This window comes from Humulus lupulus, chromosome X, assembly GCF_963169125.1.
Source record: "Humulus lupulus chromosome X, drHumLupu1.1, whole genome shotgun sequence".
NCBI classification, from domain to species: Eukaryota; Viridiplantae; Streptophyta; class Magnoliopsida; order Rosales; family Cannabaceae; genus Humulus; species Humulus lupulus.
The window spans coordinates 33,402,848-33,474,936 of record NC_084802.1 but is presented as its reverse complement, the minus strand read 5'-3'; the positions used below and the strand labels follow the sequence as shown (position 1 = coordinate 33,474,936).

Sequence of the window (72,089 nt, the reverse complement as noted above, 5' to 3'; positions counted from 1 at the left end):
AAGGAGGGGATTAAAGTAGATCCATCAGAGATTGAAGCGGTCAGAGATTGGCCAAGGCCAAAGAATGCTTCTGAGGTTAGAAGTTTCCTTGGATTGGCAGGGTATTACAGGCGTTTTGTGGAAGGGTTCTCAAAGATTACTACTTCGTTGACTGAGCTGACATGCAAGGGTCAGAAGTTTGTGTGGTCAGACAAATGTGAGAAAAGCTTCCAGGAGTTGAAACAGAGATTGATTACAGCTCCGGTTCTGAGTCTTCCGACAGATCAAGAGAAGTTTGTGATATACTACGATGCTTCTCATTAGGGTTTGGGCTGTGTTTTGATGCAATCAGAGAAGGTTATAGCTTATGCTTCTCGTCAGCTGAAAGAGTACGAGAAGAGGTATCCTACCCATGATTTGGAGTTAGCAGCTGTGGTCTTTGCTCTGAAGATATGGAGGCATTATCTCTAGGGAGAGAAGTGTGAGATTTATACAGACCACAAGAGCCTGAAGTACTTCTTCGCCCAGAAGGACTTGAACATGAGGCAAAGACGTTGGCTGGAATTAGTGAAAGATTATGATTGTGAGATTCTGTATCACCCAGGGAAAGCCAACGTGGTAGCTAATGCTTTAAGCCGGAAGGGTCCAGGACAGATTCATGGTATTAGGCTGATAGCCAGAGAGTTAGTTGATGATATGACTAGAGCTGGTATAGAGTTACTGGTGGGCCAGTTGGCCAATATTACGCTACAATCTACGCTGCTAGAGAGGATTAAAGAGGGTCAGTTGGGTGATCCACAGCTGATCAAGATTAGAGAGGATGTCTTGGCTGGAGCATCCAGAGATTATACAGTGTCTGATTTGGGGTTGTTGAGATATAAGGGATGGATATGTGTTCCATTAGACACTGCATTGAGGCGGGAGATTATGGATGAATCTCATACTACCCCTTACTCTTTGCATCCAGGCACCACGAAGATGTATCAGGATGTGAGATCATTGTACTGGTGGCCAGGGATGAAGAGAGATGTAGTAGAGTATGTGGCTAAGTGCTTGACATGTCAACAGGTCAAGGCTGAGCATCAGAGGCCGGCAGGGTTATTGCAGCCTCTGGATATCCCGGAGTGGAAGTGGGAAGACATCACAATGGACTTTGTGGTGGGCTTGCCCAGGACTGTTGGTCAGCATGATTCCATTTGGGTGATAGTGGATCGCTATACCAAGTCAGCTCACTTTCTACCAGTGAGGACTACTTATAATGTTGACCAGTATGCAGATCTCTATGTGAGAGAGATCGTGCGCCTCCATGGGGCTCCTAGGTCGATCGTGTCAGATCGGGACCCTACATTCACTTCCAAGTTCTGGAAGAGTTTACAGACAACCATGGGTACACGACTGAAGTTCAGTACAGCTTATCATCCTCAGACAGATGGGCAATCTGAGAGGACGATCCAGATCTTAGAAGACATGCTGCGGGCATGTGTACTGGACTTTGGTGGATCATGGAGTAAGTATCTGCCTTTGATAGAGTTCTCCTATAATAACAGTTATCAGTCTACCATTGGTGTTGCACCTTATGAGATGCTGTATGGTAGGAAGTGTAGATCCCCCATTCATTGGGATGAGACAGGTGAAAGGAGATACTTAGGTCCTGAGGCAGTTCAGAGGACCAGTGAGGCTATTGACAAGATTAGAGCTCGGATGCTTACTTCTCAGAGTAGACAGAAGAGCTATGTAGATCCCAAATGCAGGAACATGGAGTTCCAGGTAGGAGACTATGTCTTCCTTAGAGTCTCGCCATGGAAAGGGGTGAGAAGGTTTGGGAAGAAAAGCAAGCTGAGTCCCAGGTTTGTAGGTCCATTTGAGATCCTGGAGAGGATTGGTCAAGTGGCTTACAGGCTAGCTTTGCCTCCGGCGTTGTCGGCCGTGCATAATGTATTTCATGTTTCCGCTCTTCGGAGGTATGTATCTGATGAGAGTCATGTTTTGAGTTATGAGGATCTGGAGCTTGAGCCAGATCTCTCATTTGAGGAGCAGCCTGTTCAGATACTTGACAAGAAAGATAAAGTTCTCAAGAACAAAAGAATACCTTTGGTTAAGGTATTGTGGAGGAACACCAAGGTCGAGGAGGCGACCTGGGAGCTGGAGTCAGATATGCGGAGTCAGTATCCCGAGTTGTTCAGGTAAATTTCGAGGATGAAATTTCTATAAGGAGGGGATAGTTGTAATGCCCCGGATTCCCTAATGTGGTTTAATGGCTGGATTAGTAGGCCGGGAGGGCCATAATTGTTTAATTATGCCATTAAATGTGTTTATGCATGTTTATGAGAATTATATTATAATATAATGTTAATTGTATGCATGTCGATGATATATGTTGAGACCACATTATGATGTGGGTTTGTTCGAGCTATTCGACATGAGATGACCTTAGAATATTGATTAGCGGTTTAGTCACAACAGGTTTAAGTGTCGGGACTTGGGTTGAGTCTCGGGGTGATTTTGATGATTAGAGCGTTACCGGGGGATAAAGGGTAACGGGTTTTGAATTATTGGTGTTTGAGATTATTGAGGATAGCGAGAATTGGAGAACGTTAATTATGATTAACGAGATAGGAGGAAAGTACCAAATATGCCCTTGGGAGTCTTTAGAAACTATTAATTGACCTAGGGGTAAAATGGACATTTCACCCCTAGGATAGATATAACCTTTGACAGCTGAAGAAGAAAGTGGAAAAATAGAGTATGCAAAAGAGTTCTCCTGTACCTTCTTCTCTTCACCTTTCTTTGTGGTTTTGAACCAATTTTGAGGATTCAAGCTTGGGAAGCAAGCCTTGGGAGTTTTGGAGTGTGTTCCATCATTGAAGACCATCATAAGCCGAGCTTTGGGTAAGTTTCTAACCGTGGTTTTCTCTGGTTTGCCCTGTTCTGGTTTTATTTTGCAGCTGAGATTTCTAGGGTGAATTCATGGTTTTGTTGGGAGTTTTGGCTAGGTTCCCATGCTTGTGATGTTTGGAGTGTGTTGGAATGGTTTTTGGGATCATTTGGCATCAAGAATAGGATTTGGAAGCTTGGAAATCGAGTTAGAATCGAAGGAGTTGAAGAAGGTCGGTTCAGGGGAGATTGGGTCTGGAGGTAGCGCTATAGCGCCCACCTTAGGGCGCTACAGCGCTCCTCAGGAGGCTTTCTGGCACTTGGGTGGTTCTGAGTGTAGCGCTGGGGCGCTAGGGGTTGAGCGCTGTAGCGCTACCCTGTTCCTTCTAAGTCCCGTTTTGAGTGTTTTTAAGGGTTTTTGACTTGGGGTTTCAATCCTTAAGGCCCGGGATCGAATCTACTCACCGTGTGGGCGTGTTTCGAGGTCCCGAGGGTGGTGCTTAGGTTAAGACCCTATTATTATGGATTCTCAATAATGGAGGTTATAATTGGTTGTGATTAGGTAACCGCTAAGGAACTAAAAGATCGATCGTTCTCAGGGGTCATCCTTATCATACTTCTCGCTCGAACCTAAGGTAAGAAAACAGTGTATGAATACAGTTGCATCCTGTATAGGTATATGACATGCATGGTTTGATATTGAGGCATGTTGGTTGATATATGTGGACGTGGATTGCATATTAAATGCTAATGAACGCTGATTACCTGTTTATGACACTGACTAGTCAGGGGCCGACTCTAAAGTCGATGATCACGCATTGAATGGCTCTATGGCATTAATGCGGGACCGACCCTAAGGTCGAAGAACTTATAAGCGCTTGCCTGGTCTACAACCAGATGTCTATAGCCAAGGTATATGACCCCGGTGACCGTTAGTCACGTGGCTAGGGGACGTTGTCCATAGTTTCTACTCTAGGGTCGAGAGGAAGGTTATGTTGGTGACTAATCACCATGCACCTGTCCTGATCAAACTTATGAAAGAACTTCTTATCAGTTAAGTCCTGGTGACCCTATCGTCACATGGCTAGAGGGAGCGATGCTCACTATTGTGACTTTTGGCTATTGTCACCTATTCCCTTGGACTGATAGTCCTGAATGGTTATCATGACTGTTGTTGATATTATGTCATGCTTTGTTGTGTTTTCTTGCTGGGCCTTCGCTCATGGGTGCTTTGTGGTGCAAGTAAAGGGAAAGAGAAGCTCACCTAACCCTGAGTGGAGAGCTTGGGCAATGCTGTGTACATACAGGGCCACTTGACCACCACGGTCAAGGAGTTCTCAGAGGGACTAGGGGTTTACCCTATTTTTGCCGCTTAGGCTGGCGGAGATTGTAAATTTGAAACAGTAGTGACTCTTTTGTATTACGAACTACTTTTAAACATTTTGAAAGGCTCATGAGCAGTTTATTTACTTAATGAAATGCATCCTTTCCTTTTTACTGGTTTTCCACCTTAACCTGATAATAACACTTAGATCACGTTTTTAACCAAAGGACTCGGGTAGCGGGTCAAATTTCCGGTTCACCGTAACTGTTCTGGGGTAACCAGGGCGTTACAAATGTGTAGCACCAGAATTAATAAAAACAGTATAAGGGGTTCCAGCACTAAAAAGCTGACCTGTGACTGCTGAGGGACAAGCCTCATCTTCTGCCTGTGTCAGTGCGAACACTCGAGCTGGGGTCGAGTTGTGCGCCTTTCTTGGTTCCTCCTTTCTTGCCTTCAGGTAATCCTTATTTAAGTGTCCCACTATCCCGCACAAAAAGCAGGCCTTTGCGCAACACTCCCCTATATGGCACCTCTTCTATCTAGCGCACTCAGGAAAAGTCCTCCAGCCATCTTTGTCGCCCTGGCGGCCTATCAAAATACCACCTGGCCTCCTGTTAGGGCCTAGAGCTAGAAAGACATCAGGAGCCTTCCTTTTCTAATCACTGGGGTCTGCACCCCTATCTAAACTCATAAATGGAGGTCTCATCCTCCTAGTATCTTTCCTGACCGCGTTCTCGTGCTAGATCTCATTCTCTACACTCTCAGCTGTGAGCGTCTTCTCAACAACCTGTGCATAAGTAGTCACTCCTGGCATAGTAGTGATACGAAGATCCCGGGCTATCGTAGGTTGTAGCCCCTGGAGAAACCTTCCATTTATGGTCCCATCAGTTGGCACTAATTCCCCGGCAAACTTTGCCAATCTGTCAAACTTCAAGGCATAATCGGTCATTGACGTGTTGCCCTGAAGTAACCAATTGAACTCTTCAGCTTTTGCAGCCCTAATGGCATCATTGTAATACTTTTCATTAAACAGATTCCTAAACTCTTCCCATTCTAGGGTATTAACATTCCTGGTCTGGGATATCACCTCCCACTAGATTCAGGCTTCCTCCAAAAATATATATGTGGCACAGGCCACCCTCTCATTACCAATCACCCTCATAAAATCCCAATTTGGTGGTAACCATACTCATCTACTGTTCGGCCTTAGCTGGTTCTGCACTGCCCTAAAAAACTGGAGGGTGTTGTTTCTTGAACCTTTCATACAGAGGTTCCCATTTGTTCCCAGCCTCTGGCAGCTGTTCAACTATTAGCACCATCACAGGTGGTGCCTCTGGCAAAATGTTCCATGCATGAACCTGTTGTTGCCTAAGGAGGTGGATCTCTTCTTCCTGCCTCAATAGCCTAGCTTGCAAATCAGCAAGCACTTGTTGCCAGTTCTCAGGAGCTGGCGGAGGGGTCTTACCCTGATTGTCATTCTGGCCCTGATCTTCCTGGCCAGCTGATGAATCTATCTACCTTGGAAGCATACTTCCAAGCTTATACCTTGCTGCAATAATCAATTCGGCCAGTTAGGTAGTGATAACTAAACCTCTTGCTGCCTCACGGTCCAGACCAAGCATATAATCATTCACATTCAACAGTCATGCTAATAAGCATGTTGATTCATATTCATATCCAAGCCTGGTGTTAATAAGCACTTCCTGACATTCATAACAAATAGTGATGCTAATAAGCATTGCTTTAACATCTAGCAATGCTTATAAGCATTTACTAGCATTTATAACCAAATAACAATGTTAATAAACATTTTCTGGCATACATGTATCTATGACAGCGCTAATGAGTGTTTCCTGACCTACATGTCCATATAACAATGCTAATAAGCTTTTTCTTTGCATTCACAAGCAATGTCAGTGCTAATAAGCACATCCTTTTAAACCATGCAGCAGTCAAGGGCCAAGCCCTATTAGAATATCTCATGCTACCTAATAAGGCAATCATATAAGGCATTTCTATCTTATTTAAGCAGTTAAAAACATAACCACATAATTAGTTACCAAACCCTGAGTCGAGCTTGTCTTTAGTGGTGAGTGTACATGCCCAGCCTATCTTCAAGAACCCTTAATCTTGGCACACTCTGGTACCAAGTTGTAACACCCTAGTTAGCTAAAACCATTACACTGTGTATTTTAAATAGTGCTAAACTTCCTAAATGAGTCATTTGGCCATAAACATGCAACTAAATTTGATTAACGGTCCAGGGTTAAAATTTTGGGTTAAAAGGGATAGACATTTCATTAAAACGTTAAGTTGCACGTGGGATCCCATAATAAACGTTTACAAAGTTGTTTACAGTTCCAAAAGGGTAATTACAACTCAAAAGTTACAACCCACCGACCTAAGCGGAAAAAATAGAGTTTAACCCTAGTTCCTCTGAGAAACCTTGGCCGTGGTGGTCAAGCGGCCGCATAAGTACACATCGCCGCCAAAGCTCTCCAACTCATGGCTGGTCCAGCTTTCCCTTCCCCTTACCTGCACCACATAACACCCGTGTGTTGGGGTTTTATGCCCTAATTAAAACCCAATTTCTTTGTAATCTCATTTTATTATCAATAAAAGAATATAAATCATTTTTGACTTGGTCAATCACTTTGCTCACTTGTTTTATTTTCATGATTATTTGTTTAATATAAACTTCTATTAAATCCCGAGCATATAGCTAATCATATTTATAGTGACATAATCACAATGGAATATAAATGTGATTATATGTTCAAACATAAGTTAGTCCTAAGATTAGTCAGTGCACATGATTTACACTGACTTGCCAATCTACGATATAATCTACTTAGACATTGTAGTGTTATGTTCTTTCCAGAACATTAACGAGATAGATAAGATCAGATGTATTTGTTACATCGGACTGGACCGATATTGACAGTAGATAGGATAAGTAAACATACATTTATTATTTATTCTAGTCATATCATATAGTTGACCATAGGTCAATTCAATCTCAATTTTGAGTGGTTAGTATTCTAACTTATTGTATTTTTTGAGTTCTTTGACTTGTTCGTTATCATCTTACCCTACCGACTAGCCCATACTTACATCTTAGGAACTCGGTAGTATAATTGAATGGAAGTGTTAATCATAGATATGAACATCTATAGCTTCTGATGAAGAAGTAAAACGATAGTTTTCTTTTAGTTTGGTTCAAGGTGCTAAATGATAGAGATCTCATTTCAGTAATTAATATTAGATTACTGAAATATCATTTACAAAGAACTGAGTGTTTTAAGGATAAAATACAATGAGGAGTAAAACGGTATTTTAGTCCCATCTCATTGTAGATCGTCCATAGAGGATTGAGTGATAATTATGGTTGTAACAATGGATAACTAACAAATATCTATATTGCTTATAAGACGTTCTATGAATTCAAGAGTGCAATTCTGAGTCTTTTATGATAACTTATTGGAGCTTGATTTCATAGGCCCACAGTCCCCACTGTACCTTGGACAAAATCATCTGGATAGTCTCAATTAATTGATTTAATTATCAATGTTGACTAGATCAATTTTGGATAGTTTCACAGAGTTATGCAATTTAGAGAAGAAAAGAGATTTTAGGGCAGATTTATTAATTAAGATAAATTGATGTCTAAATTAATAAATAAGTTTAAATCAAGGTTCAAATTATAAATAATTAATTTGATAAATGATTTAAATAATTATTTAATTAATTAATCAATAGAAAATAATACAAACCTAGATTTTAAGTCCAACAGACTTATAATTAAATGAGAAATTTTACGGACTTAAAGCTCATGATAATTTTGACCTAATGGCTGATATTACCTATTATTTTATTGATTTTTTAATTTAAATAAGTAAACTAATTGAGCCTACAAAAGAAATGCTAAGTGTGTTGGGAAAACTTATACATGATCTTATTTATTTTCTTATAGATCTTATTTATTTTCATGTAGATCTTATATTAAACGAATTAATATAAGAAAACCTAAAACATGTTTCTAAAATTGAATTCAAACAAAAATAATGATAAAAATACTTACATTATACGCAGCGGAATGATAGAGTCATTCCTTCAGTTTCTCTAACCCTTGTATCCTTTCTGTTGTAGGGTATTACTAAGAAACTGAACCGTTCTTCAATTTTCGTCACAACCTTCCAAAGTATCCTTAGAATTACCTAGAATAGGGTGGGAAATTCTCAACACATGAGATAGATACAAAGAGAAGAAGAGAAAATAATATTGAGGCTTAGAAAATGGCTTATGTTTGTAGAGAGAATCTAAAACCTACTAGATCTTCTGATCTTCTCAGAAACTTGTGTCTGTCATCTCTCACTTAGCACTCATTTTATAGACTCAATTAGGCTATTTACTTTATTTAAAAAACCAATAAAATAGTTGATAATATCAGCTCCGGGTCGAAATTATCATGGGCTTTAGGCCCATGAAATTTCTCATTTAATTATAAGCATGTTCGACTTAAAATCAAGGCCTGTATTATTTTCTATTGATTAATTAATTAAATAATTATTCAAATCCTTTATCAAATTAATTATTTATAATTTTAACCTTGATTTAAACTTATTTATTAATTTAGATACTAATTTATCTTAATTAATAAATTTGCCATAATTTCTCTTTTCTTCTCTAAATTACATAACTCTGTGAAACTATCCAAAATTGATATGGTCAACTGTGATAATTCTAATTGATAATTAAATCAATTAATTAAGAATATCTAGATGAGTTTATCCAAGGTACAGTGGGGACCACGGGCCTATGAAATCAAGCTCCAATAAGTTATCATAAATCTAACAAATAAATTTACTAAGTTATCAATTCCTCGTGACTCCACTAAAGACTCGGAATTGCACTCTTGAATTCACAGAACACTCTATAAGCAATATCGATACATTATTAATTATCCATTGTTACAACCATAATTGTCACTCAATCCTCTATAGACGGTCTACAATGAGATGAGACTAAAATGTCGTTTTACCCCTCATTGTATTTTATCCTTAAAACACTTAGTTCATTGTAAATAATATTTTAGTAAACTAATATTATTTACTGAAATGAGATCTCTATCATTTAGCACCTTGAACCAAACTAAAAGGAAACCATCGTTTCAGTTCTTCATCATAAGCTATAGATGTTCATATCTATGATTAACACTCCCACTCAATTATACTACCGAGTTCCCAAGATGTAAGTATGAGCTAGTCCGTAGGGTAAGCTGGTGACGAACAAGTCAAAGAACTCAAAAAATACAATCAGTTAGAACACTAACCACTCAAAATTGAGATTGAATTGACCTATGGTCAACTATATGATATGACTAGAATAGATAATAACAGTATGTTTACTTATCCTATCTATTGTCAATATCAGTCCCGTTCGATGTAACAAATACATATGATCTTATCTACTTTGCTAATGTTCTGGAAAGAACATAACACTGCGATGTGTAAGTAGATCATATCGTAGATTGGCAAGTTAGTGTAAATCATGTGCACTGACTAATCTTAGGACTAACTTATTTTGAACATTTAATCATATTTATATTCCACTGTGATTACATCACTATAAATATGATTAGCTATATGCTCGGATTTTAATAGAAGTTTATATTAAACAAATAATCATGAAAATAAAACATGTGAGCAAAGTGATTGACCAAGTCAAAAACATGATCTCTATTGTTTTATTGATAATAAATGAGATTACAAAGAAATTGAGTTTTAATTAGGGCATAAAACCCCAACAAAGTGAGAGTTGAAAAAAGATGATCTGAAGATCTAGTTTTGATGCTTTAGGGTTTTAGACTCTCTCTACAACAAAAGTCCTTTTCTAAGCCTCTATATTATCTTCTTCTCTTTGTATCTATCTCATAGGTTGAGAATTTCCCACTCTAGTCTAGGTGATTCTAAGGATACTTTGGAAGGCTCTGAAGAAATTAGAAGAACAGTTCAGTTTCTTGGTGATACCCTGCGACAGAAATGATACAAGGGTTAGAGAAACTGAAGGAATGACTTATTCATCCTGCTGCACATAATGTAAGTGTTCTTATTATTATCTATGTTTAAATTCAATTATAGAAACATGTTCTTGGTTTTTCTTATAACAATTTGTTTAAGATATGATTTACATGAAAATAAATAAGATCCTGTATAAGTATTCCCAACACCGTGAGCCAAGGCCCAACAAGAAAACTTAAACATACTCATAAGCAGTGAATAACACGTTACCAAACTAAAATAAGCATGCCTAGCTGTAATAACCATACTCATGCATGTATATCATTCATATAAATGAATACAACGTCATATGGGGTCAGCTGCCCTAATTACATGATTAATGAATCATACTGGGGCCCGTTGCCCAAAACACATGATTAATAAATCAAACTGGGGCCCAATCCAAGGATATGGGACTAATAAGTCACCCCAGGGCCCATTGCCCTATTCTCTGTATAACCAGCCTTGGAGCTGGCCCATCATACCTGACGCTTAATTTTCCACGACCATTGGGTCGGACAAGCGTATGATGTGCTCCTGATTAGGTCTAACCATATCGATTAGCGCTCAGCACGCTATTGCTGCCCTTGACTTATAAGTCAATACTTTTCGACCAATGCTTAGCACTATTGCCATCCTTGACTCATAAGTCAATGCTTTTCGACCAATGCTCAACGATATTGCCATCCTTGACTCATAAGTCAATGTTTTTCTCAATCAAATAATGCAGGCATGCATTCATTATATAAAAAATATCCAGATGCAGAGCATTCGACATGCTTAATCAATCAATCACAAGTGTAATCATAATCATGCACATTTGCAAGGGCCCAAGCCCTAATTAAATCTATATTCAACATTTGAGCCAAGCCCTAATCATGTACATCACGTATTGGGTGTAGTTTTCTTACCTCAAGTTCGAGTTTAATGTAAAATAAGAACGATCCTCGAGCACGTTCCTAATCCCGAGCCCCTAGCAATAACCTAGTCACAACCAAGTATAGAGTCCCGTCAATAACGAGTAAATAGAGCCTTCCTGACCGAGTCCTAGCCTCCGGGACATCGAATTATACTAAACTGGGTAGCAGAATCGATCCTGAGCCCTTAGGTTTGAGTTCTCGCTCTCAAAACCTCCTCAGGCCCAAAAACCCCTTAAGCACCACGGCCCCAAACATTTGAGTCGCGGCTCGCCCAAGTCAGAGAGCCCAACCTCTCCTTTCACTGAACATGGGCCGCAGCGTGACCCCGCATCAGGAAACCGCCCAGACTTCTAAGTTCATGAGGGTCGCAGCGTGACCCCGTGAACCTAGATTTCTCTGATCCAAATCCTCCCAATACTCATCCCAAATTCGCACTAAACCCACAATTCAATCTCACAACATCCCTAGAGTGTCCCAGGAAACAAAAACCTCCATTCAAATGGATCAAAAACTCGCTGAACCATAAAATACAAATAAAAAAATCAAGAAACTTAAGGAAACAGAAACTCATAAATTCAAAGCTTAAATTACCTCTGATTAAGTTGTTTTCCAACTAAATCCTCTGGCTATCAAGCTTCTAATCTTCCCTAGAATTATTATGACTCTAACATTGCTTGAATCTGAGCTCCAAAACTCGAGTTTCCTTGGAAAATACTAACGAGCGTCAAGTGAGAGAACGAGATTGTTTGAATGTGATTTCCATTTCTGTTAGGTTACTTAAAGCTCAAGTAACCTTAAGCAACTCCCAAGGCTTGGGAACCAAAATTGTCCCCAAGGGTAAAATGGTCAAAATCCTCAGAGTTCTCTCCTGATCTCACTAACTCCAAATATATCCTCAAATATTTATTCTCATTACCCAATATCCCGCTAATGTACTAAATACCCAAAATACCCCTTGACTCACCCCGAGTCAAGTATTGGTCCCATTGTGACTTTCCCGCTAGCTTGCTCCCTAGGATCGCCTTGTGTTAAGTAACCCAAATATATCCACATAATAATGTGGTCCCAAACATATATCACATATATGCCAAATATACCCATAACGAGCCAAATAACGAAAATTGCTCTTCTGATAAGAAACAGGCCCACATGCATATTTAATACCCCTAAACATGCATATTAAGTCATATTATAATATAACTCACATAATCATATAATGATACACATTATATCACATAAATACATAATTTTCCATAGTTTTCCATCCTTGCTCCCTAACCAAGGCCCTAAGCCTTATTTGGTAATTTGGGACATTACAAACTTTGTCCACAAAAGACCAATCAAGCCTGTCATAGGTAGTTGACATATCTAATTTAATGCCGACTATAGCCTTGGAGCTCGACTTCCTTTTGAAACCATGGAGAATTTCATAGACAAGAAAAAAAAATTCTACAATGTAGCGGCCAGGGACAAAGGCTGATTGATGGGAGGAAATTAAAGAGGGAAGGATTTGATGAAGATGATCTCTAATAATCTTTGACATAACTTTGTAAGCAACATTGCATTGGCTGATGGATCTATAATCATCAAAAGATCTGGTAGACCCTTTTTTGAGATAAGAACAAGAAAATTCCTATTCAAATTCCAGACAAACTTCCCAGTGGCAAAAAAATCATGAACCACCTGGACCAAATCACTGCCAACAATATCCCATTAAACCTTATAGAATTTAACAGACATTCCATTAGGACCTAGAGATTTCAATGACAGTATAGCCCAAAGAGTTTTACGGACCTCCTGGAATGTCAGAATAAAGCACAAACAAACATTATCCTGGTCTGAAACTATAGGATGGATAAGAGAATTTTTTTTTTTTTTTTATCAAAAACAGGGTTGGAGGAAGTGGAAACCTGTTTAAAATTGGACAAGAAATAATCTCCAATGGCATGTCTACTCGAGATCCAATGAAGTCCATTATCAGAGATGGAACCAATAAAGTTACGTTTCCTTCGCACCATGGTAGAAATAGGAAATTTTTTGGAGTTAATGTCCCCATCCTTAAGCTAAAGTTCCCTATAGGGGTGAACATTTGACCTGCAAAACCGCAAACCCGCCCGACCCGCAACCCGAAAACCCAGTTTTTGACAAAACCCGTCGGATTCAGGTTAAATCCGGTCCAAACCTGACATTGTTCGGGTTTTGAATATTAGGTGTCACGGGTTCGGGTCTAGACCCGAAATTCGAATTGCATTTTAAGAAAAAAACTGATTCATTAGTCATTACTTCTAAAAAGAAAACCCTAAGACCCCCGACCATTTCTCTCTCTGTCTGCTGCCCTGCCCGTGCCTTGCCTTCCTCCCTTCCTTTTCTTCTCTTCTCAAACCCACCGGCCACCACACCACCCTCTGCCCAGGCCCAACCCTTCGCAACTCTGCCTGGCTCTTCCTCGTCGTCAGCCCTCCATAGTCCGTAGCTCTGCCCAGCCCTCCGCAGCACCACAAGGCTCGTAGGCCCACAACCAGTTAGCTCCACTTGGATCTTCCACGTCGACGCAGCCACGCATAGTCGCCAGCAGCCGCTGACCCTGACCCCTCCCTCATGTCTCACGGTTAGTTTTTTTTTTATTAATATATATTATACATGTTATTAGGTTATATAAAAGAGATATATATATATATTAGATAAATATATAGGTTAATAAATAATAAGTTAAATTAATACTTAATAAATTATATGTAATTATGTATATATTTTTGTTAATTGTGATTTGTTATTAATATATATATGTTAGAAATCAAAATAGTTATTACATATTAGTTTAGGAAAATAAGAATTTTTGTTTCTTTTGTAAAAAATAAAATCCGCCTTTTGTTGTTTGATTGTGTATTGTGTATGTATGTATGTTTTTTCAATTCTTGAGAGTTAATTTCATTGAAATAAGTAATATCAAGATTGTTTACTTTTAATGTTTGGGTCTATTTTTTAGAGTTGGATCTTAATTGTGTTAGAAATCTGTCTAAAAGTTATTGAGAAATTGACAATTATTTATTTTTGTGGATTTACAGATTGGAGCGGAATCAGATTAGTTTAAAGACAATGCTTCTACTTTGAAGCTTGAGGTAAATCTATTATCTTTGTTATATTGGATTATAATATATAGGCTTGTCTAAATGTGTGTTCCATGTTGTAGTGGATATTAGGCTTGTTCATTGTTTTGTGCTGCCTTGTTGTAGTGGATTATAGGCTTGTGTGCTGCTCTGTTGTAATGGATTATAAGCTTGTGTGCTGCTTTGTTGATTAACTTTTTTCTTAAATATGTTGTATTAGGAAATGGATATTGATGAGGTAGATGAAACTCTTCCTCCAATAAATGCTCAAGATCAACCACCTCTCACTCAGACTAAAAAAATTACTCCTCATACTCCTACTGAAAAGGGTAGAAAAACTAGGGCTAGAAAGAGGGGTAAACCTCCCATACCTACTGAGAAAACAACGGGAAAAAGGTCATCTATTTGTGATAATTTTACTAAGGAAAATCCTCCTCCACCCCTGACAGATCCTAACGAAGAGCCTCCCCCCCCCCCCCCCCCAAGTGTGTGTGTAATTATTGTGGGTCTGACTTCTTGTGTGACATTAGAAAACATGGGACATAATCGCGTAACTAAGTATGATTAGCGGTTTAGGGATTAAATTTTTTGGTTAAGATATAACGTTTCACTAAAACATTTACTGTATACATTGAGAACCCAAAAATATAATTTAAAGGTTCATTACAAGAAAATATTTACAACCAGTCGATCTAAGCGGCAAAATAGGGTTTAACCCTAGTTCCTCTTTCAATCCTCGGCCGTGGTGGTCGAGCAGCCGCATATGTACACATCGTCACCTAAGCTCTCCAACTCAAGAATGATCCAACTTTCTTTTGCCTTTACTTCCACCACATAGCACCCGTGAGCCGAAGCCCATGAAGAAAACTCAATATGGTCATGATCAGTAATATCATGCTATTAAATCATAAAAAGCATGCCTAGCAGTGATAGCCTTCATCATGCATGCAAATAAGTTCAAATAATGATGGGTATTCAGGATAAGGAATCCTGCCCTCTTGAGTGGATGACTATCAAGTCAATCCTAATCAGATGAGTGATTTAACACTGGTGGTTCTGATAACCATGCTGGGCTTATAGCCCTAAATAAAAGAGTGACAGTTGTAAAAGTCACTAAGGTGGGTTCTGTTCCCTTTACAGATAAGTGATCACGTCACTAGCTTAAACAGAATAAATGATTGATAAGCAAGTCACCAATGCAAACCAATCAAGTGACCATAGAGTCACTATTGTGGGTACCGCTCCCTTAGCCATGTGACGATAGGGTCACCTGGGCTTTACAAATAAGTGATCCTTTCACTAGCTTAAATAAGGTAGGTATTTGATGAAATAGTCACCAACATAAACCTACCAAGTGACCATAGAGTCACTACTGTGGGTACCGCTCCCTTAGCCATGTGACAAAATAGTCACCTAGGCCTTTGGCCCTGACCCTAAGTAACTAGTCATAGATTAGACAAGCGCTTATAATTTTCATCGAACTTAGGATCGGTCCAGCATTAATGCTCCATATGAGTCATTCAATGCAGATGGTCATCGAACTTACGGTCGATCTAGCATTAATGCTCCATATGAGTCATTCAATGCCGATGTCGATTAGATCTAATCTTTTATCGGCTCCGAGTTCATGACGCTCATGCCGTTCTTGACTTTTTAGTCAATACCAGGTGACCAGTGCTCAATACTACTGCGAACTTGACAAGTAGGTCACAGCTTCACAACTAATACTGACACCATTTTCAATTCTGACTAGTAAGTCAGTGCCACGTACAAGTAAGCAATGCTACCAGGCATATAACATATGTCAAATATCCGAATATAGGGCATTCAACATGCTTACTTAACAATTGCTAACATAATTATGATCATGCACAAACACAGAGACTCAAGCTCTGATCAATCTCATATTCAATATTCATGGCATGCCCTATTCACATGTTTCTCGTGCGTCACATGCATCACATTTAAACACTCGACATGCCTCAATAATAACCATGCATGTCACATATGGGGTACAGTTTTCTTACCTCTGGTCCAAACACAGGTTACCAATAAACAAGCCACAAGCACAATCCTGATTCCAAGCCTTTAGTGATAACCTAGTCACAAACATAATTTAAAACCTCATCAAAATGAGTAAATAAATACTTCCAAACCCAACCCAAGCCTCCGGGACGTCAAATCCCACTCAACACAATGTAGGATCGATCCCAGGCCCTTAGAGTTCAATTCCCATGACAAAAACACAATTATGGCAACTTTTTCCCTTAAGGGCCGTGGCCCTCCATGCACCATGCCGCGGCTCGCCCCCTTGACAAAGCCTCCTCCTCCTTCAGCAAGCTTGGGCCGCGACGCCCTAGAACAGGGCCGCGACCCAACCTCGAACCAGCCATTTTTCCACGTTTTTAACCTTTTAAAACCTTCCGAAAACCTATCAAAACATCTCCAAACTCAAAAATCAAAGTTCCCAAACATCCCCATGATCCAAAACCAACAAAACCCAAGTCTCAAATCAATCAAAAACTCATCAAAACACAAAGTCCAATTCAAGCTTAAAAACTCTAAAAACTTAGAACTTAAAACTTGGATTACCTCTGATTGAGTTGTTTCCCGACTAAATCCTCCGGCTAATAAGCTTCTAATCTTCCCTAGGATTTCTATGCCTCGATCCTCGCTTGAATCCGAGTCCTAGAACTCAAGTTTCCTTCGAAAATGCGACCGAGAGACGAATATGGAACTTTGAGGGAGAGAGAAAGTTCTTTTTATTTCTTAACAGGTTACTTCAAACTTAAGTAGCCTCAAGCAAATCCTAATGCTTGGGGTCCCGAAAATGTCCCCGAGGGCTAAATAGTCAAAACCTCCAGAATTTCCCCCTGATCTTACTAACTCCCAATTTATCATCAAATATGTATTTCCATTACCCAATAACACGGTAATGCTAAATACCCCTTGACTCACTCCGAGTCAAGAACAAATCCCGTTGTGACTAATCCACTAGCTTACCTCCTAGGATCGTCTCGTGCTGAGTAACCCTAACATAACCAAATAATAATAAAGCACCACACACATATATGCCAAATATGCCCGAAATGGCCAAAATATGAAAATCACCCAATTACTCAAAAATGGGTTCACATGCATATTTAATACACCTAAACGTGCATATAATCATTTAATAACATAATAAATCAATTATGGCCCTCCCGGCCTCCTAATCAAGGTCCTAAACCTTATTAGGAAATTTGGGGCATTACAACTATCCCCTCCTTATAGAAATTTCATCCTCAAAATTTATCTGAACTACCCAGAATAACAATTCTGCACAACTGATTCCAGTTTCCCAGGTCGCTCCCTCGACCTCATTGTTTCTGTAACTTACCTTAACCCAAGGTACACTCTGTTCCTCAGAACCTTATTCTTTCTGTCTCATATGTGGACTGTTATTCCTTATAGGATAACTTAGCCTCAAATCTCCATATTCTCATAACTCAACTCACGAGTTTCTTTTAACCCATGTCCTCAGCATGGAAATACATAATACACTGTATACAACTGATAGTGCCAAAGATAAAGCCAATCCAAAGTCAACTTGACCAGTCCTATCCAGGACTCAAACTGTTATACTACTCTAGGGCTCAGCTTGCCCCTATCTCCTCACCCCTTTCCATGGTGATACTTTAAGGAAGATACAATCTTCTACTTGGAACTCCATGTTCCTACTTTTCAATTCAGTAAAACTTTCCCATTTATTATGAGAAATGAGCATCCAAGCTCTAACCTCTAATAATCTCAATGGTCCCCTGAACTACGTCAGGATCCAAAATCAACACCTCACCCACCTCATTCCAATGAACGGGTGATAAACATTCTCAAACATGCCTCATCTCATAAGGTACCTTTCCAATACTGGATAACTCTCCCTCCTCTCTTTGATTTACCATCAGTCTGAGGATAATGAACTATACTGAATTCCATCTATATACTCATCGCCTTCCTTAACCTTTCCCAAAACTTGGAAGTAATAACAGAGTCTTCATCTGATAAGATAGACCTTGAATTCCATGAAGGTGCACTATCTCTCTCACATAGAGATCTAAATACTGATCAACTGTATTATTTGCTCTTACTGATAGGAATAAACTCACTTGGAATACTGGTCCATAATGACCCAATCCAAATCATGCTGACCACTAACCTAGGCAATCCCACTGCGAAACCCATCGCGATGCTTTCTTATTTCCACTATAAAATACTCAAAGGCTATAATGGCCCCACTGATTTCTGATACTTTGTCTTGACCTGCTAATAGGTTAAGAACTTTACCACGCATTCCATTATGCCCCTCTCTATCCCAGGCCATCAATACTAAAATCTCAAACTTTGGTAAACTGTCATGATGCCTGAATAAAGAGAATAAAAGAGTAGCATGAGATTCATCCAGAATCTCCCAATAAATGTCAGTGTCCATCGGATCCCAAGTCCGATCCTTATACCATAATAAATTCATACCTGACACTGTTTAATCCTTAGCTAATCCAGCTAAGACTTTCCACTCAATCTTTCCTATCCGTGGTTCACTTAATTGTTTTCCTTTTGATCTTCTCGGAGATAGTAATCTCAAGCATAAAAGTAGCCACTTGGTCCACCAGAAAATATACTCTAGTTCTGGTCAGATCCTTTAACTAACGTGATGCATAAGCAATCACTTCTATCTGTCACTGAGGTGTCATAACAACCTGCAAACTGATTCTGATCTGTAAGAAGACTCGGAACTCTTTCCCAAGGCACATACAACATCCTGCCCATCCAAGGAAACTCCTACCCTCTAAGGTGTTCCTTGACCTTGGCAAATCTTCAACTGAGAATATATCACAATACCATCGATAAAAACGATCACAAATTCAATTCAGATAAACCTTGATTACTCTGATCATCTGATCCATCCAAACACAACTTAACGTTAACCAAATCCTCAAAATATAACTCAGCACTCCTAGTGCCCTTATCAAATATAATAGCAGACTTCTGCATATTCTTTTCCCTGATCTCTAGTTGGTACTAACTAGGTCTAAGATCCACCTTGGAGAACACCATCTTATCCCATAACTGAGTCCTTTAATTATTACAACTCCAACTCTGCTGAGCCGTTCAATACAATGTCTAGATCTGATTCCATCCCTGGCACTAATCCAATCACCATTCTATCTTCTTTGTAAAAAGGGTAACCCTGACAAGTCCCTTGGAAACACATCCAGAAACTCACAGACTAATCCAGTCTGTCCTGATCCCACTGGCACAATCTAAGTGGTATCCACCACACCAGCTAAGATTTCTATGCACCCCCTTGCAATAGCTCTCTAGCTCTAAATACAGATGTCATAAGCATACGAAACCATGCACAATGCCAACTGTCACAAGGCTTCCCAATCTCAAGCCCAAGAGCTACTATCCTTTCCTTGCCATTTATCATTGCCCCATAATTACTTAACCAATCCATATACCAGATCATACCAAAGCCAGTCATAACCAGCTTTATCAAAACTACTGATGAGTCCTTTTTATCATAATCCAACTCATCCCTTAAGTCACCAATATAGTATTACATTCCCATCACAACATAACCATGTGATCTGCATAATAATTCTATGTTTCTCTAGATGCAACAAGCAAAGAAAACCATGGCACTAAGCTAGTCAGCACAAAACAAAATCAAAATTAAAAAGCTGACCTGCCACCCCTGAGGAACTAGTCTCAGTCTCAGTCTTTGACTGCCTCAGAATAAACACTCGAGCTGGAGTTGAGCTGTCCATCCCCTTTTTCTCTTCCTTTCTTAGCCTTGGGCAATCCTTCTTGAAATGCCCAACCATATCACATAAGAAACATGCCTTTCCTTGGCATTCTCCCAGATGACGCCTCTTGCACCGAGCACATACTGGATAAATGTTCCAACTTTCCTTCTTGCTTGCTCCAATAAATGGAGGCCTCACTATCTGAGCTCCGTGCTCTCCAACACTTTCTTGCTCAATCTGATTTCTTGTGCTCTCAACAATAAGAGCCTTCCCTACCACTTGAGCGTAGGTGGAGGTTTCATGCACTGGGGCAACTCTGATGCCCTGAGCTATCCTGGAATTCAATCCCTAGATAAACCTTTCCTTCCGAGCTACATCTATGGGTACCATGTCAAAAGCGAACTTGGCCAATCCATCGAATCTGTTAACATACTCGGTTACTGATGCCTTTCCCTAAACGAGATTCAGAAATTCATTCATCTTAGCAGTCTTGACTGCATCACAGTAATATTTTTCATTAAAAAGCTGCCTAAATTCTTTCCAATCCATCACAGTTATGTCTCGTGTCTGGGATACTACTTCCCACCACGTCCGGGTATCATCTCGCAATACATAAGTATCACAGATCACCCTATCGTGACCTACCAACCCCATACTGTCAAGAATGGAATTGTTCATGCCCATCCATTGCTCAGATCTGAATAGATCTAGGCCTCCCTCAAAGACTGGAGGGTAAAACTCCTAGAATCTTCCACAGAGAAATTCCCACCTGCTCTCAACCCTCGGCTGAACCAAAGCTAGTGGCACTCCTGGCATAACAAAGGAAGAGGTGCTCCTCAACAGATTCTGCTATTGCTTCAAACACCTAATCACTTCCTCTTGTCTCTGCAATCTTAATTGCATATTTGTAAACATCTGCTGGAAATTCATAGGAGCAGATGAAGAACTAAAACCCTGGCTGTAACTCCCAGCCTCTGTATAACCACCACCAGGCCTCATTATCTGCCTTGGATACAAACCTGCTGATTGAATCTGCAATCAATAACTTGACCCATTAATCATGATGAGCATATCTAGAGCTTTCCCCACAAGATCAATCTTACCATACCACATTCACAAACCACTGTAGTGTTAAAAACATGCCCATGGAATTCATACATCAATCATAATCCCTGCTCTTCCAACATTCACACCATGCCTCCAACTCCAGCATGCAAATATCACAATTATATATGTTCATGGAGCAGGTAATCATATGATCACATTCATAGATATATTCATGGAGCATATAATCATATAGTCAAGAGCCAGGCTCTATCAGAATCTCATGCTCCCTAATACAAGGTGCAGGTAAAGCATTTACATTCTATTTAAGCAGTTAAGCACATAACTACAAAAATAGTTACCATTCCCTGAGTGAAGCTATCTTCAGTGACGAGTGTACATGCCCAGCTTGTCTTCAGGAACAATAAACCTTGGCTCGCTCTGATACCAAGTTGTAACGCCCTAAACTCCAGGGACCGTTACGGTGTGCCTTTTTAAATAGTGCTAAACTCGCTAATCGAGTCATTTGGCCATAATCGTGTAACTAAGTATGATTAGCGGTTTAGGGATTAATTTTTTTGGTTAAGATATAACGTTTCACTAAAACATTTACTGTATACATTGGGAACCTAAAAATATAATTTAAAGGTTCATTACAAGAAAATATTTACAACCAGCCGATCTAAGCGGCAAAATAAGGTTTAACCCTAGTTCCTCTTTCAACCCTCAGTCGTGGTGGTCGAGCAGCCGTATATGTACACATCGTCACCTAAGCTCTCCAACTCAAGGATGGTCCAACTTTCTTTTGCCTTTACTTGCACCACATATCACCCGTGAGCCGAAGCCCATCAAGAAAACTCAATATGGTCATGATCAGTAATATCATGCTATTAAATCATAACGTGCATGCCTAGCAGTTATAGCCTTCATCACGCATGCAAATAAGTTCAAATAATGATGGGTATCCAGGATAAGGAATCCTGCCCTCCTCAGTGGATAACTATCAAGTCAATCCTAATCAGATGAGTGATTTAACGCTGGTGGTTCTGATAACCATGCTGGGCTTATAGCCAAAAGAGTGACAGTTGTAAAAGTCACTAAGGTGGGTTCCGTTCCCTTTACAGATAAGTGATCACGTCACTAACTTAAACAGAATAAATGATTGATAAGCAAGTCACCAATGCAAACCAATCAAGTGACCATAGAGTCACTACTGTGGGTACCGCTCCCTTAGCCATGTGACGATAGGGTCACTTAGGCTTTATGATGGACCCAAAACGGGTATGTTTATAAATCGCAAGTGCACGAATCGTTCATATAGAATAGTGATCGTGTAAGCAAGGATGTCGAACCCAAATGAGTTGTCTAAAATCGAAAAGAAAACTATTTTAAACCAAAATTAATAAATTCTAACCTAGCTCCAAAGATTGATGAGATTTTTGTATAATGAAAATAAAATAAAAGATAATAGTAAAGAAATTAAAGACAATATATAAACATAAATTAATAATAGAGAATCAGGATGGTAAAAGAAAAATTATTAAGGTATTAGAATCCACAAAATATAAGTTCAATAATATTTATAAGTACATTGATTCCCAAGTTTTACTGATAGTTAAAATAAATCAAACTATCATTTTCCAAATAGATTTATAATTTTAAGCACAACTTACTTCTAAAAAGATAGGATTTTTCTTCACTTTTCAAATTATAATTTCAAAGCATTAAGTGTAAATCAATCTAATGAAATAACAAATAAATCAATGAACATTATTTATAAGGCAAAACATAATATTTTTGTTCTAAACATTGGATGTGTACAATTTAATGACACATCTTACACAAAGAATATTATGTTTTTGCACTAATGAAGAACAAAGTGTAAATATGTTCTAACAATCTAAAATACAAGATATTTAAGATGAAAGAAAATATTTGAAGAAGAAAATCCATAAACTTTATTGCACAAAATGGGAAATCAACATACAAAATAAACACTATCTAGTTATATATTGTTTTATCATCACCTTAATAATCTTAAAAAGAGTAGAAACTCATAACTAGAATAGAAAATAAAAACAAAAAAATTACAAACATAACTAGAAAAATTTGGAGGAAAACCCCCAAATTGTTCCTCTAAAAATAAATAGAAACTTAACCAAAAAGAAGAAGAAGATGAAGAGAATAGAGAGGTCTTGAAAGGATAGAAATTGTAGTGTAACCTCCCTCAAAATCAAGCACTAAACTCCCTTATTTATAGCAAAAAAAGTGTATTAAAATAATCAATTTAAATTAATTAAATTGATTAAATTAATAATAATATGGAAAATATGGGTAAATTATAGGGTGTAATGATGATGTTAGGGTAAAATGTGTAGAGAAGTTTGGGTAAAAATGTGTCATTTTTAGAGAAAGGACAAATGAACATTGTTGGGCTCAAGATAAAATGGCTTCCTGGAGCTGAAGCTGTGCACGGCTGGTCAGGCGTGGGAGGCAGGCAGCTGGTGCTGGCCGAATGGGTGAAGGAGGTGGAGGTTCAGCTGGGTGAATCTTCGGTGGCATCAGGCAGGTGGAGATTGAAGTGGCAGGTGGGCTGGGCTGGATCCGTTGGCTTGGGCAGGTGCGGGCCCAGGTGGGCATTTGAAAAAATGCCATCTTCTTCCTTTCTTTCTTTTCCTTACTTTTCAAAGCCCAAACATACCATAAATTCCCTACAAAATAAATATAAAATAAATCATAATAAAATATTTTCAACTATAAAATAAATCAATTTAATTTTTTGAAAATATTAACTATAACTTAATTTATATTTAACATTTAAGTTCAATAATACAACATTTTTTTTACCTCAAATTAAACAACAATAATTCAAATAATTAACTACAACATTTTACAACAAAATAACTATAAAAACACACAAAAATATATAAAATCAAAATAAACCCACTAAATTCAAAATTACTTTAAACCTTACTAAATCAATTAAAAACTCAAGAATTAAGCAACAATTAGCACATAAAAAGTGGTAAAATAACTCTATTTTGTAGAGTTATCACTTTACAAATAAGTGATCCTTTCACTAGCTTAAACAAGGTAGGTATTTGATGAAATAGTCACCAACATAAACTTATCGAGTGACCATAGAGTCACTACTGTGGGTACCGTGCCCTTAGCCATGTGACAAAACAGTCACCTAGGCCTTTGGCCCTGGCCCTGAGTAACTAGTCATAGACTAGACAAGCGCTTATAATTTTCATCGAACTTAGGGTTGGTTTAGCATTAATGCTCCATATGAGTCATTCAATGCAGATGGTCATCGAACTTAGGGTCGGTCCAACATTAATGCTCCATATGAGTCATTCAATGCCGATGTCGATTAGATCTAATCTTTTATCGGCTCCGAGTTCATGACGCTCATGCCGTTCTTGACTTTTTAGTCAATACCAGGTGACTAGAGCTCAGTACTACTGCGAACTTGACAAGTAGGTCACAACTTCACAGCTAATACTGACACCATTGCCAATTCTGACTAGTAAGTTAGTGCCACACACAAGTAAGCAATGCTACCAGGCATATAACATATGTCAAATATCCGAATATAGGGCATTCAGCATGCTTACTTAACAATTGCTAGCACAATTATGATCATGCAAAAATACAGAGACTCAAGCTCTGATCAATCTCATATTCAATATTCATGGCATACCCTATTCACATGTTTCTCGTGCATCACATTTAAATACTTGACATGCCTCAATAATAACCATGCATGTCACATATGGGGTGCAGTTTTCTTACCTCTGGTCCAAGCACAGGTTACCAATAAACAAGCCACAAGCATGATCCTGATTCCAAGCCCCTAGTGATAACCTAGTCACAACCATAATATAAAACCTCATCAAAATGAGTAAATAAATACTTCCAACCCCAACCCAAGCCTCCGGGACGTCAAATCCCACTCAACACGGTAGTAGGATCGATCCCAGGCCCTCAAAGTTAAGTTCCCATGACAAAAGCACAATTATGGCAACTTTTTCCCTTAAGGGCCGCGACCCTCCATGCACCATGCCGTGGCCCGCCCCCCTGACAGAGCCTCCTCCTCCTTCAGCAAGCTTAGGTCGCGGTGCCCTAGAACAGGGTTGTGGCCCAACCTCAAACCAGCCATTTTTCCACGTTTTTAACCTTTTAAAACCTTCCAAAAACCCATACAAATATCTCCAAACTCAAAAATAAAAGTTCCCAAACATCCCCATGATCCAAAACCAACAAAACCCAAGTCTCAAATCAATCAAAAACTCATCAAAACACAAAGTCCAATTCAAGCTTAAAAACTTTAAAAACATAGAACTTAAAACTTTGATTACCTCCGATTGAGTTGTTTCCCGACTAAATCCTCCGGCTAATAAGCTTCTAATCTTCCCTAGGATCACTATGCCTCGATCCTCGCTTAAATCCGAGTCCAAGAACTCAAGTTTCCTTTGAAAATGCGATCGAGAGACGAATATGGAACTTTGAGGGGGAGAGAACGTTATGAACGTTCTTTTTATTTCTTAATAGGTTACTTCAAGCTTAAGTAGCCTCAAGCAAATCCTAATGCTTGGGGTCCCGAAAACATCCCCGAGGGCTAAATAGTCAAAACCTCCAGAATTTCCCCCTGATCTTACTAACTCCCAATTTATCATCAAATATGTATTTCCATTACCCAATAACCCGGTAATGCTAAATACCCCTTGACTCACTCCGAGTCAAGAACAAATCCCGTTGTGACTAATCCACTAGCTTACCTCCTAGGATCGTCTCGTGCTGAGTAACCCTAACATAACCAAATAATGATACAGCACCACACACATATCACATATATGCCAAATATGCCCGAAATGGCCAAAATATGAAAATCACCCATTTACTCAAAAATGGGTTCACATGCATATTTAATACACCTAAACATGAATATAATCATTTAATAACATAATAAATCAATTATGGCCCTCCCATCCTCCTAATCAAGGTCTTAAACCTTATTAGAAAATTTGGGGCATTATAGGGCATCTCTAAGTTGTTTACCTTTACAATAGACAATGCTTTCTCATATGATGTTGCCATTAAATACTTGAAGAGGAAGTTCAAAGAAAAAGAGAAGGGACTAATTTTGGATGTAAAGTTTTTACATATGAGGTGTTGCGCTCATATAGTGAACCTAATTGTTACTGAAGGGCTGAAGGAAAAACATGAGTCAAGTGCAGCAGTTAGAAATGCTGTGAGGTTTGTTAGGAATTCTCCTTCTAGGCTAAATTTTTTTAAGGAGTGTGTGACGGAGGAAATGATTGAATGTAAAGGGCTTCTGTGTTTAGATGTCCCAACAAGGTGGAACTCCACATATCTAATGCTCAATTGTGCAATGAAATTTCAGAAGGCATTTGAGAGGATGGAATCAAATGCTAATTAAATGAATTTTTTTGATGAGGTTGACAAAGATGGAAAGCCAAAGGAGGGACCCCCCACTGATGTCAATTGGGATAATGCTTTAGTGTTTGTGAGGTTTTTGGAGACATTTTACGAAATAACATTAAATTTTAGTGGGTCTACTTATGTTACTACTAATAAGTACTTCATTTAGATCTGCAATATGCAACATGAGTTGTATGACTTAGCAGTTGACGATGATGAGAACGAGTTGTTGATGACGATGGCAACGAGCATGAAACTAAAGTATGACAGGTATTGGGGAAATCTTGATGATTGTAATGAAGCACTTTACTTGCCTTGGTCCTTGACCCAAGATACAAGCTCGAGTATCTCAATCATTGCTTTAGTGCTACTTATGATGAGATGCCTGCAAAGAGATGGTGAAAAGGGTAGAGCAGACAATACGAACAATGTTTGATCAATATAATGAGACAACATCAAGTCTTTATCCATCGGCATCAGTGACTCAGCCACAATCTCAGTCTATTGTTAGTGGTTCCTCCACGTTCATCATGCTTGTTCGTGGTCGACCTACTACCAAGAAGTTACGTAATTTGCATGATTAGTTTGTGGCACGGAGATTGGAGAAGGATGATGGAATGACAAAAAATGAGGTCGATAAATATTTGGAAGAAGAACCTGAGCGACCAAGTGAGAATTTTAATGTTTTGGGATGGTGGGCTAGTAGTGGGTGCAAGTACAAGATCTTATCACTCATGGCTCGTGCTGTGTTAGCTATACCGATTACCACCGTTGCTTCTGAGGTGACATTTTCTATTGGAGTTCGAATTTTAGATCATTTTAGAAGCTCACTAAGCCCAAGGATGGTCGAAGCATTAATTTGTCTCAAAAACTGGTGGAGCAGATCACATCAACCCATCATTGTTCGAGACTATATGGATGAAAAAGAAGCGCTTCAAACATAAGAGTATCTTGAGTCATGTAATTTATTACATTTTATTTGGATTTTCATGGTCTAACTTGCAACTTATAACTTATAAATATTTATTTTAAGTGTGTGAATGTTTTATAATCTAATATTTATCTTTTATATTAATAATATTTGTAGAGATGACCGATGATGCTACTAGTGCTGGGCCAGCCTCATCCTTTGTCAATGTTTAGTCTTCAGCCTCATCAACTGCACAACAATCTTTGAATTGAAAGAATTGCTTGTAAGAATTTATTCATGCCTTATTTTACTTAGTGTGTTGTTATTTGTTATCTTTGATTTCTTTTCTTTACTAATTTTTTTTATTTGAACATTTGAATTTTGAAAGGAAGGAATGAAAGGAAGGAAGAAGTGGTCATTACATACTACTAATCTCTTTCTTTGTATTTTGAATTTTCATGGATTTTATGTTTATGGTTGTAATTAATTAGTTATGGACTTTATGTTTGTTTATGGTTGTATTTTGGGACCTTTGACATTTTTATGTGTTTAATTTGGACTTTGGACATTAGATAATAGATTATTAGATAATAGGTAAGAGATTGGACTTTGGACTTTATGTTTAAGTGTTTTAGTAAATTACCTTTGTAGTTTGTTTATTGAAATGCATTAAAATCACATTTCTTTTCTAATTTCTAATTTTCTATAAACTTATGTTTCATGATTATGTATGTTTCCAAATTTTTACCAAGGCCCAATGTGTAACGCCCTGGTTACCCCAGAACAGTTAAGGTGAACCGGAAATTTGACTCGCTACCCGAGTCCTTTGGTTAAAAACGTGATCTAAGTGCTATTATCAGGTTAAGGTGAAAACCAATAAAAAGGAAATGGTACATTTTATTACGTAAATAAACTGCTCATGAGCCTTTCAAAATGTTTACAAGTAGTTCATAATAGAAAAGAGTCGCTACTGTTTCATATTTACAATCCCCACCGGCCTAAGCGGCAAAAATAGGGTAAACCCCTAGTCCCTCTGAGAACTCCTTGATCGTGGCGGTCAAGCGGCCCTGTATGTACACCACATTGCCCAAGCTCTCCACTCAGGGTTGGTTAAGCTTTTTCCTTCCCTTTACCTGCACCACATAGCACCCATGAGCCAAGGCCCAGCAAGAAAACATAATAGAGCATGATATAATATCAACAACGATCTTAATAACCATTCAGGACTGTTAGTCCAACAGATAGGTGACAGCAGCCAAAAGTCACAATAATGAGCATCGCTCCCTCTAGCCATGTGACGATAGGGTCACCAGGGCTTAACTGATAAGTGATTCTTTCATAAGTTTGATCAGGACAGGTGCATGGTGATTAGTCACCAACATAACCTTCCTCACGATTCTAGAGTTGAAGCTATGGGCAACGTCCCTTAGCCATGTGACAAACGGTCACCGGGGTCATATACCTTGGCTATAGTCATCTGGTCGTAAACCAGGCAAGCGCTTATAAGTTCTTCGACCTTAGGGTCGGTCCCACATTAATGCCATAGAGCCATTCAATGCGTGATCATCAACTTTAGAGTCGGTCCCTGACTAGTCAGTGTTATAAACAGGTAATCAGCATTCATTAGCATTTAATATGCAACCCACGTCCACACATACCAACCAACATGCTTCAATATCAAACCGTGCATGTCATATACCTATACAGGGTGCAACTGTATTCATACACTGTCTTCTTACCTCAGGTTCGAGTGAGAAGTACGATAAAGACGACTCCTGAGAACGATCGATCTTTTAGTTCCTTAGCGGTTACCTAATCACAACCAATTATAACCTCCATTAGTGAGAATCCACGTAAATAGGGTCTTAACCTAAGCACCACTCTCGGGACCTCGAAACATGCCCACACGGTGAGTAGATTCGATCCTGGGCCTTAAGGATTGAAACCCCAAGTCAAAACCCTTAAAAACACTCAAAACGGGACTTAGAAGGAACAAGGTAGCGCTACAGCGCTCAACCCCTAGCGCCACAGCGCTATACTCAGAACCATCCAAGTGCCAGAAAGCCTCCTGAGGAGCGCTATAGCGCCCTAAGGTGGGCGCTGTAGCGCTACCTCCAGACCCAATCTCCCCTGAACCGACCTTCTTCAACTCCTTCGATTCTAACTCGATTTCCAAGCTTCCAAATCCTATTCTTGATGCCAAATGATCCCAAAAACCATGCTAACACACCCCAAACATCACAATCATGGGAACCCTAGCCAAAACTCCCAACAAAACCATGAATTCACCCTAGAAATCTCAGATGCAAAATAAAACCAGAACAGGGCAAACCAGAGAAAACCACAGTTAGAAACTTACCCAAAGCTCGGCTTATGATGGTCTTCAATGGTGGAACACACTCCCAAACTCCCAAGGCTTGCTTCCCAAGCTTGAATCCTCAAAATTGGTTCAAAAACCACAAAGAAAGGTGAAGAGAAGAAGGTACGGGAGAACTCCTTTGCATACTCTGTTTTTCCACCACTTTCTTCAGCTATCAAAGGTTATATCTATCCTAGGGGTGAAATGTCCATTTTACCCCTAGGTCAACTAATAGTTTCTAAAGACTCCCAAGGGCATATTTGGTACTTTCCTCCTATCTCGTTAATCATAATTATCGCTCTCCAATTCCCGCTATTCTCAATGTTCTCAAATACCAATAATTCACATCCCGTTACCCTATATCTCCCGGTAACGCTCTAATCATCAAAATCACCCCGAGACTCAACCCAAGTCCCAACACTTAAACCTGTTGTGACTAAACCGCTAATCAATATTCTAAGATCGTCTCATGTCGAATAGCTCGAACAAACCCACATCATAATGTGGTCTCAACACATATCATCGACATGCATACAATTAACATTATATTATAATATAATTCTCATAAACATGCATAAACACATTTAATGGCATAATTAAACAATTATGGTCCTCCCGGCCTACTAATCCAGCCATTAAACCACATTAGGGAATCCGGGGCATTACACAATGTGTAAAAAAAATAAATTAACCAAACTAACAACAAACTTTAAAAATTAAAAAAATATCAAAAAATGGTATTTTTGAAAAAATTTGTACCAAGGCCCATTTTCGGCCCAAAGCCCAATTGGCCCAACCCAACCCAAAACCCGACCCCACTCGACCAAACCCGAAACACGAATTTGAACAAAAACCCGAAAAATTAGGATCAGATTCGGTACCAGTTTTCTCCACCCCGAAACCCGTAATACCGGAACCCGATGCACCCCAAACCCAAAAATCAGACCCGTGTGCACCCTTAGTTCCCTAGACTTTTGTTGCCAAATCTCATTCTGAATTTTTTGAACCTCTTCTAACTCCAAAATAACAAAAGCTTCAAGATGGACATTGTCATGGGAAATTGGTCTGGCTTGAACCTCTTGAAGGAGGTCATTATGCGATCGCAACTTATCATCACAGAAATCGAAAAACTTTTTTGTTCCATCTTATAAAAGCCCTTTTAGTGTTTTGAAGTTTATAGGAGAGGCAGAAACTATTAAATCCCTTAACGATAATTTCCCATGCTCTTTGAATCAGTTCTCTGCATCTAGGGTCCTTGCTCCAAGCATCAATGAATTTAAAAGGATTGGAAAAACTTTCTGAATCTAGGAGGAGATCCAAAATCAATGAACTATGATCAGAAGCCGACCTAGGGAGGACTAACTCCCGCTTTCCTGAAGTCAGTAATCCAACCTAGCGCACAAATGGCCCTGTCCAAACGTTCCTGAACCATGTGATCAAAAAGTTGGCCATTGGTCCAAGTGAAGAAAGCGCCAACTCCACCAAGATCGAACATAAAATCACACAGACCCATCCCTTCTCTATGAGTCACCAGACAACCCCCAAATTTCTCATAATTATCTAAAACACTGTTTAATCCCCAATGACTACCCACTGCTGTCTAGTTGAACCCACCAGATTATAAGTTTATTTAAAAATAGGTGTGAAAAGAGAAAAAAAAAGAAGTTAGTTTATATAAAAGTACCCAAAAACTAATCAATTTTAAATTGCCAAGTAAATGTGGGCGACATGTATAAGACAATATCCAATGAAAAATGTAAATACAGTGCTAACTTTAGCACAAAAAATTAATAAATGACATATTTGACACAACTTTTATAAATGTGCTTCAATACACAGATGTATAAATGACGTAAAAATAAAATTTAAATTAATGAGCATTTAATATTTATTGAAAATATAAAAAATAATAATGTTTTTTCTTTTTTTTAATCCAAAATAAATAGTAAAATAATAATTAAGACAAAAAAGTAAATAATAAAGTGATCATTTATTGCTGATTTAAATTTGGATCAATTTTTATCATGTATCAAATCTGGCACATATATTAAGATCAAATTTTGTACTATATTTGGCACAAAAAATTAATAATTGATATATATGACAACTTTTATAATTGTGCTCTAATGCACAGTTACATTTAATGCTATACTAAAATTAATAATAAAATAGTATATAAAAAATTAATTAATTAATATCGCTCCAAATATACATTATACTATATTTGCTAAATTTGACAAAACTTTTATCAACTTTTGGCATAATATTGGAGCAACTTTTCTTAGAATATGCTATATTTTAGCATTATATCACCAATTTAACACTCTATTATTACATTACCAATTTGACACTCTATTAGAGATCTATAAGAGCACTCCCAATGTATGCTCTACTCCATCTTTTAAAATACCTCCCCAAAACACACATTTTTCTATTCTACCTCTAAGTTTTACAATATACCATACATCAACTTCTCTATATATTTCTATACATCATTTAAATATTATATCTTTAAACATATTTTATTAATTAAAGTAAAATAAAATAATTGAAAAAAAAGAAATAATAAATATATATGTTGGAAAAATTATATTTTATATATAATAAATAGCCAATTTAGGCTAATGTGTGAATGGAAAATTGATGCCTTAAATGTGGTCCATTGATAGCTGCTAATAAATGCAGATTTGCTCAAGGATATAATCACCGTAAAAATGGTGAATATTCTGATCGATATCAGAAATTATGGTAAAGATTGTGATTGATCAATATCACTAATTTTGTGGGATTTTTGGCATTAATTCCCTTGTGTTCACACTTGGTATTCCACCCCATATGAAGCCTATAAAAGGAGGCTTCACCTTTCATTCTATACACACCAAAAAAATAGAGTCACTCACTAAAAGCTCTCTTGTCTTCTTCTTCTTTGTTTTTTCGTAAGTCTTAAGGTGATAGAGTGAAGGTATTAATCCGAGTTTGCTGGAGTAGTGAAAGTGGTGTATTCCTCTACTCGTTAGTCGTTGTATCCTGGGAAGTGATTGCTCACGTATCCTCTAACACCAATCAGGTAGAGGGGGCAAATCTGCTTTAAGGAAAGCGTGTTTTACGTGCCTCGACTTTCTTTTCACTTATCAGTTTTATAATTTATTATTTTGTATTTATTTTTCCTGTTCTTCAATTAATAATATATTATTATGTTTGTTAATTTTCTCCATTCTCTTTATTTAAATTTCTAACAATATATACTAAACGGGAGAGAGAAAACTTATAAAGAAAAATAATAATATTAAAATATTATATAAATGATATGTAAATGTTATGTAAATATATGTATAAAGGAGTTGATGGAATATGTTTTTGTGAGTTTTAACTAAATATTATAGAGAAAGTGTATTACAAAATATACCACCAAAACATATTTTTTTATAATTTATTTCAAACTTTTACATTATACCAAGCTTCTCTATTTTTTCTCTACATCATTTAAATATTATATTTTTTAAAAATATTTTATTCATTTTAAGAAATAAAATAATTAAATATAATAGTATCACACTCATATATATACAAAAATTTATAAAAAATAAAAAAAATATTTATAGCTTGATGAATAGTGTTTCACTATATATAGAGAAATAATGTTTATTTAGGTAAAAAAAATATAATTTTACATCATCTATTGAAAGACTATTTAACAATTTTTTCTCTATATTATAAAGAATTAGACATTTTACTTTTTCTATTGAGAGTGCTCTAAGTACTGCTCCAATGCTCACTAATTACATAGAGAAAAGTTTAATTAATTCTTCTCAAAAAAATTATAAGATAAATAAAATATTTTAGTCCAAGAATTGTCACTATAATATTTTAACACAAATAATAAAAAAATATAAAAATGAAAAAAAAAACTTTTATTTTAGGTATGTTGGCGTGTACTTGTGCGTTTATTACAGGGACCTTGCCCTCGTAAACATATGTTACGTACAATAAATATATATTGCTTGGAAAAAACAAATATGTACCGTACGTATTTTTATTTTGTATAATTTATTTATTTTTCTAAAAAAATGGGGAGAAATGTAAATGCACGGAGAGTTTTTTTTTTCCTTTTTTCCTTTTTGACTAATTTCCATTTTTTTTTTTGGAGTCAATGACTAATTTCTGTATTGAAACAGAAAAGATGTAATATATGTATGCATAAAAAAAATTATAAATACTATTGTTTGATCTCTTATGGTATCTTTCTATATACACATTTTAAAGTAAATTTTCATAAAATTTTCTCCATATTACAAGAGATATACAGAATATAGAATTTCCTTTTCTATCATTTTTTTAAAGATTAATTCGGAAAAATTATCTCCACAAAACTGACAATAATTAAAGAGATAAATTCACAAATTTGCTGATTTTATAGTTATAATCCTATGTATCAGTGAGCTGTATATAATCAATAAATGCAAAAAATAGAGGAGAGATAAAAATCTAATAAAGTCTTTGAAAAAAAAAATCTTAATTTGATATATTTTGTACTTAATTTGGCGAGGTTACATATAGTTTGAATTGATATATGTTATTTATGGTAAATATATACATATTCCATGTATACCTGAGCATGAAATCTTAAAATTTAGAATCCATTTCCACAATATATAATATATTACTTTGTTTATATATATATATATATAAACATATGGTAGCAATGATCTAGCAGTAATTGACTGCCTAATTATAATATAAAATACAGCTATTACGTATCCTAATTATGATATACACAGATTAATTCCAAATAAAAATTTGGCAGTCAATGATAATTAAAATTTAATAAAATAATAGTTTACCAATTAGCCAATTTCTCTTATATATACTTGCCAATACATACCAGAGTTGATCAAATCAAAACATAAGAAATTAGTACCACTATATTTTTTTGGTAGAGAAACATGGAATCTATTATTTCTTATATTTTGATTGTATTATCAGTGTTATTATCACTATCATCTCATTCTTATTCACATTCTTCAAATGGTTTCAGTGTAGAGATCATCCACCGTGACTCCGTCGAGTCCCCTCTCTACGACCCCTCACAGACTCATTCAGAGCGCTTGGCCAACGCTTTCCGCCGCTCCATCAGCCGCGCCGCCACACTCTATTCCTCTCGATTAGCATTATTAGCTACTAAGCCAAACTCATCAGTCGAATCCACCGTGTACACCAACGGTGGTGAGTATCTGATGTCCATCTCCCTCGGAACGCCGCCGTTTAAGATCCTAGCCATTGCTGACACTGGCAGCGACCTCACCTGGACTCAGTGCAGCCCATGCAAGCGCTGCTACAAACAAGTCGCTCCTCTCTTCAAACCCAACTCTTCCAAAACCTATAGAGACGCTTCCTGCTCTTCCTCTCTATGTAACTCTGCCTCCGGAGCTAAAACCTCTTGCTCCGCCGACAACTCTTGCCACTACGCCGTCTCTTACGGCGACCAATCTTTCTCCAACGGCAACATCGCCACCGACGTCCTAACCCTCTCTTCCACCTCCGGAAGGCCCGTTACCTTCCCAAACTTCCTCATTGGCTGCAGCCACAACAGCGACGGTACTTTCGACGAGAACGGCTCCGGCATCGTCGGACTCGGCGGTGGAGCGGGTTCCCTCGTTTCCCAGTTGACATCTTCCATTGGAGGCAAGTTCTCCTACTGCTTGGTCCCCTTTGTCTCCGGCGGAACTGGCCAGTCCAAGAACTCAAGCACACTCAACTTCGGAGGGAATGCAGTGGTTTCTGGTAGAGGAGTGGTGTCTACACCGATTGTTAGAGGGGATTATGATACTTTCTACTACCTGACTCTTGAGGGAATGAGCGTAGGAAGCCTCAACGGAAAGAACAAGAACAAGTTTATCAATTTCAGACGATCTACCCCAGCAGCAGTGTCAGAAGGCAACATAATAATCGACTCAGGGACGACACTGACGTTGGTGCCTGAGGATTTTTACTCGGATTTGGAAGCTGCGGTGGCCAGTGAACTGAAAGATCAGAAGCGTGTGGATGATCCGAGCGGTACGTTGAACTTTTGCTACGAGAGCACAAGTGACGCAAGTTTTGTTGTGCCTAGTATCACCGTGCATTTCAAAGGTGCCGACGTGAAGCTGAGTAAGCTCAACACATTTGTGCGAGTGAGTGAGGAAGTGGTGTGCTTTTCTATTGTGGGTACACAAGACTTATCAATATATGGGAATTTGGCACAGATGAATTTCTTGGTGGGTTATGATCGTGTGGAGAAAACTGTGTCGTTTAAGCCAACGGACTGCACTATTAATTAGCTTCGTATATTATAGCCTACACTTGTAGTATTACGTACGTACTATTATTATGGAGATTTATGGGTTTTCTTTTTTGTTTTTTTAAATTACTGAATTGATGTTGGTGTATTATTTCTCTCCTGTGTGTAATAAATTAATAATACTACTTTTTTTTTCATCATCATTATCCCTTTGTATTTCAATTTTTGCTCTTTTTTTTTAATAAATGAGATTTCATTATCAGTATGTAGCGTTTGTTAAATATACATTATTCACTTGATCCACGCATTCACATATATACGCACACATAGGCTATCGATGGTTCTATTCTCTCCCATCAAGCTGATAAGGCCTGTTGTTCAACCATTTATTTAGGATTGTGAACCATGCTCTCGAAGTCTTAATTTTGATTGATGGTATGACTACAAAAAGTGGCCATCATATAAAATAATAATATGGTTTTTTATATATATATATATATTTTTTTTTTTTTTTGTCCCATTACATGTTTGGATGCTGTGTTTTGACAAATTATTTTTTGAATTTTATGTTTTGTAAAATAGTTAAAATAGAACCCTAAACTCAATTTTGATGTAGAAAAAATGATTGTTAGTTTGGTAAATTATTTGTGATTTTAGTTGAGAAAACATTGACCAAAATCAGGTTTAAGGTTCTATTTTAACTATTTTACAAAGCGTAAGGTCTAAAAAGTAATTTGTCAAAACAGAATCCAGAGTCCAAAAATATATAAATCATAATAATAATAATAATAATAACAATAATAATAATAAATGAAAAAAAAACATGCTCACACACAAACAAATAATAAATTGATTAAAAAAATACAACAATACATATATTACATACATATACGGGTGATTTAAAAATTGATATTATGTCAAATGGTATATGTGTATATTAATTGTATCTAGTTTAAGGATATTTGAGGATATAATTAAGTTCATCTCCAATATGGAAGCACTACCCAATGCTATTTCAAACAGAAGTAAAATATATGTCAAATTTTTTGGCCTTTTAACAAATAATAATTGAACTTTTTCCTTTTCAAAATGTTAAAATATAACGTAGTAGTTAAAATGTTATTATATTACAAAGACTAAAAGTAGTCTCACTAAATTTTACTTATGGCGTATTGCAGTCATAATATTTTTATTGAAACAGACATTGATCTTTGTGGATCGATAGGGAAATAAATTTTGTTGTAATATCAAAATAATACCATTTATTGAAATTGATTTTGATATGGTGATGTGTGCGTGTTTTTTCCCCCATAAAGATATTGTAGTTGTTCTTTATATATAACATGTTATTCTCCGGGTTGTCATGGAAGAGGACATCTATCTCTCTACAATAATGTAGCTCAGATAATGGACCATTTGGTGGTATATAAACGACCTAAAACCAAAGGTGGTATATGAATTCCAAACCAAATAAATATATTACATCATTAATTTGTGTGTTAGTTTAAGTAACTACATATATATATATATAATCACAAAAATATATACACTTTTATCGTGTTAATGATATGTGTATTTTTTTAAGGGTTAATTTTGATAATATGTTTATATATATATACAATTATACAAAATGATGAGATCATATATGCTAAGCATATATGTATACATCTGATAGTAAGTTTAAAATTTTGGGCATCTCAATTCTCTGTTCTCATGACTTGATAACTTATAAATTAATTCTAATAATCTCTAAATTTATTGCTAACTAAAATCAAATTGTCCACATGCATACATAGAAATAAGAGATTATTTTTTTATCTTCTTAGAGAGTTTTACTTCATATTTTTAAATTAATTAAAGAAAGGAGGGTGTTAAATAAAAGAAAAAAAGAATCTTCCGTTACATATAATTAAAAAGAAGAATATCTCCATATTTAATTCACACCTTATAACTTTATACTATAAATAGTGGATATATTTCCGTCCATTGTAAAATTAATTACTTTATATATATATAGAATGATAAAAAAAAAATCCAAATCATGATCCTGCATCCAAATATAGATAGGCATTTGATGTAATATACGCCATCATTATATTGTGAAAAAAAATCTCTTCTAGCAATTTTTTTTTTTTAAATAAAGATAAAAATATTTGAACTAATTAATTATTTAGCTTTTATTTATATCCCTCCTATTTTGAGCTCTCCCTCCTTTGGTGTGTGTATATATATATATATATCTATATTATATTAATAAATATATTCCGTGGAAACCTGCTAAGGAAAGTATGGCAGTGATTAAAACACAGTATGGTTTTGTGTTCTTCATAATTACTGTTTCATTAATTTCTTCTAATAATGGGGCTATCATTAGCGTGGAGTTGATCCATCGAGACTCACCAAAATCTCCATTGTACTCTTCTTCGCAAACCCCTTGGCAACGCATAGCCATGGCCCTGCAACGCTCCACCCACCGTAGTGCCAACCACTTCCACCACTACTTGACCAACAAGAAGAACACTACTACTACTTCTAGCAGCAGCAGTGCCCAATCTGAGTTATTCCCCAGCGGAGGAGAGTATCTCATTAACATCTCCATCGGCACACCACCTTTCCCAATTCTCGCCATTGCAGATACCGGAAGCGATCTCATGTGGACTCAATGCCAGCCCTGTCCCCATTGCTTCAAGCAAAAGGGTCCTCTCTTTCAACCCAACTCTTCCTCAACCTTCCACCTTCTTTCCTGCAAATCCGAACAGTGTAAGAACTTGGATGATGACGGGCCCTTCTGCAATGCAGACTCCTCCTGCCGTTACACCTACTCCTATGGAGACTCCTCTTACACAAGTGGAACCCTTGCCCTCGAAACTCTCACCTTCTCAGCTTCATCTCCTGATGATAATGATCCTGTATTGTCATTTCCCAGCACCATTTTTGGCTTCGGATTCCAAAACGGAGGAGCTTTCAGCGGTCTCGAGTCGGGAATCATTGGACTCGTAGCTGGAAAACTCTCCCTCATTTCTCAAATGGGGTCTTCCATAAATGGCAAATTTTCTTACTGCTTGGTGCCTGCATCATTATCACCATCACCACCACCACCACCATCATCTTCAAGCAAACTATATTTTGGTGGCTCAAGTTTTGTTCCAGGTACTCAAGTATCGACTACTCCTTTACTAACAAACATTGATTTTCAAAGCTACTATTACCTCGCACTTGAAGCTGTCAGTATCGAGAATGTGAAATTTGAGTTGACGAAGAAAGGTGCTCAGGGAAACATGATCATAGATTCTGGGACCTTGTTAACGTATTTACCTACCAAGTTATACAAAGCGTTGGAAACCATGATGAGAAAGTCGATAAAGAATTTGGAGTTTGGTAAAGATCCAAATGGGTATACGAGTCTGTGTTACAAGACCAAGTCGGATGATATCGATGCTCTTGGGTTCACTTTTCATTTCGAGGACGGAGGAGATGTGGAGTTGAAGAGTGTAATAAACACGTTCCTTCGAGTTACAGAAGATGTTTTATGCTTTGCGTTTGCACCCACTGATCTGTATGATCTTCTAATCTTTGGTAATGTGGCTCAGGCCAATTTTCTGGTGCAGTATGACTTGACTGGAAAGCTTCTATCGTTTAAGCCTGTAAAAGAAATTGGAAATGCAGAGGAAAAGGAGGCCACTAACGTTCAGTACAGTGGTACTGAATGAAGCAATCCCAAGGAAGATTTTATTGTTACATTGCCTTTATCAATTCTGTTATGTAATTGTTGTAATATTCTTTCCTCTGTACACGTGTCTATTAGCCTATGGGTTTGTTATTAACCTCTTGTAATTGCTCTATTATATAATGAGAAATACTCTGCTCATAACGTTTGAGCTGATTCAATCATTTTGCTGTCCATTTCTCTATATCTTCACTTGGTATCAGAGCATTTCAGGCCGTTGGCCATGTCGACCGGCGAAAGTCAGACTCCATCCACCCAGCCGGCGAAGGCCGGTCCTGGTTCTGTCAGCAATGCTCCTGGCGGATCGACTGTGCAGCTGCATCTTGCAGGCGCTTCCATGGTGACTCCCTTCGGTACTACTCTGAGTCAACCATTCTCTCTCAAACTCGACCGACACAATTTTCCTCTGTGGAAAACGATGGTTTCCACGATCGTCCGTGGCCATCGTCTCGATGGGTATCTTCACGGCCTCCGTGCCTGCCCACCTCAGTTTCTTCCAGTCGAGAAACCCACTGGTGATGGTGTTGATTTCTCCGAACAGGTTCTCAACCCTGATTACGAATCCTGGATTGTCTGCGACCAACTTCTTATGGGATGGTTATATGGTTCCATGACTGAGGGCATTGCCTCAGAAGTCATGGGTTGCACCACTGCGGCCCAACTCTGGACTGCACTCGAAGAGCTATTTGGAGCTCACTCTCGTGCCCACATGGATGACCTGCGGACTAAAATACAGACTACACGCAAAGGGGCAACATCCATGATAGATTATCTCAAACAGAAGCGCATCTGAGCCGATTCTCTTGCCCTAGCAGGGGAACCATATCCTGAAAAGCATCTCACTGCAAATGTCCTCTCAGGTTTGGATATCGAATACTTATCCATTGTTTGCTTACTTGAATCTCGCCCTTCTCTTACATGGCAGGAACTCCAAAGTTCCCTTCTCAGTTTTGATGGTAAACTGGAGCGTTTGCATTCTGTCAACACCTCTAGTCCCCTCCTCAATTCCTCTGGCTCTCTCTCGGCAAATCTGGCCCAGCGACCGTTTTCCTCCAACTTCCCTCGTTCTCAGGGCACTCCCTATAACTCTGGTCGTGGTTCTAGCACTCCTCCTTCTCACTCACGGGGCCGCGGTTACCAAGGTCGAGGTGCGCGGTCGGGTCGTGGCTCTCGACCCACTTGCCAGGTCTGTGGAAAATATGGGCATGCTGCCTCTGTTTGTTACAACCGGTATAATGAGTCGTACATGGGACAGCCACCTTCGTTGGACAATACTTCACTCAAAGCTAAACAACAAGACATGACAACTCTTCTTGCCACACCACAGACTCTTACTGATGAAAGCTGGTATGCCGATAGTGGGGCGACCAATCATTTGACTGCTGATGGGGACAAGCTGTCTACCAAATCCGACTATGGTGGTAAGGACCAGATTATTGTTGGTGATGGTAGGAAATTGACTATTCAATCTACTGGTACTGCTTCTATTGATATTTCTCCAGCTACTAGCTTGTTCTTGAAAGACTTGCTTCATGTTCCTACTATTACTAAGAACCTTATCAGTGTTTCCAAATTGACTCGTGATAATCAAGTATCGATTGAGTTTTTTCCTGGTTTTTGTTGTGTGAAGGACTTGCTAACAGGGACGGTGGTGCTGGAAGGAACACTTAAAGATGGTCTTTACCAGCTCAATTCTTCATCCTCTCGCCCCTTTCCACCAAGCTCGTTTACTGCTGTCCAAACACATTCCCAGCCCGATAGTTCCTCTACTGTTTCCTTAAAAGATACATGGCATCGTTGTTTAGGTCATCCTTCCATTTCAGTTTTAAATCAAGTGTTAAAAATGTCTAATGTAAAACACATAGTCAATGAAAAACACTCTTTTTGTGATGCTTGTCAACTTGGGAAATCTCATGCTTTACCCTTTAAGAATTCTTCATCTAGAGCTAACAATGTGCTTGATTTGATCCACACAGATCTCTGGGGTCCAGCTCCTGTGGCCTCTCACATTAATTTCAGATATTATATACATTTTGTTGATGACTATAGCCGCTATACTTGGCTTTTTCCACTTAAACAAAAATCTGATGCACTTACAGCTTTTACTCATTTTAAAGCATTAGTTGAGAATCAGTTTGATCGCAAAATCAAACAACTTCGCACTGATTGGGGTGGGGAATACCAGGCTTTTACACGGCTTGTGACTGAACATGGCATTATATTTAATCATTCTTGTCCTCACACCTCAGAACAAAATGGTAGGGCTGAGCGCAAACATAGGCATATCGTTGAAATGGGTCTCACTTTACTTGCACAAGCTAACATGCCTCTAAAATATTGGTCTGAAGCATTTCACACTGCTGTGTACCTTATAAATAGGCTGCCAACACCCATTTTATCTAACAAGTCTCCTTATACTGTTTTGCTCTCTAAAGTCCCTGATTATGCATTTCTAAAGGTGTTTGGTTCAGCATGTTTTCCTTGCTTAAGGCCCTATCACAGTCATAAGTTTCAATTTCACACTATTAAATGTGTGAATCTTGGGTATAGTGAGGTCCATAAAGGGTACAAATGCTTAAGTCCTCATGGGAGAATTTATTTGTCTCGACATGTTATTTTCAATGAGATAGACTTTCCATTCCATCATGGTTTTGCCAATACTCACAGACCAGAAACTGAACTCATTTTACATGCACCTCACTCTTGGCTCTCTCTTCCTGTCTGTGTCCCTCATACAGGTCCCTCCATTCCTCCGTCTCGGGTTCCAGCACCACCGCCTCCCTGCTCTTCACCAATGTCTCGGGTAAGTACTCCTCTGCCTTCTTCCAGTGCTGGTTCTCCCATTTCATCTTGTCCCATTGATCTTGCAGCTGCGCCTATGTCGCCTATTGCTCCTTCTGTTGCTCCGGATATTCCAGCAGCCACTCATCCTATGATCACCCGCTCTAAAGCTGGCATTTTTAAGCCCAAAGTCTTCCTTGGCCAGTCACGGTTTTCACTTTCAGATCATGAACCAGTCTCAGTTGCTGATGCACTTCAACATGAGGGGTGGAAAACTGCTATGACAGATGAGTTATTTGCCTTGAACAGAAACCGTACCTGGGTTATTGTTCCTCCACATCCTCAGTATAATGTTGTTGGTTCTAAATGGGTGTTCAAACAGAAATGGAATCCGGATGGAAGCTTCCAAAGATTCAAGGCTCGTCTTGTGGCAAAAGGTTTCCACCAACGTCCAGGCATAGATTTTGGTGAGACTTTTAGTCCAGTAGTAAAGGCTTCAACAGTTCGGGTTGTACTCACTTTGGCTGCTACGTATGACTGGGAAGTAAGGCAAACGGACATCAATAATGCATTCCTAAATGGGACACTAGATGAAGATGTGTATATGACACAACCTCAAGGCTTTGAGGTCCCTGGAAAAGAACACTATGTGTGTAAACTTCAAAGATCAATTTATGGCCTTAAACAAGCACCAAGAGCATGGTATGATCAACTTCGAACTACACTTCAGCAGTGGCATTTTGAAAACTCTAAGGCTGATTCTTCATTTTTTATGCTCAAGGAATCTAATTTTGTTATTATGGTGCTTGTATACGTGGATGATATTATTATCACAGGAAATAATAAGGCTGAAGTTCACAGTTTCATCACCAAACTCAACAATACATTCTCTCTAAAAGATCTAGGACCCTTGCATTACTTCCTAGGCATTGAAGTGTTTAGAGATGAAACTGGTTTTCATTTATCACAGAGTAAGTATATTGTAGAACTGCTTCAAAAGGCAAAAATGGAATATGTGAAACCGTGTGTAACACCAATGGTAGCTGGAAAACCATTGTCAATCTCAGATGGAGAGCCACTTGTTCAGGCGACTGTCTACAGGAGCATAATAGGAGCACTGCAGTACCTAAGCCACACCAGACCCGATATATCGTTTGCAGTAAATAAATTAAGTCAGTTTCTTAAAAGTCCCACGGTTGTACATTGGAATGCAGCTAAGAGAGTACTCAGGTACCTAAAAGGAACCATTCATCATGGCCTTCATTTTTCTCCAAGTAATTCTCTCAATTTGGTTGGGTTCTTGGATGCCGATTGGGCATGTTGCTCAGATGACAGAAAATCAGTTGCAGGGTACTGTGTATACTTGGGGGATTCCTTAATTTCGTGGTCATCTAAGAAACAAACTGTGGTGGCACGCTCGAGCACAGAATTGGAGTATAGAGCATTAGCTCAATTAGCTGCTGAACTGACTTGGCTGGAAGGTTTACTGTGTGAGATGAAGTTCAAACTTACAGCTACTCCTGTAATATGGTGTGATAATATAAGTGCTTGTGCACTTGCCTCTAACCCTGTATATCATACTCGCACGAAACATATCGAGCTTGATATTCATTTTGTAAGAGACAAGGTTCTACAGAGGAAGCTAGAAATCAGATATGTGCCTTCACATGATCAAACTGCAGACTGTTTAACAAAGTGACTGTCACCAGCACGTTTTCAATTTCTTATAAGCAAACTCAATGTTGTTCCAGCTCCATTTCGCTTGAGGGGTGGTGTAAAAGAAATTGGAAATGCAGAGGAAAAGGAGGCCACTAACGTTCAGTACAGTGGTACTGAATGAAGCAATCCCAAGGAAGATTTTATTGTTACATTGCCTTTATCAATTCTGTTATGTAATTGTTGTAATATTCTTTCCTCTGTACACGTGTCTATTAGCCTATGGGTTTGTTATTAACCTCTTGTAATTGCTCTATTATATAATGAGAAATACTCTGCTCATAACGTTTGAGCTGATTCAATCATTTTGCTGTCCATTTCTCTATATCTTCACTAAGCCCACTGATTGTACTGCCATAAAGTGCTAGCTAGTATATATTAAGAGAATTTGCTAGCTAATATATATTGAGAGAATTGCTACCCAACAGCCCCACAAACATAACCAATCAAATATCATGTCCAATTATTTGAATTTAATAAGTAATGAGTATCATGAAGTGTCATCCCATGTGATATTAGACATCTTAATATGCTAAATAGCAACACTATATATACACTACATACAAGTAACACTATATATACACTACATACAAATAACGTGTAATGCAGGTTTGATTTACTTAGTTTTATTTATATAATTTATTAATTATTTTGATTAAATTTGTATTATTGTTTTATAAATTATTTCAAATAAATAAACAATACTATATATAAAAGAATGACATAAACAATATTATCTCGGGAAGGTGCTAAAATTTCGGTATTCACGTGTCAGACGCGGTGGTTTCGAAAGGCGGTTTAATGCTAAACCGCCCCAATACCGCAACCCTTAAGCTACCCAAAATTGAACCTAAAATCCTTGAATCTTCAAATCCAGAAATTCAAACTTTCATCCTTTAAACCTAGAAAATCACCCATTTTTTGTGCATTATTTCTAATAAGATCTAGTGCTATCATTTTTGGCCTAACAAAAACCAACTTTAAACTCAAACATAACCAAAGTAAGGCAAAGTACTGGAAAATTTAAAAAATCTTGTTGAAAATGAGAACATGAAATTTAAACCAAGGATGAGCATACTTACAAATTAGTTTCTTGATCGATGAGTAAAGTAAGAAGTAAGAGATTTCAGAAAGTTTGAATGTTTTTAGAAGAAGAAAGACAAAAGGAAAGTTTTGAATGCAAAGGTGGCTATGCTCATATTCTGCTCTTCTATTTATACGTAAACTTCAGGGACAAATTTGGGCCACATGATTAAAGCAGAAAAAGATTTGAAGGCTAGGATTAAATAAACCAAACGGTGGTAAAAAATTGACAAGACAACTGTCACAGTACTCGAAACCCAAACAGGCGCCTATGGCAGATAGACACGTATGTCTCATACTCAAGTGAGTGGGAGGGTTTCTCATAGAAGAAGCTAAAAAGACCCTACTGTGCTTGTCAAAAGTGACGTCACGCATGAGCAGGAGCTTGGGAGGCAAATGTTGTACCCCAAAAATACGAGGTGAATTACTCAGCACGAGGTACAACTGACAGACAAGTATATGAAGAAAATATACATATAAAGTATATTTTTTTAACTTTGGAGTGAGTAGCTCAAGCTTACTTGACAGTCTGTGACAACTCGAGTTTACAGATTGCCTCTTACGCCAACAACATAGTTCGAGGTACGTATCAACCGGGTCGTCCTCTTAAAACTCTGGACATGATCCGCGTCAGTTCGCATTAGCCTTACAACATCCAGCTTGAGGAGTGTGTTCAACTCCCAGAAGCCTGAGTATGACGCACAGTGAGGGATCCCAAAAGACTCGGAAATTCCTTAAATGCCTAGACTTTATTATGTATTTATCACCCAATATAACATATATGAAATTATTAGGCAGTTATGCATTTATGTAAATGGGAAGTTAGCCTAATTTGTCAGTTACCATATTAATGAACGGTTACCAAAACTATGCTGAAATTGTTGTAAACAATTTAATCAAGAGTTCAAAACAGATCAATAAGAGTGACTCATGAACTAGGTGGATTTTAAGCACTGAACCACGTAAAATCGTGTAAGTCTTTCGTGTTCTTGTTTTTTGTTATTTCTTATACATATGGTTTACAAAAAGCTTATTCTCTTTGTCTCGGATTTCTAAATCTTCTGTTGACGAAAAATCGCGTCAACAATATATATTATATAATAATATATATCAATATTATATTATTTTAAATATTTTTATGATTGATCAATTAATTGCTTGTTATTTAGGTATTTCTTGATTTTATAATGTATTATTTTAAATATTTTGTTATTACAATTTTTAGAATGAATATTTCTTATAATAATTTTATTATTTTTTATATTTTTGAATTAATTTATATGTTAGTTTGTTTTATAAATTTAGATCAACTTAAAATAAAGTATAAATATATATTTTTTAATTATAAAGTATAATTATATTAGACATCATATATAGATAAATTAGAAAACACAATCGCGCTTCGCGCAGTTTTTTGTAATGATTAAAATATATATTTAAATATTTTTTGGGAGATTGTGTGTAAGAGATTTCTTTTCATCCTACGCATACAACATGCTCCTTATATAAATACGTAAGAGCGCATTGATCGTAATTTTTTTTTCATGATAATGTTCATTATATATAGCAAGCTTCATGCATGTTTTCGATAATTTCTGAATAATTAAAGTGCCAAAAATAAAATTCAAACTAAGTATCGTACGTGTGCTTTTATTTAATATTAGTATTATTTTATATGCTTTGTGTTGTTTTTTTTTATTATATAAATTTTTTAAGATTTTTATATTTTTAGGGTAGAAAATTTATAAATTATGACATTTTGCACAATCATTCATTTTTTTTAAATAAATATTTTTATTAATTTAACTAATAATGTTCTTAATCAAATTAATATTAAGATCAATAATTCAAAATAAAAACTTTAAAGATTAACAAACATTAATAAATATCTAAAACATGGTAGAAAAATAAGATGATATGTTAGAATTAATATCGAGATCAATAATTTAAAATACAATTTTTAAAGATTAATAAACATTAATAATTGAATAAATACCTGAGAGAATTGTGTTATCATTAACACGTAAATCAATCAAACTTGGATATATGAATTGGAATTCATTGAAAATTAAAATTGAAATAATTTAGAGAGAAGAAGAGTAAAAAAATTAGAGTAGAGGAAAATATAAGATTAATAGAGAATGTTTAGAATATATATAGATTCACATTGAGATATTTATCTATATTTAAATAATAATATCTTATACATATGTCGTTTAATTTAAGAAATTACATTTATTATTATTATAATCTATAAATGAATAAAAAAATTATATTAAAGAAAATAGATAGAGTGATTTGAAGAGAGTTTAGAATGTCACATCATTTTTAAAATAATAATAGTAAATTAATTAACCACAAATAAGCAAATAAAAAATAAGATGGTTTTATTAATTTTATTATTTTTTCTATTTTTTATTCATTTTAAATAATAATAGTAATTAAAAAAATATAAATATATTATAACTCACAATAACTTCCACACTATTGGAGATGGCGGAAAATCTTTCGATTAATATCACCCACACAATATAAACATTCAATAACATTTAAAACATGATAGAAAAATAAGATGAAGATGTTAGAATATCAAGATCAATAATTTAAAATAAAAACTTTAAAGATTAACAAACATTAATAATTGAATAAATACTCAAACATTAAAGATTAACAAACATTAATAGACATCTAAAACATGATGGAAAAATAAGATGAAGATGTTAGAATATTAAGATCAATAATTTAAAATAAAAACTTTAAAGATTAACAAACATTAATAATTGAATAAATACCCGAGAGGATTGTGTTATCATTAACACGTAAATCAATCAAATATGGAATGGAGATATGAATTGGAATTCATTGAAAATTGAAATTGAAAGAATTTTGAGAGAAGAAGAGAAAACAAATTAGAGTAGATTAAAATATGAGATTAATAGAGAATGTTTAGAATATATATATATACATAGATTCACAAAGAAATATTTATCTATATTTAAATAATAATATCTTATAAATATCTCATTTAAATTTAAGAAATTACATTTATTATTATTATTGTAATCTATAAAATCAATTAAAAAATTAGATTAAAGGAGAAAATAGATAGAGTGGTTTGGAGAGTTTTTAGAGTGTCACATCATCTCCTTGGTGCTCTTCATTATATATATACTAGAAAACATAACCGCGCTCCGCATAATCTTTTGTAATTATTAAAAAATATATATTTTAAAATATTTGTTTGGAGATTGTGAGGTAGTGATTCATTTTCACCATACTTGTACAACATACACTTTATATGGACACGTGAAGGCATCTTGACCATAATTTTTTATTTCATGATGGTGTTCATTGTTCATTGTATAGCGAACCTCGTGTAGGTTTTTGAAAAATTCTGACAAATTAAAGTACCGAAAAGAAAGTTCAAAAAGCTTGTTGTACATGTACTTTTATTTATTATTATTATGCCTTTTGCGTAGTTTTTTTTATATATAAAAAGTCTAAATTATTTATAAGAAAATATATATTGTGTAAGACTTATTTTGGCTGATTACCTATTTGAAACCTTTATTTTTAAAAATTAACTTTTAGATCTCGTGTTTTTTCAAAAGAATAAAAATTGGAATTGATAGGTTGATTATCTGAACATTGTATTTTTGCTCATTACCTGTTTTGACCATTCATTTTTAAAAATGAACATTGGGACCATGTATTCATTTAAAAGGTTCAAATTTCTTATAAAAATTAAATTATATATTTATATAATTTTTGTTTTCTGTAAGGGTTCACACTATTTTGAACATTTTATTTTAGCAGTTTACCCATTTGGATCATTTATTTTTTAAAATTAACTTGTGGATCTTGTGTTTTGTCAAAAAGTTAAAAATAGGAATGTAAAGATAAATTATTTGAACTACATATAATTTGGTTGATTACTCGTTTGGATATTTTATTGTTAAAAGCTAACATTTGGATCCTGTGTTTTGTCAAAAAGTTAAAATATAAATAAATAGATTTTATTATTATTATTATTGACTGGTTTTTTTGGTCAACTAACGCGGAGTTAAAATAATTAATTAGAGAGCTTTCATTAAGACAATCAACGAACCATAAATAAGCCAATGACCTAATAACTATGAGCAATGAATGATAAAAAACACTAGAAATTATAGAGGTTCGGCCCCAAGAAACGGTAATGACCTACTTCCTCTTCAATTTGTATTGATCTTTAAGGTTTACACAAGATGACCAATGAAAACAGGTACGATTCTGAGTGTAAAAACAATACAAAATGGCAGAAATTGCTGCTAAGTGTTCCTAACAGGCTGGTCGGTAGGCTAAAAATTTGACCCCCTTCCACAGTGGTGGAAGACTTGTGCCTACATCGCAACTGCTGCAAAATATCCATTCCATTTCACAGGTAGTTGTAGTCCTATTCCTCAGGAGTTTGACCAAGTTTTCAGGTGAACTGTTAGGCGTGAGGAGGATGTAACTAACTTCATCCGACCAGGTATACTGGGTTTCCTGGAGAGCATACCGAGCAGCCTTTTTTCTGGTGAGTATACCGCGTAGCTGCTTTCCTGGTGAGCATACCGCGCAATTATTGTTATTCATTTGGCAAGTGTGCTTTCTCCAGCTTGTTTGACTGTTGGATGCCTATGCCACGTGTCCAATCTTCATGTCGTATCAACTGTGTATATTTTTGGGATAACAATTATTATTATTATAGATATTTTTATCTGTTATAATTTTTATTAAAATAAAAATGAGAAAATAGATAAAAGAAATTCCTTAATAAATTAATAGCCATAAATTAGAAAAGTAAAATAAAAAATGAGAACAAAATATTGTTTACTTATATTTACAATTTAATTAAATAATTGTGGTAATGAAATATTTAATCAAATTTAAATTTAAAAGATATATTGTTATCCAAAAATATACACAGTTGATACGGCATGAAGGTTGGACACCTGGCATCATATTGTGGACACGTGTCATCATATTCTTGACACGTGGCATAGGGATCTAATAGTCAAACAAGCTGGAGAGAGCACACTTGCCAAATGAATATTAATTACTGCGCGGTATGCTCACTAGGAAAGTAGCTGCGCTGTATACTCACCAGAAAAGAGGCTGCTCGGTATGCTCCCTAGGAAACCCGGTATACCTGGTCGGATGAAGTCAGTTACATCCTCCTCACGCCTAACAGTTCACTTGAAAACTCGGTCAAACTCCTGAGGAATAGTACTACGACTACCTGCGAAAAGGAAGGGATATTTTGCAGCAGTTGCGATGCAGGCGTAACTTTCTGGGAGTTAGGGACAATATAAATACAAGTCTTCCACCACTATGGAATAGGGTCAGATTTTTAGCCTATCGACCAACACCAGAAATATACCGACCAGCCTGTTAGGAACACTTAGCAGCGATTTCTACCATTTTGTATTGTTTTTACACTCAGAATCATACCTATTTTCACTGGTCATCTTATATAAACCTTAAAAATCAATACAAATTGAAGAGGAAGTTGGTCATTACCGTTTCTTGGGGTCGAACCTCTATAATTTATGGTGTCTTTTATCATTCATTGCTCATAGTTATTAGGTCCTTGACTTATTTATGGTTTGTTGATTGTCTGAATGAAAGCTCTCTAATTAATTATTTTAACTCTGCGTTAGTTGACCAAAAAAAACCAGTCAACATTTTGGTACTTTCATTGAGAGCCCAAGACAATCACATTAGATTTTGTTATCACAAGGATGGTGGTCTCAACCCGAAGGTCAAGCCAAGAACCTCCAGAGCCCGAGGTTGAAACCTCTCATCAAGTACCTTAAATGAGCAATTTGAATGGGCAACAAGGAAACTTACCGCCCAAGAACCCATCTGGTGTTCAGGGACAAATTGCTGGGTAGCTGCACCAGGACACGGAGCTGCTGCTTCTACTGGAATCACCCATGCAGGAACTTCAGGTGGAGGTGCTGCAAGGGGTACCGACCAGCAAGGACCAAGGGCTGGGGGTCCTGGACGATATAAGCCCCATGTAGATATTGAAGGGTTCGATCCCGAGATCGAACAAATAAGAGAGGCCATGGAACAATTGCAGGATCAGCTTGCTACTATGAACCAGGGGCGGGCCACCGCCCAGCAGGAAATCAGCGAGGCATTTGAGAAGGAGCGCAGGGATTTTCAAGAGTGGATGGACCGGCATGCACGAGAGATGCATGCCTGACAAGAGGATATGGAACGCTGGACAAGGGAGGCTGCTGAATCAATTCGCAATTACATGCAACAGTAGCAAACCCAATATGTGGGGACTGCAGCTAGAACTACTGCCCATAACCAGCAATGTCCTCTTATCTTTGGTTTCGGTGAAGGTGTCATGCAAGGACCAAAAACTCAGCCCCAGCAAGGAAATCACGGCTTGACTAAGAGTCATCGATTTGGTCGGGGGGCCCAAGCCAACAATAATAGGCATCCCCTACCGGTTGATGAACATGTCCTTCCTGGGCACTACATGGGGCTGGACTGAGCAGGGAATTTTCGGCCAAGATCTCAAGGAAGTGGCCAAGAAAGAAATCCGGATGCTGCGGGTCAGGATGGCCACCACTGAGTGCCAGCACAGAATAAGAGCGATCAACCCCATAACTACCAGCAACAACCTGGTCGGTACAGACACCAGCAATAATACCAACCAAGACCTAGAAAGGAGGAGCCAGAAGTTAGTAGTGCATTCGGACCCCATTATGATGATGTGTATGATCAAGATGAGGCAGCTAGCCAAGTTCGCCAGCATAATAACCAAGGTCAAGGGGGTAACCAGCCCGAAGGACCGTTTGTCCCACAAGGCCAGGAAATCCCTAACAACCAACCACCCCGAGGTTGAGGGTCCCAGGGAGTACCTCCAGTACCAGGAAGAGAAGATAGTCAAAATGCTGGGGGCAGGCCTCGACCAAACTCTGTTTTCAATTGAATGGGTTCCATGGGAGGTGAAGATCTTCGAGACGCTTTTAATCGTAGCAGGAAAAATCGGTACTCAAACAATGTAGCTCCGCCAGAGCTTGTTCGAGACCCGAGAATTGATGAGGTCTGCAATGCAGCACAACCTCGGGCAGCTGCAGACCCTAACATCCAAGCCCAGCTAGATCTGTTAACCCGACTGGTAAGGGACTTGACAGCCCCCAAGTTAACAGATATTGAAATGGAAAGGCAAAGAGGTTCCCCCTTTTCAGAACTTATTAATCAGTTGCCCATACTTGTCAAATTCAAAATTCCAACATGGAAAATGTATACTGGGCTGGACGACCCAGTATCTCATGTCCATCACTTTGAACTACAGACTGATTTACAGGGAGTTAGGGATGATGCCAGGTGTAGGATCTTCCCAGCCACCCTGTCAGAAATTGCCCATCAGTGGTTTTTTTAAGTTACCACCAGGATCGATTACATCATGGGATGGATTTGTACACACATTCTATTCCCAATTCTCCTCAGTAATGCCCCTTCCCGCCGAGCCGAATGACTTGGTGGACATAAAACAGAAAGATAATGAACCTTTGAAGGAGTACATTCAACGTTTTATGCGAGAAGCCACCAGGGTGAAATTCCTTAGTGATGATGGTAAGTTGATAGCCATCAATTCGGGAGTCAAGGTAAAAAGTCTATTTTGGAGTAGCTTGAAGAGGAAGTCAGCGCGCACCACTTAAGAATTCCTTGATAGGGCAGAAGAATTTATCAAGTTAGAGGAAGCTGAGGAGCACATTGAGGACTTGGAGGAGTGTTTTAATATCCTAAGGCAGTATAAAATGAAATTAAACCCCCTAAAATGCTCCTTTGGTGTGGGGTCGGGAATTTTTTTAGGTTTCATAGTAAACTCTAGGGGAATAGAGGCAAATCCCGAAAAGATAAAAGCACTGCTTGACATGCCTTCACCAGCCAGAATCAAGGACGTCCAGAGCTTGACAAGATGCATAGCAAAACTCAGCAGATTTGTGTCTAAATAAACTAATAAGTGTATTCCATTTTTTAATATTCTCAGAGGCACAAAGAAATTTGAATGGATTGAAGAGTGCGAGCGAGCCTTCCAAGCTCTAAAGCAGCTGGCACAACCCTCGATCCTTTCAAAACCTCAGGAGGGTGAAGAACTATCCATATACCTGGCAGTAACTCAGCACGCTATTAGTGCAGTCCTGATCAGGGAAGAAGACAAGATACAACATCCTCTCTACTATGTTAGTAAACGGCTGGTTGAAGCCGAAAGCAAATAACCTCTACTTGAAAAATTAACTTACTACTTGCTTTTGTCTTTAAGAAAACTTCACCCATATTTTCAAGCTCACCCAATTAAGGTTCTTGCCGACCAACCACTGCGTCAAGTCTTGCAAAAGCCGGAAACCTCTGGTCGGTTGCTCAAATGGTCTATAGAACTCGATCAGTACGAGATTACCTACCAGCCCCGAACAACAATTAAAGGCCAGGCTCCTGCAGACTTTGTAGCTGAGTGTACCGGAATACCAAAACCGGACGGAGTCATAGCCGAGCAGTCATCCGAGACTGAACTACCGCACAACACGAATGCTGCGCAGAGTGTTGGACACCCAGAATCCAGCAATATTGATTCTGAAAAAGAACAACAAGCCTGGAAACTACACGTTGATGGCTCGTCTATGGACCATTTTTCTGGAGCCAGTCTCACTCTAATCACCCCTGAAGGGCAACACATCCATTGTGCACTTCGTTTTGGATTTGAGGCATCCAATAACGAAGCGGAATACGAAGCACTAATTGCGGGCCTAAGATTAGCTGAAGAAGTGAAAGCTCAATCCTTGGAAATATATAGCGACTCGCAGCTAGTTGTCAACCACGTCCTTGGAGAATACGTTGCTCGGTTAGAGAAAATGATGGCCTATCTCAGTAAAATCAAAGATTTGCTCGCTCAGAATAAGAGATACACCATCCAGCAGATACCTATAGAACAAAATTCCACGGCAGATGCGCTGGCTAGGCTGGCCAGCAGTGCCGTGGTGGACAAAGCCAATTTAGTGGCCATTGAGTATCTGGACCAACCCAGTATCAACCTGCCAGAGCCAGTCCTTCTAGTATACAACACTCAGTCCTGGATGACCCCGATTGCAGCTTATCTAGAGCACGGAATCGTGCCCAACAGTCGTAACGAGTCTAAAAATTGATAAGGAAAGCTGCTCGGTACCTCATCCTAGATGGGGGTCATGTACAGAAGAGGATTTTCCATGCCACTTCTCAGGTGCATCAACCAAACAGAATTAGGACGACTTCTTGAAGGGTACATGAGGGTTTCTGTGGGAATCATGCTGGAGGGCAGAGTCTATCTAAGAAAATTCTAAGGGAAGGCTACTTCTAGCCAACTATGAATGAAGACTCCATATCGCATGTTAAAAAATGTGAAAAGTGTCAGAGATTTGCAAAAATCCCTCGGGCAGCCCCAAATGAACTAACACAAATACAAAGTCCATGGCCCTCTGCCATTTGGGGGATCGACCTTATCGGTCGGTTGCCAAAAGGAAAGGGGGGAGTACAGTACGCAGTAGCAACAGTGGATTACTTTACCAAATGGACGAAGGATGAGTAGCTGGCAACAATCACTTCCAAGAAAGTATTGGACTTTGTGGTAAAAAATATAATTTGTAGGTTTGATCTACCCCAAAAATAGTGTCTGACAATGGCACGCAGTTTGACAGCTAGTTATTTACTGATTTCTGCATTAAACATGGCATGAAAAAAAGCTTTTCAGCAGTTTCACACCCACAAGCAAATGGACAGGTAGAAGCAGTTAACAAGACTCTAAAAGACACTCTGAAAAAGCGTTTAAAAGAGGCTAAGTAACTGGCCTGAGAAACTACATGAAGTACTATGGTCCTATAGGACTACTGAGTGAACAACTACTGGAGATACCCCCTTTGAACTCACATATGGGTATGAAGCGATGCTGCCCATAGAAGTGACTCCACCGTCTCACAGGCACACAGCGTACGTTTAGGATGGTAATCACTAGCTGTTAGCTGAATCCTTGGACCTAATTGAAGAAAGACGCGACAAGTCCAGCATACACCTGGCTGCCCATCAGCAAAAAGTCGCCCGGTACTTCAATTCTAGAGTTAAGGAACGAAAATTCAACTTATGAGACCTAGTCTTACGAAGAATATTCGCAAAAACGCGAGATGCTTTAGCAGGAGTACTAGGCCCCAGATGGGAAGGCCCTTACCAGGTTACGGAGATCGTACCACCCGGCACATACAAGCTAGCGCGGTATAACCATGATCTCCAGTTAGTACCAGTCCCCTGTTATTGGAATGGGGAACACCTAAGGACGTACTGCCAATAAAGATTACTTTTAAGTAATCGTTGACTGGCCGGTATAGGCATGATTGCCCTTACCACCGACCAACTCAATTTAACTATATTAATTATGCACAGGCATGATTTGCCCATTTATTGTAATAATTAATGTTTATGAATGTAAGCTACTTTGTAGCGACGCAGCTTGTATGGTTAATCTTTAATCAATAAGACATGTTTTGTCCATTCTTACAAGCCTTTATTTTTACAATGATTATCTTGCTAACTAGTGAATTACATCACAGATTATCGGCAGTGTATGAAAACTTTGTAGGTTTTGGCAAACCCAAGTGGGCTCGAACCATTATGACACCTTATGGTATCAATAAAAGGCGGGAAAAGGTAAAAAAGTTATTTCTTGAAAACTTGGAGAAGTGCAAAGATCTTCAATTCTATTAAATAAAGATGCCACGTAGCAAAGAGAACATACCCCGACCAAGCTGGACAGGGTGGTATCAAGAAGGAAAGTTTACATACTGCTCAGCACCATTGCAAACTTTGGGGGCAAATGTTATCCCAAAAATATACACTGCTGACATGGCATGAAGGATGGACACGTGGCATCATAGTGTGGGAATATCTCATCATATTCTTGACACGTGGTATAGGCATTTAACAGTACAACAACCTGGAGAGAGCACACTTGCCAAATGAATATCAATTACTGCACGGTATGCTCGCTAGGAAGAGGCTGCTCGGTATGCTCTCCAGGAGACCGGGTATACCTTGTCAGATGAAGTTGGTTACATCCTCCTCACGCCTAACAGTTCGCCAGAAAACTCGGTCAAACTCTGAAGAATAGAACTATAACTACCCGCGAAAAGGAAGGGATATTTTGCAGCAGTTGCGGTGCAGGCGCAACTGCCTGGGCGTTAGGGATAGTATAAATGCAAATCTTCCACCACTGTGGAGGGGGGACTTTTGTGGGGGAGCCTACCTACCAGCACTAGAAATACATTGACCAGCCTATGAGGAACACTCAGCAGCGATTTCTGCCATTCTGTATTGTTTTTACACTTAGAATCATTCATGTTTTTGCTAGTCATCTTGTGTAAACCTTAAAGATCAATACAAATCAAAGAGGAAGTAGGTCATTACCATTTCTTGGGGCCGAATCTCTATAATTTCTAGTGTCTTTTATCATTTATTACTCATAGTTATTAGGTTTTTGGCTTATTTGTGGTCCATTGATTGTCTGAATAAAAGCTCTCTAATTAATTATTTTAACTCCGCAATAGTTGACCAAAAAACCAGTCAACAAAAACAAATCACAAATCCAAAGAATACTATTATTAATATTGATGATTGATGATTGATGATTGATGATAATAATTATAATATTTTGCAAAACTATTCACTTTTGAATAAAACACATAATTATAATATAATAAGAAAAATAGATATATAGAAAATTGAAAACTATTACGTAATTTTTACTTAATTTTTTTTTAGTATTTTTCAATAATTAAGTAGTTAAGATATTTAAGCTAAATTTTTTTAAATCAAATTAATATGTATATATATTAAATTTTTTAATGATTAAGATATTCTAGAAAATAGAAAATGAATAAAAAAATTAGATTGAAGGAGAAAATAGAAAGAGTGATTAGAGGAGATTTTAAAGTGCTACATAATCTCCTTGATGTTATAATTTAAATATATATATATTTATAGATTCTAAAAAGAATCTTGTGTTGCCACGGGAATGTCCACAAAACTACAATCTAAAAAATATTTATTTATTATAGTGAAAACAAATCACAAATCCAAATAATACCATTAGTAATATCGTATTGTCACAAGCTTAATAAAATATCAAATGAGAGAAAAATACAAATATTAATATTAAAGATTGACAATAATAATGAAAATATTTTGTAAAACTATTCACTGTTGAATAAAAAAACATAATTACAATATAATAAGAAAAATAAATATATATATATACGTAATTTTAATTAATATATTTTTTTAGTATTTTTCAATGATTAAGTAGTAAACGTATTTAAGCTAAATAAATTTTTATTCAAATTAATATGTATATATATTGATATTTTTAATTATTCAGATATTTTAGAAAATAGAAAATGAATAAACAAGTTAGAATAAAGGAGAATAAAAATAGTGCTTTGAAGAGATTTTAGAGTGTCACATAATCTCATTGAAGTTTTATTTATTTATATATATATATAGATTCTAAAATAAAATTTTCGTACTTCACGTCAACCTCCGCATCTTTTGTTGCTGCGAGAATGTCCATTAAAATTACAATCTAGAATACATTTATTTACTATAGTGTAAACAAATCACAAATTCAAATAATATCATTAGTAATATCGTATTGTAACAAGCTTAATGAAATATCAAGTGAGAGAAAAATACAATTATTAATATTGACGATTGATGATAATAATTATAATATTTTGTAAAACTATTCACTTTTGAATTAAAAACATGATTATAATATAATAAGAAAAATAGATATATAGAGAACTGAAAACTATTACGTAATTTTTAATTAATTTTTTTAACATTTTTCAAAGATTAAGTAGTTTTAATATTTAAGCTAAATAATTTTTTAATCAAATTAATAATTATATATATATTGATATTTTAAATTCTTAAGATATTTTAGAAAATAGAAAATGAATAAAAAATTAGATTAAAGGAGAAATAAAAAGAGTGCTTTGAAGAGATTTTAGAGTATCACATAATCTCCTTGAAGCTCTCATTTATATATATAAAGATATATATATATATTCTAAAAAGAATTTTCCATGCTTCACATCAACCTCTACATCTTTTGTTGCTGGGGAATGTCCATTAAAATTACAATCTAGAAAACTTTTATTTACTATAGTGAAAACAAATCCCAAATCCAAAGAATACCATTAGTAATATCGTATTGTCACAAGCTTAATAAAATATCAAATGAGAGAAAAATACAATTATTAATATTGATGATTGATGATAATAATGATAATATTTTGTAAAACTATTCACTTTTGAATAAAAAAACATAATTACAATATAATAAGAAAAATAGATATATAGAGAACCAAAAAACTATTACGTAATTTTAAATTATTTTTTTTAGTATTTTTCAATGATTAAGTAGTCATAACATTTAAGCTAAAATTTTTTAATCAAATTAATATGTATATATATAATGATATTTTAAATTGTTAAGATATTATAGTAAATGGAAAATGAATATAAAAATTAGATTAAAAGAGAAAATAACAAGAGTGCTTTGAAGAGATTTTAGAGTGTCATATAATTTCCTAGAAGCTCTCCTTTATATTTTTAAAGATATATATATATATAGATTTTAAAAAGAATTTTTTGTGCTCTACATCAATCTTCGTATATTTTGTTACTGCGAGAATGTGGACTAAAATTACAATCTAGAAAATATTTATTTAGTATAGTGAAAACAAACACAAATCCAAACAATACCATTAGTAATACTTAATAAAATATAAAATGAGAGAAAAATACAATTATTAATATTGACGATTGATGATAATAATTATAATATTTTGTAAAACTATTCACTTTTGAATAAAAAACATACTTATAATATACTAAGAAAAATAGATATATAGAGAACCGAAAACTATTATGTAATTTTTAATTAATTTTTTTAGTATTTTTCAATGATTAAGTAGTTAAGATATTTAAGCTAAATAAATTTTTAGACAAATTAATATGTACAAATATATATATTGAAAATTTTAATTGTTAAGATATTTTAGAAAATAGAAAATGAATAAAAAACAATTAGATTAAAGGAGAAAATAGAAAGAGTGCTTTAAATAGATTTTAGAGTGCCACAAAATCTTCTTGAAGCTCTCCTTTAAATATATATATATATATATTCTAAAAAGAATTTTCCATGCTTCACATCAACCTCAGCATCTTTTGTTGCTGTGGGAATGTCCACTAAAATTGCAATCTAGAAAACATTTATTTACTATAGTGAAAACAAATCACAAATCCAAAGAATACCATTAGTAATATCGTATTGTCACAAGCATCTTAAAATATCAAATGAGAGAAAAATACAATTATTAATATTGATGATTGATTATAATATTTTAAATGTTATCTCAAAAATATACACGGTTGATACGGCATGAAGGTTGGACATGTGGCATCATATTGTGGGCACGTATCATCATATTCTTGACACGTGGCATAGGCATCCAATAGTCAAACAAGCTGGAGAGAGCACACTTGCCAAATGAATAACAATTACTGCGCGGTATGCTCACTAGGAAAGCAGTTGCGCGATATACTCACCAGAAAAGAGGCTGCTTGGTATGCTCTCCAGGAAACCCGGTATACCTGGTCGGATGAAGTTAGTTACATCCTCCTCATGCCTAACAATTCACCTGAAAACTCGGTCAAACTCCTGAGGAATTTGACTACAACTACCCGCGAAAAGGAATTGATATTTTGCAGCGGTTGCGGTGCAGGCGCAACTTCCTGGGCATTGGGGACAGTATAAATGCAAGTCTTCCACCACTGTGGAAGGGGGTTAGATTTTTAGCCTACCGAGCAACACCAGAAATATACCGACCAGCCTGTTAGGAACACTTAGCAGCGATTTCTGCCATTTTGTATTGTTTTTACACTTAGAATCGTACCTGTTTTCACTGGTCATCTTGTGTAAACATTAAAGATCAATACAAATTGAAGAGGAAGTAGGCCATTACAGTTTCTTGGGGCTGGACCTCTATAATTTCTGATGTCTTTTATCATTCATTGCTCATAGTTATTAGGTCTTTGGCTTGTTTATGGTTAATTGATTGTTTGAATGAAAGCTCTCTAATTAATTATTTTAACTCCGTGTTAGTTGACCAAAAAACCAGTCAACATTTTGGTACTTTCATTGAGAGCCCAAGACAATCACATTAGATTTTGTTATCACAAGTGTAATGCCCTGAATTCTCTGATGTGGTTTAATGGCGGGATTAGTAGGCCGGGAGGGCCATACTTGCTTAATTATGCCATTAAATGATAATATGCATGTATATGTGAATTATATTATAATATGATGTTAAATGTATGCATGTGAGTCCACATTTTAGTTACAGGGGTGTGAAGGTAATTTGGCCCGTTGAGGGTATAATTGTACGCATGTCGGTGATATGTTGTTAAGACCACATTATAATGTGGGTTTGTTTGAGCTATTCGGCATGAGACGATCTTGGAATATTGATTAGCGGTCTAGTCACAACAGGTTTAAGTTCGGGGCTCGGGATGGGTCTTAGGGTGATTTTAATAATTAGAGCGTTACCGGGAATCAAAGGGTAACGGGATATGAATTATTGGTGTTTGAGATTATCGAGAATAGCGGGAATTGGAGAGCGTTAATTATGATTAACGAGATAGGTGGAAAATGCCAATTTTGCCCTTGGGAGCCTTTAGAAACTATTAATTGACCTAGGGGTAAAATGGTCATTTCACCCCTAGGATAGATATAAGCCATTTTAGGCTGTGAAAGATGAGAAAAACAGAGTAGGTTCTTGAAGCTTTCCCGTATCTTCTTTCTTCAGTTTTCCTTTGAGATTTTTGAATCATTCTTGAGGATTCAAGCTTGGGAGTTTGGGAGTGTGTTCCTCCATTGAAGAGCATCATAAGTTGAGCTTTGGGTAAGTTTCTAACCATTGGAATCCCTGGTTTGCCCTGTTTTAGTTCTGTTTTACAGTTGTGATTTCTAGGTTGAGATCTTGGTTTTGTTGGGAGTTTTGGCTAGGGTTCTTATGGTTTTGATGTTTGGGGTATGTTAGGATGGTTTTTGGGTTCATTTGGCATAAAAAATGGGATTTGGAAGCATTGGAAACAGGTTGGAATCGAAGGAGATGAAGAAGGAGGTTTCAGGGGGCATCAGGTCTGGAGGTAGCGCTATAGCCCACCCTAGGGTGCTACAGCGCTACACAGGGGTCTTTTGGGCGTGTTGGGGGTTCTGAGGTTAGCGCTGGGGCGCTAGGGATCAGCGTTGTAGCGCTGCTCTGTTCCTTCAAAGTCCCGTTTTGAGTGTTTTTAAGGGTTTTGACTTGGGGTTTCAATCCTTTAGGCCCGAGATCGAATCTACTCACCGTTTGGGCATGTTTCAAGTTCACGAGAGTGGTGCTTAGGTTAAGACCCTATTATTGTGGATTCTCATTAATGGAGGTTATAATTGGTTGTGATTAGGTAACCGCTAAGGAATCAAAGGTTGATCGTTCTCAGGAGTCGTTCTTATTATTATTTCTCGCTCGAACTAGAAGTAAGAAAACTGCACCCCATATGTGACATGCATGATTATTATTGAGGCATGTTGATTGTGTAAATGTGGACATAGATTGATTATTGAATACTTAGCCAATTTTGCTCACTTGTGCATGGTACTGACTCATTAGCCAGAATTGGCAAAGGTGTCAGTATCAACTGTGAAGCTGTGACTCATTAGTTAGGTTCGGCAGTGGTACTGGGCACTGGTCACACAGTGCTGACTCATAAGTCAGGACGACCTTAGCATGCACAACAGAAGCCAATAAAGATTAGATCTAATCGACATATGCATTGGATGACTCAAAGAGCATTAATGCCGGATCGACCCCAAGTTCGATGAATGCTATAAGCGCTTGTGTGGCTTACCCATCAGTCACTCATCTGTTTAAGGCTAGTGGCTTACCTAGAAATCACTCTTCTGTTTAAATTAGTGACTTGCTTGTCAGTCACTCAGTATGGTTTTCTAGAACCTCAAGTGATATTCACTCATCTGTTTAAGAGCTATAAGCTCTGTATGATTATAATGATAATCATTTGATAATGTTTATATCCAATACTGTGTTTTCTTGCTGGGCTTTGGCTCATGGGTGCTATGTGGTGCAGATAAAGGGAAAGAGAAGCTCACCCAACCTTGAGTGGAGAGCTTAGGTGGTGATGTGTACATATGCGGCCGCTTGACCACCACGGCCAAGGAGTTCTCAGAGGAGCTAGGGGGTTTACCCTATTTTTGCCGCTTAGGTCGGTGGGTTTGTAATTTTGAAACAGTAATGACCTTTTTGAGTTGTAAATAACTTGTAAATGTTCTTGTGGGCCCATGAAAAATTTTATGCATATAATAAAATATATCCTTTCCTTTTTGTTGGTTTTTCACCTTAGCCTGTTAATCACACTTAGAACACGTTTTTAACCAAAGGACTCGGGTAGCAGGTCAAATTTCCGGTTCATCGTTCACCGTAACGGTTCTGGGGTAACCAGGGCGTTACAACAAGGATGGTGGTCTCAACCCGAAGGTCAAGCTGAGAACCTCCAGAGCCGAGGTTGAAACATCTCGTTAATTACCTTCAATGAGAAATTTGAATGGGCAACAAGGAAACTTACCGCCCAGGAACCCATCTGGTGTTGGGGGACAAACCGCTGGGCCCGCTACACCAGGACACGGAGTTGCCGCTTCTACTGGAATCACCCATGTAGGAACTTCCGGTGGAGGTGCTGGAAGGGGTACCGACCAACAAGGACCAAGGGCTGATACTCCCGGACGATATGAGCTCCATGTAGATATTGAAGGGTTCGATCCTGAGATCGAACAAATAAGAGAGGCAATGGGAAAAATGTAGGATCAGCTTGCTACTATTAACGAGGCATTCGAGAAGCAGCGCAGGGATTTTCAAGAGTGGATGGACCGGCATGCACGGGAGATGCAGGCCCGGCAAGAGGATATGGAACGCCGGACAAGGGAGGCTGCTGAATCTATTCGCAATTACATGCAACAACAGCAAACCCAAGGTATGGGGACTGCAGTTGGAACTACTGCCCATAACCAGCAACATCCTCCTGTCTTTGGTTTCAGTGAAGGTGTCATGCACAGACCAGAAAGTCGGCCCCAGCAAGGTCTAACTAGCAGTCATCGATCTGGTCGGGGGGCCCAAGCCAACAATAATAGGCATCCCCTACCGGTTGATGAACATGTCCTTCCTGGGCACTACATGGGGCTGGATCGAGCAGGGAATTTTCAGCCAAGATCTCAAGGAAGTGTCCGAGAAAGAAATCTTGATGCTACGGGTTGGGATGGCCACCACTGAGTGCCAGCACATAATAGGAGTGGTCAACCCCAGAACTTCCAGCAACAACCTAGTTGGTATAGACAATAGCAAGAGTACCAACCAAGACCCAGAAGGGAAGAGCTAGAAGTTCGTAGTGCATTCAGATCCCATTATGCTAATGGGTATGATCAAGATGAGGTAGCTAGCCAAGTTCGCCAGCATAATAACCAAGGTCAGGGGGGTAACCAGCCCGAAGGACAGTTTGTCCCACAAGGCCAGGAAATCCCTAACAACCAACCACCCAGAGGTGGGGCGTTCTAGGGAGTACCTCTAGTACCAAGAAGAGTAGACAGTCAAAATGGTTGGGGCAGGCCTCGCTCAAACTCTGTTTTCAATCGAAAGGGTCTCATGGGAGGTGAAGACCTTCGAGATGCTCTTAATCGTAGCAGGGAAAATCAGGACTCAAACAATGTAGCTCCGCCTGAGCCTGTTCAGGACCCGAGAATGGATGAGGTACGCAATGCGGCACAGCCCCGAGCAGCTGCAGACCCTAACATCCAAGTCCAGCTAGATCTGTTAACCTGACTGGTATGGGACTTGACACCCCCCAAGTTAACAGATATTGAAATGGAAAGGCAGAGAGGTTCCCCCTTTTCAGAACTTATTAATCAGCTGCCCATACCTGTCAAATTCAAAATGCCAACATGGAAAATTTATACTGGGCTGGAGGACCCTGTATCTCATGTCCATCACTTTGAACTACAAACTGATTTACAGGGAGTTAGGGATGATTCCAGGTGTAGGATCTTCCCAGCCACCCTGTCTAAAATTGCCCAGCAGTGGTTTTTTAAGTTACCACTAGGATCGATTACATCATGGGATGGATTTGTACGCACATTCTATTCCCAATTCTCTTCAGCAATGCCCCTTCCCGCCGAGCCGAATGACCTGGTGGACATAAAACAGAAAGATAATGAACCTTTGAAGGAGTACATTCAACGTTTTATGCAGGAAGCCACCAGGGTGAAATCCCTTAGTGATGATGGTAAGTTAATAGCCATCAATTCAGGAGTCAAGGTAAAAAGTCTATTTTGGAGTAGCTTGAAGAGGAAGTCAACGCGCATCACTCAATAATTTCTTGATAGGGCAGAAGAATTTATCAAGTTAGAGGAAGTTGAACGGAAGGTGGATAATCCTACCCAGGGAACGACCGAGCAGGGGAAAACAAGTACTGGGAACACCACCAACCCTGTGGAAGGAAGTAAAAATGGGGGCAAGAATGGCTAACGCGATAACAGGGCTGGAAACAGTGGTAACCAGAATGACAATAAGAAGCCTAAGACCACTGAGCAATCCAAGCCACGGGAATATGTTCCCAAATTTACTACATACTCCATCCTGCTAGAGACCTGGGCTAAAGTTTTTAATGCTACACTGGCCATCGTACCATACAGAAGACCTCCACTGATGAGGAAGGATGTTAATAGATGGGATATGACCAAATTCTGTCGGTTTCACTATGATTATGGTCACGAAACCAATGAATGTAACAACTTGAAGGAGGAAATATAATTCCTCATTAGACAAAACAATGCTCATCTGAAGAGGTAAGTACGACCGGCTGCCAACCAGCATCCTGAGCAACCTCATCAGCAACAGTCTCAGCAGAATTAGAGTAATCAGCCTATCCTACCACCTCCAGTTGCTGGTCGACTAGATATGATCTGCGGTGGACCACAATTGGTTAGTACCCTCAGTAAAGCTCAAGAAAGGTACGCTCGTTCCCTTAGCCACGAGCAGGAAGATGTACTGGCTGTCCAGGAGCGTACTCCCAAACAACCTTGCTACGAGTATAAGCCTATCACGTTCAACGAGGAAGACACAAGTCATGTACATCATCCAGACAATGATCCCTTGGTGGTAGAAGTACAGATAGATAACATGATCATAGCCCAAATGATGATTGATCACGGCTCGTTTGCCAACATTCAATTCAAGAATACTCTAGAGAGGATGAATTTAAGCATTAGAGACTTGGAACCATGCGGGCAGTTGCTGTATGGGTTTACTGGGAACGGTATGGTCCCCACAGGAAGCATAAGGTTGCCTTTAACAGTAGGAACGACACCTAAATGCAACACGGTAATGGCTTTGTTTGAGGTAATTGACATTCCCTCTCCATACAACGCCATGATGGGCCGACCGGTCATGTATGAACTCCGAGCAGTCACCTCAGTTTTCCACTTATTACTCAAATTCCCAACCCGAGCAGGTGTAGGATGTCTTAAGGAGAACCAACTGGTGGCCAGAGAATGTTATAATTCACCAGTTAAAAAGGCAAGCAAGGCAGTCTGTACCGCCCAGCCTGTAGGGCCCAGTCACCAGAAATAGGATGCAACCCAAAGCGAGGGAGATGGCATAGACCTTCGTTTTGGGGATACTGATACATGGGTGGGTCTTTTCGAAGAATTAGAAGAGGTCCCACTTGACCCAAATTACCAGACCAAGGTTGTCAAGGTAGGGAAAGGGTTGCCCGAGAACATAAGATATGCTTTGATCCAGTTCCTATGGGACAACCAGGATTTATTCGCCTGGTCACATGATGACATGGTGGGGATCTGACCAACCATTATAAGCCATGACTTCAACATTGACACAAAACACTTCAAGCCAGTACAACAGAAAAAGAGGTTACTAGATCAGACGAGGGCAAAAGCATTAAAGGAGGAAGTGGAGAAGCTCTGAAATAACAACTTTATTAGGGAAGGCTTTTATCCTGTATGGGTTTCCAATCCCGTATTGGTACCAAAGCCTAACAACAAGTGGAGGGCAGGCATAGATTTTACAGATTTGAATAAAGCATGCCCCTATGACTGCTTCCCACTTCCAAGAATTGACCAACTGGGGGACACTACAGCCGGCCATGAAATTTTAACCTTCATAGATGCTTACTCGGGGTACAACCAGATAAGCATGCATCCACCCGACCAGGAGCATACAAGTTTCCGCACAGATGTGGGGTTGTACTGCTACAGAGTAATGTCTTTCGACCTGAAAAATGTTGGAGCAACATATCAGCGGCTGGTAAACCGTATCCTCAAGGACCAAATAGGGAATAACATGGAAGTTTATGTGGACAATATGTTGGTAAAATCCAAGCAGGCTGAGTGGCAGATTGAGGACTTGGAGGAGTATTTCAATATCCTAAGGCAGTATAGAATGAGTTTAGACCACCTAAAATGCTCCTTTGGCGTGGGGTCGGGAAAATTTTTGCGGTTCATAGCATACTCCAGGGGAATAGAAACAAACCCTGAAAAGATAAAAGCATTGCTGAACATGCCCTCACCAACCAAGATCAAAGATGTGCAAAGTCTAACAGGACGCATAGCAGCACTCAGCAGATTTGTGTCTAAATCAACTGATAGGTGTATTCCTGTTTTTATTATCCTCCGAGGCACAAAGAAAAGGGGGAGTACAGTACGCGGTAGTAGTAGTGAATTACTTTACCAAATGGACGGAGGCCGAGCCGCTAGCAACAATCAGTTTCAAGAAAGCATTGGACTTTATGGTAAAGAATATAATTTGTAGGTTTGGTCTACCCCACAAAATAGTGTTTGACAATGGCACACAATTTGATAGCTAGTTATTTATTGATTTCTGCACTAGACATGGCATCACAAAAAGTTTCCCAGCAGTCTCACACCCACAAGAAAATGGACAGGTAGAAGTAGTTAACAAGACTCTCAAAGACACTCTGAAGAAGTAGTTAGAAGAGGCTAAGCGAAACTGGCTTGAGAAACTACCTGAAGTACTATGGTCCTATAGGATTACCGAGCGAACGACTACTGGAGATACCCCTTTTGCACTTACGTACGGGTATGAAGCGATGCTGCCCGTAGAGGTGACTCCTCTGTCTCACAGGCGCACAACATACGACTAGGATGGTAATCACCAGCTGTTAGCTGAATCCTTGGACCTAATTGAAGAAAGACGCAAAAATTCCAACATACGCCTGGTCGCCCATCAGCAAAAAGTTTCCTGATACTTCAATTCTAGGGTTAAGGAATGAAAATTTGACGTAGGAGACCTAGTCTTACGAAGACTATTCCCAGAAACTCGAGATGCTTTAACAGGAGTACTAGGCCACCGCTGGGAAGGCCCTTACCAGTTTACGGAGATAGTACCACCTGTCACATACAAGCTGGCGCGGTATAACCAAGATCTCCAACTAGTACCTATCCCCCATTATTGGAATGGGGAACACCTAAGGAAGTACTACCAATAAGAATGCTTTTAAGTAATCGTTGATTGGCCGGTACAGGCACGATTGCCCTTACCACCGACCAGCCAAAGTTATTTTTATTAATTATGCACAGGCATGATTTGCCCATTTATTGTAATAATTAATGGTTATGAATGTAAGCTACTTTGTAGCGACACAACTTGTATGGTTAATCTTTAATCAATAAGACACGTTTTGTCCATTTTTACAAGCCTTTATTTTTACAATGATTATCTTGCTAACTAGTGAGTACATCACAGATTGTCGACAGTGTATGAAACCTTTGCTAGTTTTGGCAAACCCAAGTGGGCGTGAACAGGTTATTACGAACAACTCTGGTAAATTAGCAAGTGACCAAGAGGATAACCCAAGAGTTATGAATCCCGCTCGGTCACTTAGGGGGCACCATAGTCATACATGGACAAGAAGAGAAAAAAAGCGCGTAATTAAAAGAACATAGAAGCGTTAATTTTTATTAATGTGAAAGTGCTTGCGCGTTGCTCGGTATACCAGGCAACAAAAAGAGTCATAAAAAAATTTATGTAGATAGGGTTGAACAATATTGTTTACAACTCGTTCGAAAAAAATTGATTAGCTCCAATCAATAGACAGAGCCGCATAGCTCCAAAAAATAGTATACACCGAGAAGTAATGAAAAATAAAGTGCGAGCAGATACATACCCAAATAAAATTATCATATAGGCATGTGTCAAAAGGCGCTCAAGATTAAAAGCTGCACGGCTCAACTGATGTTTCAACGAAAGGAAAATAAGTGCGCGAGAATAAAGACTGCTCGACTCTGTCACTTTTGTTCAGACATAGACTAAAAAAAAAAGACAGATAGAGTTTTCAAGAGTTAGGGATGTGTTGTTCAGGCTCAACAACAGTAGTTTTGGCTAATAGATTGCTGAATCGGCTCCAGGCACAGAATTGGGCCCCAGGGTAATTGGCAGTCTAACAGGAAGAAGGCTTGATGATAGATACATCCTGTAGCTTAAAATGCTCCTTCACGTTCTGTATTTGTTTAATGGAAATAATACTAGCATGAGTCACATAGAGAGGACCCTCTTCCTTCTCGCCAACGGGTTTAGGGATGCCTCAATATAAATCTCCGTAGCATACTTTGTCTCAGAATCTTCTTCCTGTCTTGAGCCACTAGGCTCCTCCTCGGGGGGTGAGGCCTCTTTGGAATCCCCTCCAGTAGCACGCCGTGCCATGCGAGGATCTTCTTCATTTGAGCCTCAAGTTGTCTTTTTGGTACGAGTAATTGTAATGGAAGACATAGTAATGGAGTCGGGTAATCACCTCCCCCGAGTAGTCTGTGCACACAAGAAAAAAGGGAAAATGAGGTGAGAGCACCGAACAACACCAGTTGGTATAATTGTTGTAAGGTATACTGACTAGCTCAGGAGTAAAGACAACACAATATACCACGCAGCAGGAAGACAAGATCAAAAGTGAAGGAAACTGAGAAAATGAAGGGTTTTCTGGAAAATTTATCAGAGATTTGTTCTTGGTGTTTTTCAAGAACACTGAACATAAATCTACCAAAATGGGCTGTAAAAAAGTTGTTTTTTTTTGTAAAATCATAAAATAAAACAAATTACCCGTTACAAGAGCTACTCACAATAATTTTTTATTTACTAATTCAAACAACATTCATGCAATAAATCTGAGGGTTTGGCAAAAACAAATCCCACGGCCACAGAGAAAAAGAGAAATATTTTTGCGCAAATCACAAATATACCAAGAAGGAAATATAAGAACTTACTGGTAGTAGGTCTGCAAGGGTAGCACAAGCCAAAAAGTTCTGGTGATCACGGGCTGGGCACTGGTTGGTGTAAAACTTGAAGTTCACAAAAAAGGAAGTTCTAAGCGTTTAGGAACTTTGAAAGGAGAAGAGACTGTAAAAAATGAAGTCAGAAGAGAAGGAAGTTATTTATAGTCCAGGTACAACGCTCTCCTCCTGTGAGCATTGATGAAACATCCCTTCAACTGCTGCAAGCACGTCTCCCCAAACATGTTAGCACACTACCCAACACGTCCTTCCAGTCACTTCGCCTCAACCACCCAACACGTTAGCCACTCTTCGGTAACTACACAAACCAACAGTACAGTTATTAAGAGAAGCATTATGACCCTTTATGTTATCAAAAAGAGGCGGGAAAGAATGAAAATTCATTTCTTTGAAACTTGAAGAAGTGAAAATGCCTTCAACTCTATTAAATGAAGATGCCATGTAGCAAAGAGAACATAGGATGGGGTGGTATCCAGAAGGAAAGTTTACATACTGCTTAGCACCATTGCAAACTTGGGGGGCAAATCTTATCCCAAAAATATACACAGCTGATACGACATGAAGGTTGGACACGTGGCATAGGCATCCAACAGTCAAACAAGCTGGAGAGAGCACACTTGCCAAATGAATAGCAATTACTGCGCGGTATGCTCACCAGGAAAGCAGTTGCGCGGTATACTCACCACAAAAGAGGCTGCTCGATATGCTCTCCAGGAAGCCCGGTATACTTGGTCGGATAAAGTCAGTTACATCCTCCTCACGCCTAACAGTTCACCTGAAAACTCGGTCAAACTCTTGAGGAATAGGACTACAACTACCCGCGAAAAGAAAGGGATATTTTTCAGCAGTTGCGGTGCAGGCGCAACTCCCTGGGCGTTGGGGACAATATAAATACAAGTCTTCTACCACTGTGGAAGGGGTCAGATTTTTAGCCTACCGACCAGCACCAGAAATATACCGACCAGCCTGTTAGGAACACTTAGTAGCGATTTCTGCCATTTTGTATTATTTTTACACTCAGAATCATACCTGTTTTCACTGGTCATCTTGTGTAAATCTTAAAGATCAATACAAATTGAAGAGGAAGTAGGTCATTAACATTTCTTGGGGCCAAACCTCTATAGTTTCTAGTGTCTTTTATCATTCATTACACATAGTTATTAGGTCTTTGGCTTATTTATGGTTCGTTGATTGTCTGAATGAAATCTCTCTAATTAATTATTTTAACTCCGCGTTAGTTGACCAAAAAAACCAGTCAACATTGAAAAACTATTCACTTTTGAATAAAACACATAATTATAATATAATAAGAAAATTAGATATATAGAGAACCGAAAACTATTACGTAATTTTTAATTATATTTTTTTAGTATTTTCAATGATTAAGTAGTTAAGATATTTAAGGTTATTTTTTTTAATCAAATTAATATGTATATATATTGAAATTTTTAATGGTTAAAATATTTTAGAGAAATAGAAAGAGTGCTTTGAAGAGATTTTAGAGAGCCACATAATCTCCTTGAAGCTCTCCTTTATATATATATATATATATTGTAAAAAGAATTTTTTGTGCTTCACATCAACCTCCACATCTTTTGTTGATGCGGCAATGTCCACTATAATTACAATTTAGAAATATTTATTTACTATAGTGAAAACAAATCACAAATCCAAAGAATACCATTACTAATATCGTATTGTCACAAGCTTAGTAAAATATCAAATGAGAGAAAAATACAATTATTAATATTGATGATTGATGATAATAATTATAAGATTTTGTAAAAATATTCACTTCTAAATAAAAAATATAATTATAATATAATAAGAAAAATGATATATAGAGAATCGAAAACTATTACATAATTTTTAATTAATTTTTTAAGTATTTTTCAATGATTAAGTAGTTATGATATTTAAGCCAAATAATTTTTTAGGCAATTTAATATGTAAATATATATTGATATTTTTAATTGTTAAGATATTTTAGAAAATAGAAAATGAATAAAAAAAATTAGATTGAAGGAGAAAATAGAAAGAGTGATTAGAGGAGATTTTAGAGTGCTACCTAATCTCTTTGGTGCTCTACTTTAAATATATATATATACACATTCTAAAAATAATTTTTCGTGTTTCACATCAACATTTGCACCTTTTGTTACTGCGGGAATGTCCACAAAAATTATAATCTAGAAA

The 72,089-nt window shown here is 37.6% G+C and overlaps 2 protein-coding genes across 2 annotated transcripts; both read left to right on the top strand.

Annotated features, from left to right (window-relative positions):
• Nucleotides 1-34,756: 34,756 nt before the first annotated feature.
• On the top strand, nucleotides 34,757-36,432 carry LOC133805701 (aspartic proteinase CDR1-like). The gene has a single exon (XM_062243864.1). The coding sequence runs from the start codon at nucleotides 34,757-34,759 to the stop codon at nucleotides 36,128-36,130; it is 1,374 nt and encodes a 457-aa protein (XP_062099848.1). The 3' UTR covers nucleotides 36,131-36,432.
• A 1,946-nt stretch (nucleotides 36,433-38,378) lies between these two features.
• On the top strand, nucleotides 38,379-39,800 carry LOC133805700 (aspartic proteinase CDR1-like). The gene has a single exon (XM_062243863.1). The coding sequence runs from the start codon at nucleotides 38,379-38,381 to the stop codon at nucleotides 39,798-39,800; it is 1,422 nt and encodes a 473-aa protein (XP_062099847.1).
• The last annotated feature ends 32,289 nt before the right edge of the window (nucleotides 39,801-72,089 follow it).

Coding starts and splice junctions, on each gene's coding strand:
- LOC133805701 (XM_062243864.1), top strand. CDS start 34,757: ATGGAATCTATTATTTCTTATATTTTGATTGTATTATCAGTGTTATTA.
- LOC133805700 (XM_062243863.1), top strand. CDS start 38,379: ATGGCAGTGATTAAAACACAGTATGGTTTTGTGTTCTTCATAATTACT.